The following is a 72,089-nucleotide window of genomic DNA, read 5'->3' as shown; positions in this document are numbered from 1 at the left end:
TGCCGGATAGAGTGAGGTGTCTTAATCCTCGACTTTCCATTGGGTCGCCTCCAAGCTTTCTTTAACTTGTTGTTCTGAACTGGTCCAATCTTTCCATAACAATTTGAGATAAAGACTCGAAGCGCATTTCCACTAAGATACTTTTTGGGACACACCGCCTTGCCTCTCTCCGAGTGGGCCTGGCCTCTGAACTTTGGAATCTACAGTGGTTCCTGTCTTCTTGCCTTGCATTTGTTCTTAAAAATATTGGTATCAAGTTGATTTCTTATCCCGCCTTTTCTTTCCCGTCCTAACGAATACTAGAGTGCCATCTAGGCTAAAGCATACACCTCTGTCTGTAAATAAGTGATGCCGTTGAACCTAGACTTGTCAAACTATTGTTAGGGGGATTGATATTTTCTGCATATAGTAATTGTGATTGAAATCGTTTGCCGTATTGAGTGCCAGAGTGTTTTCTATAGATGTGTTCTTATAAATAAATAACTATATATCTTTACACCGAAGCCTTGTTGCGTGTTTGCTTGCCTTACTGTGTAGATTGCCCTATTTTGTATACTCCACATACTGCCTAACTCTTCTTGAGGGAAGGCTGACTGCTCAGCCACAGCTACCAAGTGAATCTGTGTGGTACAGACTGCTACCAAGTGGGTTTACTGCCAAACACCTGTAGTCCTAAATCTTTTGCAGTGGTCCCAGAGGGAACTGCAAAGGTTTCTGCCTAACAAGGTATACTACTTTTTCTCACTTTCAGCAGATATTCTTTACTTACTGGTCTTCAACACATTCTAGCCATTGCCAAAACATGTTTCAGCATAATTATCAAAGGTCTTCACCAGGGATTAATGCATCACAAAACAAATTCCAATTTGCAAAGTGAACCCTTATGGTCCTTTAATTAGGTAACACGTCGTATGATGGATGGGATGCAGAATAACTCTTACACCAAATAAGAAGACCGACTCAGGAAGTTGGCAAAATGTCTCTCTCTCAACTGTTTTATTTTCAATTCTCTAAAACAGGGAGTTACAACGGACATCATCAGACGTTGCACAGCATGTCTTAACATATTTCATAAACAACAATTGTTTTATATAAAAAGATTTGTAATACATGACATCATACTATGTGACAAACTAGGGAAACCAACGGGGGATTGTAACTGGGGGGGTGGACTAAGGGGAACATCTAAATATATTTTCTATATAGGGACGGGTTGTGATTGGGTCTCTACAATCAGGTGGACAACTTATGCCCACCCCTAGAGCAAGTCATCTTCAGAAATTACTAGATACACCGCACACTATTGGCTATCAAACTATAAGGCCCTTCGTTATTTGGCCTTCTACAATTGGTTGGCATGCTTGTACCATTCTGGAACATTCAGCTCACCAGCAGCACGTAAGCTGGTACCCCAGGTGTCAGAGGGTGGACTTGACTTGGAACGTCTCCCCTCCCAATTAGCCCTACATCTCTCATCGCTCATGCCAAAGTATCACTGCTCCTGAGAATGTAAGGGTGTATGGGCACACTCTTGTCGCAGTTCTGGTCTGTACGCCCAAACTCCTATTTCCATCCTTCGCGCAAGTGACGGGAGACCGAATTTTCGGCCTGTTTAGCAGCATTTAATTGTCTTGAATTAATAAACCTGGCACTCATGGTGTTCTTTCCTGCACCTTAACAAGAGCCGATTCAGCTGTTCATGTTCACTGTTCTTGAAGGGTAGAAAAGAGGTTCTTGGCTGCTCTGTCCTTTGACACCAGGCCAAATAGCTATTTCAGGCCATTCTTCAATCTTCAGCTGTTTTCTTGCTGTGACACAGCCCTCCGATCCTTCTTCCTTCACAGCTCTGAGCTTACTAAATATGTAATGCTGATGTCCAGAATTCTATACAATGGCGACACTCCATGCAGTCTATTCACTATGTATAGCCAGCCTTTAAGATTACTTAGTCTACTTGCGTTGCTGCATCTGTACAGTTATAAAATGGCTTGCGTTTTCTGCAGTGCTCTTCACATGTGCAATCTTCTATCCGCAGATGAAAGTTCACTTGATTCTTTACTTTGCCATCAGATTATATAAGGTCTATGCATCTTCTTCTTCAACTATTCTTCACAGTGCGTCACTCCCATTTCTTGTGGCATCACCAACTTCTTTTCTCTCTTTTTCATATTCCTTAAGGAACCTCCTGCATGAGATTGTCATGTCTATGAGGGTACATCAGATAGGGTTATCTTAGTGGATACCTTGTCTCGAAGAGTCTTCTGGGGATAGTCACGGTTATCGGTGTCATGCTTTGCAAAACCTCTGGTTACCAGCAACAAGTAGCAGGGGGTGGGACTTCCTGCAGAAGCATTTGGCTGATCCTCTAGAAAAGTAACCCATAAAAACAAATTAAGCTTAGTCTCTCATTGATCAAACCATTCTGTTCACAAAGAGAAAAAGCAAACAATAGTACATTCTAAACATGTAACTGCATGCAAGAGCTGTCACCCATGAACCTATACATGTAAGTGTCCATTCTAGTGTCCATCATCAACACTGTGTGTATTTACTTAATATAACCTTTAAGAGTACTAAGTCTTGTTGCTCCATGCAAGTTTCACTGTCCCAGAGTCTTTCAAGAACGCTATGCTTTATATATATCTTATTAAGGGCAAGTGATTACCATTAAGGCTTCTTCAATTTAAATATTTCCAACTAGTACATCTTATCTTGATTCGATTCAAACACTTCACAATTGCTTCTGTGGGTTTAACACACAAACCAGAATCACTCTTGTCATTTTATCATCATTGACCACTCTTTCTATTAACAACCAAAGGCTTACCTCAACATTCCCCTCTGTTAGAATTGGTTTTATACAATTTCATTCATACATCTCCCACATTAGGTCCAAAATCATGAGACCTAATAAAGATAAAAGACATACTATGTCTATATTTCTCTATACTAATATCAGTATCAATTCACACATGTTTCTATTAATCTGGTAGCCATATTCATCCAACAAATGATAACCTCAGTCTTAATTTGTGCAAGTATATACGAATTTCATACCTAATGACTCTGGGCTCATTTCTCAATACACATTCCACCCCTTCATAATTAGATTGATTACAGGAAGATACCCAAATGGTTATAAAACAAGCAGACAAAGGATGTAACATAGTGGTAATGAACAGGGAAGAATAGATACCAATGGCCAATACACATCTAAACCCACCAGACTGCTATGAAACATGGTGTACCACTTTGATCAAAGGTATCACCAAAGAGGCTGGCAAACTTGTTGCAAAATGGATGAGGACAGGTGTACTTACAGACAAGGTTTGGGGATATCCAATAGTTAAGAACCCTAGACTTCCGACATTCTATTTTTTATCTTAAGTGCATAAGGAATTTGTGTCTATCCAGAGTGGGGACTAATAGTGAGCATGATAGGGAGGGTAACTGAGAATCTTTCAAGGTATATTGATGCCATCGTTGCTAAATAGGATCCAAAACTGCCTGCTTATTTATGGGACACCATGCATCTCTTACACATTTTTGAAAATGTTGAATAGGAGGAAAACTATTGTCTTGTAACATTAGATGTTAAGGCATTGTATACCTTGATAAAACCCCAATTAGCGCAGAGAACTATGGATTACACTATGCTAAGAGGTTGGCCTCATATCTCCTACATATCATGATGGTAAAAGAAATGGTGGGCTTTACACTCAGGAGCAATGTATTTCTGTTTAATGAGACAAACTAGACGGGTGGCAGTGGGGGCCAACTATGCTCTGACACTCGCCCATTTTTTTATGTTTTTTTTTTTAAATGAGTATTTATATTCAGACAATATGTACAGACCAAGAATTGAACTGTGGACCAAATTTATAGATGAGGTATTTCTAATTTGGCACTGTAAACCCTCGTGCCTGAATGACTTTGCAAACTTTCTTAATGTAAATTAGTTTGGTATCTAGTTTACCAGTAAGAGTCATTTGACTTGAATTGAGTTTTATACAGTACCTTGTATGTTAAAGGAAATAGAATCATGTCTAAAACTTACAGAAAACCAACTTAAGTAAATGTTGTACTGCTAGCCACTAGCTGCCATGAGTCTAGTGTCCTTCAAAATATCCCAATTGGAGAATATATTAGAGCCAGGAGAATGTGTAGGGAAACAGTTGAATTTGACAAATAATGTGTTTTACTTGATACTAGATTTAAGGAGAGGGGCTATACTGAGAGTAACAAACTATATAGGATAATGCACAAACATTAGAAAATCTAAACATTAGACCCTGACTTAGATAACTATATAAAGGATAGGCCAACTATAGTATATACTTGACCCCAACCTTAAAATAAATTCTGAGTCCCTTTTTCTTTCAACCATTGCAACAGACAAAAACATGGTTACAACACAATCTTGTTGGTCTCTTCACTGTAGTATGTGTAAGTATACACATTAGTGTAAACATATAGCAATTAATATTAATGAAGTTATGAATATCACCCAATTCATTAATTGTAGGACAACATATGTGGTTTATGTTATCGTTTGTGTGTGTGATTGAATATATATATGGAACACAATATGAGAACTACTCACAAGAATAAGGGAGCATGTCAATACCCTACATAAGATTTAAGGAAACCTTTAGCGGGACATTGGAAGTAATGTCACTAAATAGATGAAAATTCAGGTATCAGATTCATTGGACTTAAAACCCTACAAAGAGATCCTAGAGGTGTTGTCAGACAGAAAAAAACTTTGGAGGATGGAAGCTCTAATGATCACGAAATGGGAGTGTTCTTTTAAGATATGGCGTTGAGGGCTTGACATAAACACTGATAAAAGTTTTGGACTTTAAGACTTGAAAATGTGTATACATACAACAAAAATGGCTATGTACATCAGTTTAATAAGTATATATCTGGAGTAATATTACTTGTGAAATGTACTAAACCAAGGGTTGCAGTTTGAAAAATGTGAAATGTATTATATACATTATGTTGGGTTAATCACCCTTGAATTTAAGAAATGTATTAAGACCTAATGCAACATCCTGCTGTTTGACTATATGACATTAATTTACATTCTATTAGGTGTAAATTCTGGATTGTTTGTAAATAAAGGCAGAGGTGAGATCTAGTGTTCACCAACAAGACTGCTTTTTAATAGAGGTGTCTGCCTGAACTGGCAGCTCTTCTTGGATGATATAACAAAGCACATACTAAATTCATATTGTGTTACAGCGTAATGCTCAGTGGGTTATGTTTAACAAATTATTATTCAACAAGTTAAGAAAACGATGTAGGTGTTGGTAGTATAATAAAATGATGTCTGCTTTTGCTCGGTCTAGGATTTGATTGATGATTGAAATGATAGATGATTGAAAATTGCCTCTCAAAAAGAAAACATCAGGAACATTCAAACTTCCTCCCTTGAATCTGAAGCTTCAGTAACCCCGCTACCCCTGGGGTTCATTGGTAGTACCGATAATATCCCATGCTTTTCTTTTTGCCACTACTCTGAAGAGCAAGTTCGTAAAACCATTATACACTCAAAATGCACCTCTTGCCCCAGGGATGATTGTCCCACTGATATTTTCAAGGATTCTCTCAACCTCCTGGTGCCCTGGTTGACAAAACTCATCAACCTGTCATTTGAAAAGGGTGTTGTTCCGTCCTCCCTCAAGGTTGCTTGGGTTACACCCTTGCTCAAGAAGGCCAACTCAAATCCATTGGTTACTGATAACTACAGACCCATCACAAATGTGCTTTATCCTAAAAATTTCAATATCAAAAACACATTGAGGTACATAAGATCTTGGGCCTGCAACAGTCTGGCTACAGAGAACAGGATGGGACAGAAACTGCCATGCTTGACCTCAAATCTACCCTGTCTAGTTGGGCGGAAATAGGTCATGCAGCCTTGGTGATGCTTCTGGACCTCTCTGCGGCCTTTGACCTAGTAGACCATGCTCTACTAGTGACTAGGCTTGGGGAGGTTTCCCACTGTTCCACGTTACCATCCAGATGGATTTCCTCCTTCTTGGGAACCCGAACTGTCAAGGTATTCGCTGGTGATGATCACTCTACACCTGTCATCCAAATATGCGGTGTCCACCATGGTTCCTGCCTATATGTCTGGCCCCTGCTTGACCTGTTAGATGCCCTGGGTGTACGGTGTACGAACTAAGCCGATGACACTCAGGTTGCTCTTCAGCTCAGTGGTCGTTATCAGCAGGACCTATGTGCTTTAGTAACATCTACAATGCCATCCAACAAGATTAGATGGCAAGTAATTCACTAGCACTCAAATGTAAAAAAAACAGAACTTTTGATCGTTACTTCTAAAGCAGGATTGGGCAAGTTGGCGCCTGAGTATTCTAACTTTTGAATTGCGGGCAATTTTATTGCCATTTCTAAGAAGGTCAAGACCTTGGGGGTAGTTCTTGACATGGAACTATCTAGGAGGCCTCATGTTTCTTACATTCACTCTACATGTGGTACCATCACCAAACACATTAATTATATTAATCCTTTTATCACTGCTGAAAATGGTGCCTTGCTAATCACTGCTCTTGTCAACTCAAGGTTTGACTATTGTAATGGGCTGTTGGTTTCCACTATTGCCCTCAACATATGGGCCTTGCAAGTAACCCAGAATAATGTGGTCCGAGCAACTCTGGGTCTGTCTCGACATGAACACATTTTTGTATCCAGAAAAGCATTGCAATGGCTTCCTATTAAACAAAGGATTACTCACAAAATCCTGACCTTGGCTTTTAAATGCCACTCTCATTCATGCCCTGCCTAACTCTTAGATCGTATAAAGCCTAATCTCAATACTAGGAACCTTTGCTCCTCTATGGCGCCTACTTTTTTCCAGGCAAGATTCAAACTGGCCTGCTTTGGAGGGACCAGCTTTGATGTTCAGGCTCCTTTATTGTGGAATTTTCTTCCTGCCTCCATGCATTTAGCAGGCAATCTCATGTCTTTTAAGAAAGCTATTAAAACACATCTCTTCAACCTTAACCTGGACTTACTCTCCATCCATTGATGCCTGCCCCTTCATGAACCTCTGTTCTTTGCTTTTTTTTGGTGTTTGTCTTGTTATGTTTCTGTGCACTCCGAGGCCTACGGGCATGTGGCACTATACCAATATTAAAATAAATAAATAATGCCAAACGTGGTATTGGCAGTATTTGCATTATGATTACTGGCTGTTTACTTATGTTAATTATGGATGTCAGATGTTTTGCTGTGATGCTGTGTCAGCTATTTATAGGAAGTAGAACCATAATGGCACCCTCGCTCCACGTGGAACGCTGCTTTGCCAGAGCTGGAACAGTAATAGGGGCTATTGCAAGCCAGTATAGGTAAGTTATGAAAAATTAGGTTTCAGTTTGAGGTGTAACCTGAGCAGTGGGTTTCTCTTTGGTATAAGACATCTAGATACAAGCCAATCCTACGTTTCTCTGGACTGGGTGTCTTGAAGCAATAAATATAGCCTACTCAAAAGATTTAGAGATTTATGTATTCCTGTGTCATGGCACTTTAAGACAGGCCTTACTCTGATTACTTAATATTAGTTTTAGTTTACTGAATAATTGGAGGTAACCTAAAGGAAATGTGTATAGAAAATCAATTTTGAATGTGTGGAATTTGTATTGCGAAATGGGTGCAGAGCCATTAGGTAAGAAATGTGTCTACACTCACGCAAATTAAGACTGAGGTTATTATTTGTTTGATGAATATGGTTACCAGATTAATATAAACATGTGTGAATTGAGACTGATACCAGTCCATGCAAATTTAGACATGGTATTTATTTCTTATTTCTTTATTAGTTATCAAGAATTTGGACCTAATGTGGGAGATGTATGAATGAAAAGGTCTAAGACCATTCTAACAGAGGGGAACATTGAGGTAAGCCTTTGGTTGTTTATAGAAAGAGTTGTCAATGATCATGAAAGGGCAAGAGTGACAACCTTTTTTGTGTTTAACCCGCAGATGCAATTGTGAAGCGTTTGAATCAAGGTAAGATGTACTAGTTGGAAATATAGAATATTGAAGAAGACTTAACGGTAATAATTTGCCCTTAATAAGATATATCTAATGCATAGAATTCTTGACAAACACCAGGTCAGTGGAAGTATCACGGAGCAACAAGTCTTAGTACTCTGAAAGTTTATATTAAGTAAATACACAGAGTGTTGGTGGTGGACACTGGAATGGAAACTTACAGGTATAGGTTATTGGTGATATATGCGGTTCAATGCCCGTGTATTAAATTCTACTTAGGAAAAACCTCAAGAGAGGTACATGTTCGTATTAACGAACATCGCTCAAAAATTCGAACCCGCAACCTTAATGCCCCTATGGTACTTCATTTTGTGGAGACTGGTCATAATGTAGAAGACCTAAGGTGGTTCTGCGTTAAGAAAATTGCCACTAGCGTGCTTATTCAGACTAAGAATAAGTTGTCATACAAAGAACAACTGTGGATTTTTAACCTAAAAACATTATATAAAGGACTCAACACGCTGGAACCCTGGGAGTTCAATACATGTTGACCTAACATGCTGGAACCTTGGGAGGTCAATACATGTTGACTTCTTCCCCTTGCCTGTGGGATATAGTCTCTCCAATAGACAACACCTGTTTGTTTATACATCATGAGAGGAATGCATTATAATAAGAATTTGTTTAAATTTACAGAAAATCTGTTTGGTTATACCTCATGATTAAAATAATTTCTATTACATCCACTGGTTCAGTAATTATGCGTAAATCCTTTTTGTTTGCGCCCTGCCAATATATAGTATTTGCAGCGCAGTCCTTTAACATCTATAGTGCCCCCCCTTAAATGTTACAATCATTCAAAAAACTTTCCTGTATGCTTAATATTATATAGCAAACATGGCTTAGTACGTTGCCCTTTTAATATCTACAAGGTCCTCTCTTAACCTTCTCATGTACTACGTCCTGAGAACTAGCCCTAAGTTTCTATTGTAGCACAAGCGCAAGCTATACCATCTGTCACTTCCATACGGCCCCTTTACGTTTTGGCTGGCTTTGAATTACGTGACGGGCTTCCCCAGCGATCACATGACTGCTGGGGTAGCCTCCTCCACGTCACGCACTCAATATTTAAATGCACAATGGACTCCCATGCAACGCCTTGGAAAACCCTTGACGAGCCCCGGGCTCTGTGTTCTGCTGATGATTGCAGACAGAAAGACGGGCATGGCTAATCCAGTAAGTGCTTTCCTCTGCGTGACTAATACAGTGTTAGTTCATCGGGCCATTTTAGTCTTTTTGACAGTACTTGGTTTTCGCTGCAATGTTTGTACTTAGCATTTACGATTTGTTATTTTCGGCAGCATGGACGGCCACCTTCAGTAGGATGTAGATGTAAAACACACGCGTTAGTGTGCTAAAAATAGAAATAACGAGAGCTTTTCAGGTTTATGTCAGTTACCTCAGCGACACCCGTTTTTTGCCGTAACGTGCGTGTCTGCCCTAATGTAATGTATGGTCATCTATGCCAGTGAGAAAGGCAGTTTCCATTGTCAACGTGAATACATGCAAAAATAGTGCAATTGAGGTCTTGGACCATTTTAAACTTTAAGGGGTCGATTCCTGGAGCAAACATGCGCCGAAAATCCCAGCGCAAGCAGGCGCAAGGTAGCGCAAGCGCGAGAAATGCAGCGCACGCGCACGTGTGCGATTCAAGGAAGACGCTGCGCGTGTTTCCCGCTGTCCGTGCGCCCAATCCAGCCATGGCACACACAGGCATACACGGCGTGCGCTACGCGCACAGCAAAAGCGCACATAGCGCGGTGCACACAACCAAAGTGGGCGGAACAGTGGGCGTAACACGCAGAATGGGGAATAACGCGTGAAAAAGAAGGCGTAACTGGGGAAGTACTGCAGGGAACTACACGGAACGCCCACACGCACGCAAACAACCCGTATTCATGGATTCGAATACGGGAAACTCGCGCACGGCAAAAGACGCACACAGGCGTCAACGCGTCCGCCACATGAAGGCAGGCGGAAGCGTCCCCGCGCACAGTATAAAAGTGCGCGCAAACAACAAACACGTATATACAGATACGATGAATGCCCCATTTGTCGCAGCACTGATCGTGGGACACCCCAGGAGGAGGAGAATAGCCAGGGCACGCATTTTTGCACCACGGACAAGCCTTTTTGGAATGCCTGACGACCAGGTCTATGGCAGGTATAGGTTTCCAACCCACATCATCCTAGACCTGGTCAGGGAGTGGGAAGATGACCTTACATCCCCCACCCTTTGCTCCCAAGCATTGAGCCCCTTGGAGAAGCTGCTCAATGTCCTGCATTTTTTGGCCACTGGGTCATTTCAGCAGACTACTGCCATAGTGGGGGGGGTCTCACAGGCCACGCAGTCAAGCTGCCCACACCAGGTACTGGCAATCATGACAGCGCGCCCCTCAGTCCGCAGGCACATATACATGCCCAGAACACCCGCAGAAAGGCAGGCTGTTGTCCTGGATTTTTTCAGGGTGGCACACTTCCCCAAAGTGCTCGGTGCCATAGATTGCACCCATGTGGCCCTATGTCCACCTAGGGCCACTGAGCACATCTACCGAAACCGCAAGCACTGGCATTCCATCAATGTACAGGTGGTATGCGATGCAAAGGGAATCATCACCTCTGTCTATGCAAACTACCCTGGCTCCACCCATGACAGTTTCATATACAGAATGTCCGCCCTGAGCCGGGCCCTGGAAGCTGGGCAGCATGGCGGCACATGGCTCCTAGGTGAGTACAAATGCCCTTGCACATGCATGCATGTCACACACACACAGACAAATAAACAAACCCCAATAATCACAACCATTTACACCTCCCCAGGGGACAGTACCTACCCTCTGAGCAACCACATGATGACGCCAATCCGGAACCCACCACACCACCCCAGGTAAGATACAACGCCGCCCATATTGCAACCAGGGCCATAGTGGAGCGCACATTCAGAGTGCTCAAGTCACGTTTCTGCTCCCTTGACCGCTCTGGCGGGCAGCTACTCTATGCACCACCAGTAGTATGCAGGATCATTGTGGCAGCATGTGTCCTGCACAATGTTGCAACACGGCAGGGCGTCCAGGTGGACATGGTGGTGCCCCCACATCCCCAACCAGAGGCACAGACGCTGCCCATGGGAGGGGACAGGGCACGTGGCGAGGAAGCCCGGTCCCAGCTTGTGGCCACATTTTCACCTAAATTCCCACCCCTGCGGAGTGCACACAGGCCTGGCACATACCAGGTGACAATCGATGATGACAAAGAGACAGTCAACTGTCACAACCCTACCACCCTGAGATAGTTGCCATGGAAGTGCCACATTGTCTGCATCCCTAGCTACTTAAGCACAAGCTATCCTGTGTGACCAAAAGGCACACATATGACATGATACAAGTGGCTCGATGGACCTTGGTGTACCGGAGGGTATGTGCCACTGCCCCTGCAGGTGTCCCAGACAACCTTACAATCAATAGCCATCAGTCCACCAACACATCTGAGCTGCATTGTGTGCTTCAACACCAATATTCGTCCAAGCTCACCCTCAGTGCTGTGACTAAGCCTGCATGTGCAACTCGCCTGGTGCAAGCTTTGCTGTGTTGTGGCCCCCCTGTGCTGCTCACCTTACCTGGAGTTCCTTGGAACACGTCAGCAGTTCTAGGATGTAGGTCTGCAATCCCTGTGCCTCTGCTTGTGCACACATGTGCATGTGGGCACCAACAAACATGTCCAGAATGCCGTCGTCCAATGGGCCATGTCTGCTGGCAAAGGTGCTCTGGAGGCTCATCCCCCTGCAGAAAGGGCATGAAACACATGATTAATGCTTCAAAGTCATCTGTGTGGGTGTCTCTTCAGGCATCTCATTACTTGACCATGTCAGAGAGTCACATCATAAATCACACCATCAGTCTGTCTTTCACATCCAAAGTGTGGAACACTATCTACAGCATGAATTGCAACAAGCATGTGTACAGTAAAGATAAGAAACATACTACACAATGCATAGCAATTAATGTACACATTAATCATGAAACACCCCATCTAGCAAAAGCTGAACAGTGGACAATAACACCAAAATCATCCCCAACAGGGGTGTAAACACAAGTCACACAGCACCAGACATCCCACAGATATGACAGTCCAAAGCCCTTGTGTAAAAGGTTGTGACACCGAACCATCCTTGTGAGCCCATGGATAAGGGAGGCAGGAGTGGCATATGTGAGTCAAGGACCCCAAGCAGCAAACACATACACAAGACAAGCATGAAGAGCCCAGCTGGAACATACAGTGGATGCCTTCAAAAGCCACAAAACACCGCACCGTCAAATGAAAGCACACTAGACAAGCAATTTTAAACTATATTAACTAATTACACTAACTATGGAAAACCTACATTACCTAATTAAGCTAACTATCAAACAGAAACTTATCTAACTAAACTAAAAGAAAAATCAAAAATGGCCACATACGACCTGGGGGGGAGGGGAGGCACCCAGGAGGGGGGAGGTACAGGGTGCTGCTCAACATCCACATGCGATGATGCTGAGCCAAAAAAAAAACCTCCCTGGGCTCAACGCCTGCACAGCCCGACCTATGTGGGAGATAGATGGTTGTCTGAGTCTGGCTCATCCTGTAAAAATAGCCTGGCCACGCCTAGCCGCAGCTTGCCCCTCGTCGGCAGCAAGTCTGCCGGACGGGTGAGCCTGGTTCTGTGTGGCGATGTGACGTAGGTCTGCATGCAGAACCTCACGTGATACACGTGCTTCCTCTTGCAAGGTAGCACGTGTAACACGGAGTTCCTCCTGCAAGGCCTGGCTGGACAACCGCTGCACCTCCCGGCAAGCCTATTGCTCAGCCGAGATGGTACGCTCAAGCTGTGCAAACCTCTCCTCTGCCCGCTGCCTCTTGGGACATCATAAGGACACCCAGAGTGGATTTGAGGGAAGCATACTCCTCCCTCAGGGCATCCATGTGCGCCTCTGCATGAGCAGCAATTGCTTGACGCAGAGACGACATTTCAGCCTGGCGTGCCCTGTCTGAGGTCGCCATGCCCAGCCTGAGCGAGCGGGCCGTGGACCGTGCCGCCTGTTGCTGGAGAAGCACCTGCCTAGCAGGGGGGAGCACAGATCGGGCCACACGCTCCATGCACTCAGCGATGTTCTCCATTGCTGCCCCCTGCCGTTCTGAATTGGCAGTCATGTCTTGCTCCCACTCAGTATAGTGCGGTTGCGCGCGGCGACCGCGTTGCCGGGCTTGACCCCTGCGGGACCCAAGGACTGGGGGTCCTCGCTGTGTTGGCACCGCCCACGGCTGCATGACTACATGCCCCCGTCGACGTGATGTCCCAGGCACATCAGTGACTGGTGTGGAGGGTGACCCTGCGTCCCGATCCACCACGGGCAGAGGAACCAAGACTGTCTGATCCCTCAGTGCAGGTGTCGCAGACAGAGGAGTGTCCACATCAGAATCACTCACCTCTGACACATGGACTTGATGCTCATCCAACTCAACATGGACGTCAGAGTCGTCATCAAGGCTGGACTCATAGGCAGCCAGAGACAAGATGGACTGTAGCACTTGGGGGTTTTCGTGGCCTACCACCCCACAACCCCCACTAGTGCCGGGTTGATGTAGTGGTAACAACCCTGTGTCTGGCATGACAACACCATTCTCCGCCTCCATTGCGTCATCACCTGAAAAATAGAAAGAAAAAAGGTCACTACACATGTCAGAAGCACACAACACACACACACACCGACAGCAAACGCATCAGGCAGACATGTGACACACAAGATATAACCTGGCATGCATGCTGGGTCAACTTTGAATTGCTTCTGTGATCAGACCTGTTGAAAGGTGGCAGTTTCCATGGAAGTGGGTCTATGCAGTGCAGAAAATGTGTACGCCACTCACTACCTACATGTACAAGGACTCCATGGTGTGTGCCAGGAAATGTGAAGGCAGTGCAATGTCAAATTCAGACATCACGTGCATTGTGCATTCAATGTGTACCATATCTAGAAGCCAAGCACCCCTCCACCCCAGTACCAAAGCAGGGATGCCTAGCATGGTATCAAAAGGCTGACCATACACCTGTGTATTGACAGGCAGTGTTGACTGGCATCAACAGCTTAATGTGATTCAAGTGACAACACTGCAAATGATGCTGGGACAGTAAGCAGGACACATGATGAAAACTCTGGATTCCGCCCATGTGTGAAGAAGACACAACAACAGTTGGACAGAGCCATTGGCCATTGAACAGGCTGAGGCCTGTGAGCCACACAGATTGTCAGACCCTAAACATGTGTGCAACGCAGGACTGAGCCACAGTTGACATGGGAAGGCTGAGGAGATGGCAGGCAATGTATGTAACCAAGGACTTGTATTACAGTGATCATCCAGTCAAGGACACATAGGGGCATGCGTGCAATGCACATGGAGCATGAATGGGCACTCATGTCCCTGTGGGACATATGACCTATGCACAGTACAAGTGAGATACCCTGCATCAAGTAGTAAGGCTGTACCACACGGCATATGTCTGGCAGATTCTACGCTGGAAGTTAGCATCTACACAGGACGCATGAACAAGAAAGTACACATTGGCAAGATTGAAGAACACCAGTGCAAAGGTGGAACTGGGGTGCAGAATGGCGGAGGAGGGGCAAGGGAGCATGCCTACATGGAGTCCCCGCATGTAGGCAGAGGAGACATGCATGACGGAAGCATTGCATTACTTACACATCAGAACCATGTACACGTCACATGTAGTGGCAATCATGCACAACACATCCCACAAGTGAAACACACACGTCCTCAACAAACACGCATCAACACAAACTGGACTGGGCATCAAAGTCCAGCATCTCTCCCACTCCTTCGACCAATTCAGGTGGTATTAACTCTGCAACGAGTGCCTCATGCAGAGTGAGCTCTTCCTCTTCTCATGCAGGCCCATCGCCAGTCACAAGAGTCAAATTGTAATTAGAGGCACGCTTAGCCTTAGTGCTGCGTTTGATGTCATTCCAACGCTTTTTGCACTCTTGCGCCGTGCGCACCTCCTGGCCGAATGAACTGACATGTTCCGCAACATGCTTCCAGTGGGTGTCACGTTGGGCAGCCGTAGTCTGACTTTTGGCACCCACTAGCATGTCACGGCTGTGGCCCCGCACGTAGTCCACGAGGAAGTCCAGTTCCTGCTTGCAGAAAGGCTTCTTCCTCGACGTGCAGGAGGTCGTGGCTGTGTGTGGGGTCGCAGCCTGTGCTGCAGGTGCAACCTTCCTCCTCTTGGACTGTGGCGCAGACCCTGGCTGGCTAATGCCGCCCTGACCAGTATGGCCAGTGGGTTCGGTGGATTGAGCCAAGGGAGTGGCAGGTGGAGGGACGACCAAAGGCCTGACTTGTGTCAGTGGCAGCTGGGTGCCCACTAATGGACCTTGCGCAGCAACATCAGCTGTGGCAGGGTCATTGACCGCAACGGTCCTGGTTGGCAGACTCACAACCGGGGTGTTGTTGGATGCATCTGTCCCTGCACTTGCCAACACCCGGCTGTTCGGGGAAGCAGATGACATGACTGCCCCAGGGACACGTGTCTTGGTCTGAGCAGCCCGGCCTGCACCTATGGTTTCCCTCCTGGCCTGTTGGAGATCTACCAAGGGCTCCTCAAGTGCCAACGCAGCCTGCGCTGGCAGACCCTGAGCCTGGGTGGTGGTGTCCACAGCTGCACCTGCAGCTACCACTACCCTTGGGCCCCTGGCAGTCGATGGAACGGACTGAAGGGTCACACGGGTGCCAGTGCCATATGCAGAAGCTGCATCCCCCGGAACCACAGGGGGTGGTGGCATGACTGCACCGACACATGGCACAACATTGTGCTCAAGTGGCGCACCCCTGCCTCTTCCCCCTCTTTGGCCGCCCTGGACACCCTGGAGTCCCCCTACTCCCTGGTCACCACGGCCACGTCCCCGACCATGCCCGCCACAGGAGGACGCACAGCTGAGGCGCTCCTCACCTTTGGTGGCCTCGCAACCATGGCACAGATGTAGTAGTGCCGGCACAGATGGAGTGGTGCCAATGGGAGGTGTACACCACAATTGACCTGGGCAATTGGGGTGAAGGGGGTGAGAAGCAAGATGTTAACAGCCCCCCTGCACCTGCAAGGCTGTATGTGACCCCAGTGATGTAGTGACGGGTCACGCAACGCTCAGTCACCCCAAAACTGCAGTAAAACCGTGCACACAACTCTGCAGCCTACATGCTTAGATTCAACCTCCCGCAGTACGCGGTGGCACCCAGTCACACGAATAATGCATACTCGTGGGACACGCAGGCTACTATGACATCTAAAATGGGTGCGATACACAGGGGCACCCGCAGTGGGAAAAAGAGCATGTGCGACTCACCGTTTGACTAGCGCGATGCAGAAAAACACACCGTAGCCAATACCCCCGCCAAAAGAAGAGATACGTCCTTGATAGCTGTGAAGTTGTGATGGCGCGCGAAAGAACAGGAAGCAGCAACACACGTCGGTCTCCACGAAAGGCACGTACAGTGAACTGCTGTGCCCGCTCACCTTTAACCCGTGCTGAGGGAAACGCCCGCGCGCGTCACGTCACTTACGCGCATGGGCCCTTTCCTCGGATTACACGCAGACGTGCAGTTTTTCACGCATGCTGAAATGCCCATGCACGCCAGTGCGCGTCACGTCACAGGGGCGCTTGCGCTTGAGGGGCCTTCTGTCCAATGAAATTGCATATGCGTGCAGACGCGCTTACTCGCTAAGGGCCTTTCCTCGAATTACACGCTGACGTGCAGAATGTTCACTTGCCAAATCACTCCGTATCAAGCTGGCCACGCGTAAGCACACGGAATACCACGCTCCTGCCCAGAAGGCTGAATTACTGCCCCCCAGAGCCCCGAGCACGCTCCCACCTGCCATCTACTGCTGCCTGACTCCCTGCTGCCCACGTGCCCTGCCATTTGCTGCCTGCACATCAGCCAGGGGTGCTGTTGCTGTGACCACCCCTGCTGGAACCGAAGACTCCCGACTGGGATTCCATCGCTCCACAGCCCAGCCCCAGGACCCAGTTGCCCACCCACTCCTGCCTCTGGGGTTGTCATGTTGGGCACTGCAACATCTGGCACCACTGACAACCCCCGGCCAGAGAGGCAGAGGGGCACCAGATTCAGTGCCAGGGAAGTTGGTGTCCTGGTGGAGCAAGTCCTGGGGCAGTATGATGCCCTCTTCGGAAGTTCCCTCGCCGACAAGGAAGGACGGACTCGGATCTGGACTGACATCGTGACTGCCATCAACGCGGAGGGGGTGGCAGTCCGCGACTTACAACATGTCAAGAAGCGCAGGGAGGACTTCAGGTCCAGGACCCTGAACAAGGCCCGGCGCCTCTTGAAGGCAGCAGATGCTAAGGGGCGCCGGGGACACTTGTCGGAAGATCAGATGAGGGTCCTGGAATGCATATCCCCAGCGCTCCACGTCCAGGTCCTTGAGAGGCAAACCCTCTGGAGTCGAGCGGTAAGTGTACATGCATCCTGATTGTGAGCTGTGCATGTGGTGATGTTTCAGTAGTGTGCAGGTTGCACATCTGTTTGTATGGGGTCGAGTATGGGTGGGGGTGTACAGGGCTGTGAGGCTAACACATGCGAGGGCTGTAATGTGTGAGACATGGATGGTGCTTGTGTGTGTAGGCTTGCATGCCAAATGCAGTTGTGTGGGCACACATGTGTGGATGAATGTGTATGTAAGTAGACATGTTTGTGATGTCACGCATGTGTGTTGTTTTCAGCTGCATGTATCAGCACTGTGTACATGTGCATTTGTGTGTATTTGACAAGGGTGCAACAGTGATGCAACATGGATGCATGTGACAGCGGGATGTGGAAGCCTGATTGGCACATGTGACATGGATGCCCATCTGAACACTGCAACACTTGGCAGAGGTGTACACATGCATGCAAGTGTGGTGGTGTGTGTACATGTGTAGTGCACTTCCTGTGTTGCATGTGATGTCTGGCTCACCTTTGCCTGCTCATGCTGTTGTATGTGCATGGATGGTGCTGGCTGTTGTGATATGGCTGTGGAATAGCTCATGTGTGCGAGTTGAAATGACATGTGTGTTGGGGATTGGCATGTCTGAGGTTTGCCAATGCCACTCATGTACAACTGTCATGTGTGTATGTGTCCATTGTACAGTGCCCTGATGCCTGTGTTTTATTTCTCCCTGTCTGCAGCGTTAACTGATGAAGAGGGCGGAGAAGGTGCTGTGGAGCACAGCGGCGGGGATCCCACCGCCAGCCGGAGACGCAAGGCCCGGCTCCCCTCCCAGGTTGTGATCTCGTCGGGGAGTGAGGAGTCCGGTGCCGCGTCCCATGCCGCAGCTGCCGGGGGGAGGTCCAAGAGGCGGAGGTTGGAGTTGGACTCCTCGGCAGCAGAAGGGGCAGCTGGGACCCCACAGGGCCCAACGGGGGAAGATGGCACAGAGTCATCCAGGTTGGTGGGGGGTTTGGTGGAGGAGGAGGCCGTGCAAGCAACAGAGATGGGGTCTGGAGGTGGGGATTCCACTGGTGCTAGTGGTGCAGTGCAGGACCAGGGACAGGAGGCAGCACAGGCCGCCGCAGAGGTGCCTGTGTGCAATCCTGTCCCTGATCCTGTCCCTGCATCATCTTGCACCAGCAGGGATGCCTACGTCCAGACCCGTTTTCAGGCAGGGGATGAGCTGACGACAACTGGCCTTCCTCTGCCTGCGGACGTGGCTATCCGGGTCCGGGTTGAGCCTGTCCTGACTGGTGTGGCGTTGCGTCAACGGGCCATGCGAGGTGTCCTGCAGTCTTTTCATGAGGAGACTGCACGTCATCTCGAATGGCTCGTTGACCGCGTCGGCCTACTGGGACAGGTCACCCAGGCCGGATTCCTCCGTTTGATGGGGCTTGCTGCGACCCCATCCTCAACTGAATCCCCTATGCGCCAGTCATCCTCCGTGCCATCTTCCCACCCATCAGTCAGATGGGTGCCCTGTGGAGTTGCCTCTGACGGTGCGGCCAGGCTGGTGGAGGAGGCATCCCTGCCACAGTCGGGAGTCGGACGTCCAGCAGGGGTGGCCACATCAACGACTGCACCCCAGCCAGCGGAGGATGTGCAGGCAGCAGGAGGCAGTGCACGGGCAGAGGCACAGCAGCAGCAGCAACGTGGTGGGAGGCCTTTGACATCGGAGGGGCAGGCATCGGCCGGAGGGCAGGAGGACCCAGGACACAAAGTGTCTTCCGTGTGGCATCGGTTGGGCCACGCCATAGATGCGGAGCGGCAGCGGGCGGAAGAGGCACGGCTCACGATGGTCAGGGCGGAGAACTCCATGCGGAGGGCCCTGAGGCAGGCCAAGTGCCTCGAGGCAATCCGCAGGGGGTTGGAGGTGGTCACGTCGACGGCCCTGCGGACCCTTGGGGCCATTGAGGAGGACCGCCTCTGGGACATTGAGCAGGAGTTCGATGATGCCCTGGCCCGGGACATCCAAAAGTGAGCCGTCGGACTAGCCCGCTGCCCTTGTACATAGTTCTGTAGTTAGTGTTAGGTTTCCTTTGTTTTTGCATTTTTTTTGGACCTTTTGGACAATGGGCCACATTTTTGTATATAGTTTTTTTTATTAGTTAGTGTTGTTAGATAGGTTTAATTTCTTTTGTTGGGATAATGGACACTGGCTTGTTCATCTGTACATAGTTCACTGTTGGATTTTCTTTTTATTTTACAATTTACCCATGGAGCAATGGCTTTCAATTAAAATTTTCCATTGGATTTTCTTTTGTGGACTGTGACTTTGGACACCATTCCTTTGGATTATGATTTTTGGTTTTGCATTTTTTCACGCACATGCTTCTTTTAATTTTTTTTACATTCCCATTTCTGTTTGTTTATTTTTGATTCAATTTATGTTTCCTTTAATACATATTTTTTTTATCAGACTTCAATGTGTAGTATCATCTCATTGGTTTCATGCATATCATGATATGGGTTTTGAGATTCACTGACACCCATTGGGTGTATGTGAGGGACATGTGTTTGTTTCCAAACTTGCAATTGGTGTTCTATCATGTTATTGCCATTTCTAAGTGGGTGGATGCAATAGTCGGGTGGGTCTTTTGCATTTGGAGGCTGACCATAGGGACCAGGGATCTAGATTGTGATGACATGTTGGCTGGGGAACATGAGTTGGGGCCTGGTGGAGGGTGCACCACAGTGCTGGGGGGTGGGAGTGCAGGGGAACATGAGTTGGACATGAGTGGGGGCCTGCTGGCAGGTGCCCCACAGTGCTGGGGGCTGGGGGTGCAGGGGAACATGAGTTGGACATGAGTGGGGGCCTGCTGGCAGGTGCCCCACAGTGCTGGGTGGTGGGGGTGGTGGTAGACATGGGTGGGGGCCTGGTGGAGGCTGCCCCTGCACTGCTGGGGGTGGGGGGTGAAGGGGACATGAGTGGGGGCCTGGTGGAGGCTGCCCCTGCACTGCTGGGGGGTGGGGGTGGTGGTAGACATGGGTGGGGGCCTGGTGGAGGCTGCCCCTGCACTGCTGGGGTGTGGGTGTGATGGGAGACATGAGTGGGGGCCTGGTGGAGGCTGCCCCTGGTGGCTGGGGGGTGGGGGTGATGGGAGACATGGGTGGGGGCCTGGTGGAGGGTGCACCACAGTGCTGGGGGGTGGGGGTGCAGGGGAACATGAGTTGGACATGAGTGGGGGCCTGGTGGAGGCTGCCCCTGCAATGCTGGGGGGTGGGGGTGGTGGTGGACATGGGTGGGGGCCTGGTGGAGGCTGCCCCTGCACTGCTGTGGGGTGGGGGTGATAGGGGACATGAGTGGGGGCCTGGTGGAGGCTGCCCCTGGTGGCTGGGGGGTGGGGTGATGGGAGACATGGGTGGGGGCCTGGTGGAGGCTGCCACTGGTGGCTGGGGGTGCAGGGGGACATGTGTTGGTGGGCAGTAGTGCAAGGTGACATGTGGGTTGGCTGGGGGGCATGGCCATGGTGGATGGGGTGCCTGCAGGACATGTGCAGGGTAGGCCCCTGTGGTGTGGGCCACCTGCAGGGGCCGTGAAGGGTGTAGAGGGAAGACCTGGGAGGACCCACACGTGCAATTCACGTGTGGTGCTCCCCGCGCACCCCTGTAATACACGTACCCTGATGGAATCGCGTGTGATACTTCCCTCGCACCCCTGAAATACACCTACCCTGCTGATTTTGCGTGTGATACTTCCCGTGCACCCCTGGAATACACGTACCCTGCTGTTTTTGCGTGTGATACTTCCCGCGCACCCCTGGAATACACGTACCCTGCTGATGTCGCGTGTGAAACTTCCCGCGCACCCCGGAATACACGTAGCCAGGACATTCGCGTGTGGAACTTCCTGCGCACCCCTGATATATACGTACCCTGCTGATATCGCGTGTGAAACTTCCCGTGCACCCCAAGATACACGTAGCCAGGACATTCGCGTGTGGAACTTCCAGCGTACCCCTGGAATACACGTACCCTGCTGATATCGCATGTGAAACTTCCCGCGCACCCCGAAATACACGTAGCCAGGACATTCGCGTGTGGAACTTCCCGCGCACCCCTGATATGCACGTACCCTGCTGATATCGCGTGTGAAACTTCCCGCGCACCCCAAGATACACGTAGCCAGGACATTCGCGTGTGGAACTTCCAGCGCACCCCTGGAATACACGTACCCTGCTGATATCACATGTGAAACTTCCCGCGCACCCCGAAATACACATAGCCAGGACATTCGCGTTTGGAACTTCCCGCGCTCCCCTGATATACAAGTACCCTGCTGATATCGCGTGTGAAACTTCCCGCACACCCCAAGATACACGTAGCCAGGACATTCGCACGTGGAACTTCCAGCGCACCCCTGGAATACACGTACCCTGCTGATATTGCATGTGAAACTTCCCGCACACCCCTGATGTACACGTACCCTGATGGAATCGCGTGTGGAACTTCCAGCGCACCCCTGAAATACACGTACCCAGCTGAAATGACGTGAGGTACTTCCTGCGCACCCCAGTGATACACGTAGCCCGCTTGCCATGCTGGTACAGGGTTAGCGCAGCCCTTTGCGCTGGATTGGGGATTTTGATGGCTTTTCCCTGTGCGAGAGGCGTTCTTGGGGGCGTAACTGGCGCTGCTGCAGGGTCGCTGCGCCACTGTGCGCCACAGCTGGTTTTGGTAGCTGGAATCCATGAATACGCTGTGCGCGGAAATGGTTTTAGCGCACGCGGCTGGCGCAGGGATCCGCACGCGCACTCTGTGCGCCAGCTGCGTGCGCCACTTGTGCGCTAAATTCTATGAATTACCCCCTTAAACGGATAAAAGGACAATTTAATTTTAAATTGCGGAAAAACTCTTTTCAGCACAAGGGACACAATCATCTTTATTGTCTCCCACCTGTATGTGAGCATTAGTGGCTATAAATATAACTTAATATCTACTAATTTACATAGGGTCTAATAACAACATGACTCCAGGACGTTTAACTCACTCATCCTTGACCTCCCCTCTCTCTTTCTTTCTTGTCTTATACATTTTCTCTTGGTTAGATTTAAATGCATTCAAACGCACGTGTACTGAGGCAACACCAATGCCAGTAACAGTAGCGATAATACTGGAATAAATCCAGCCTTGTTTCTTGAGGTGAGTGGCGAGGCACTTGCACCTTGATGCTCTCAGGTAGCATAGAATTTATGACTTGTTCAATGACTGCCGTTTTATATGTCATTTCAGATTTTCTTGAAACTTTGTGAAATTTCCTTGAGTCAGTTTGGCCCCACGATTTCTGTGCTGGGCCCCTGGTGGTTCTGGTTTCTCACATGGTGGTGGTACAAACCCTCCTCTTTAGACACTCTGCAACAACAGGGACACCTTGGGATTTGTCACAACACTGTGTCCCTAATAGTTTTTTTACTTATGGTATAAATAATTGCATGATGGTAGTTCAAGACAGCAAGTACAGCAAGTACAGATAGTAGATTCTTGTATATATAAAATGTTGTATTTTTGTGTTTTTTTAGTGGTAATACTGTACCAAGTGGTCTTACTGATGAGATATCATTTTTTCAAACGTCGAAACCGGTAGAGAAGAAGATCCGGGGATGGGATGTATCATTTTTTGTTGAATAAACCCACTCCGTGGAATAGAGCACATTTCTGGTCAATGGTTGTGCTGAAACACATTTGATGTGGATAAGATGAAATATTCAAGATCATTTGGGGCTAATGTATGTGCCACCACATATGGATTGTACTAAAACGTTTTAGTCAAACAAAAGTTTTTACTGTGAGTGAATGAGGTTGATTGATTTGAGTTGTAAATGATGGATTGACTGTTGGCGAATGATGATTCTGTTAGGTTTTTATCACCTGGTGTCTTGTGCTCCTTTGCAATGTTGATGTAATTTAATGTGTGTGCATTAAATAATGATCAATTCATTCTTGAAAATAATGTATCTTAATAAATACATTTTTGATACCTTTAAAAATAAAAAAACAACCTCTGGACACATTTTTCAGTTGATTTTGTTACACTAATACCCTAGTCCAGTATGTGGGGTTTCCCTGTGCCTTTCAGTGTGCTTATAGGTTATTGGGTGACAGCACTCACATGCAGTTACATGCTTGGAATGTACAATTGTTTACATTTTCTCTCTGTGAACAGAATGGTTTGATCAATGACAGACTAATATTAGCCATTTGTTTTCCTTTTTTTATTTTTTGTCAATTTTTACTATGCCCCCCGTTGTGACACATTGCTAGGCTGCTGTTTGGTCAGTATATCCTTGATTTGTTTGTATCGTTTACTTTATAAATTGGAATTTGTCTTATGATTCCTTAAGCCGCGATGAAGACAAGTGATAATTAGGTTGAAACATGTGTTGGCGATGGCCAGAATTTAATGAAGAACAGTTATTAAAGAATATCTACTGAAACTTATAAGAATTATTGTACCTCACTTATTGTTTTAATTCTGCTACAATTGGTTATAATTTATAATTGAATAGGTGCATGGTGCATAGGGTACATACCTTATGCCTTTTAATCTGCATTATTGTGAGTTTTAAAATAGAATTTTCCCGCTTTAAGTTTGTACATTTTTTTTTAGAGGCTGTGATTTTGAAAAGAGAGATGTGACCCAAAACCTGTACGGTAAAAATAGTACCAAAGACCAAACAACCACTGCACTGCTTTCCAAGGGAAAACAAGGTTTATTACATGCAGAAATGTCTCAGATGGTCCCATAGAACCGAACTGACTCAAAGCTCCTCACGCAACAAGAAGTTACAGGTTATTCAGTGGAAAATCCCATATTAGCATACCAAGGCTACAATGTCATCCCACCACCCTCATTAACTACCACCTATAGAACATGCTAATGCCCCCCTATATTCTGTGGACACATTTTCCACACCTTATCTAAACACATTTCCCTAACCACATGGCCCCCTACATCTTCACTATTAAATAGGGGTACATGATTGGCCTACCTGATTGGCCCACTGGTACACATATACATTAATATATCATCACACGATGTGCTCTTCTCCCCAACCCAGAAACGTTTGAAGTAAACAGGGAAGCCCACTCTGCTTTGACAAGTCAGTGGGCCTTCTAATTTTACCAGATACTGATGTGCACATTAGCTGCACCCGGCCTTGCACAAAATGATTTGTCATCACCTCTGCTCTTCCAGATGCTGCAGACACAGGACCCCACACCTCTTCTCTGCTTCATGACCAGTTCCCTGCTCTTGAGTCTGAATTTCAGGGATTTATTTGCTTTGGTTATGCATCTGTGTGCAGTTCAAATAGAGTGACCGCATCCTTGTGTGAGGGCAGTAGTGCTCTAAATCTCATGCCACAGACAAAGTTCAGGCATAGAACAGGGATGAGCAGGGATGAGCAGGCATATAAATATTCACTGCATCTAGCATGGACAAGCAAACTTTGGCAGAGTGATGACAGGTACAGGAGCTATGAGTACTTTGCCTGGTGGGATATGAGATAGGTCACAGGAAGAAGTGAGAGCTAGCACAGGGGTTATCATCCTGTAGCTTTTGGAAAACTTTCACATTATTTTAGCAATGCTCAACAGCCCCTTAAGACTCTCTTTGGCTCACAATGGTTTATGGGGGTATGTCTTTGAATAGAGCACATTGAAAAGCTAAAAACACATCAAGAACATTAATTTGAAAATATAAATGTGAAGCTGTGAAACACCTTGTGACAGCTATTTTTGGAGAAAAGACTGCAGCATAAGGGCTGGGGAAATGCAAGTATTACACAGCCTTCACAAATCATCTAGGATACCACAGATTTGCTTAACAGAAGGAACTACTTTATCTTCCATGGAAGTGAAGTCCCTTTACACCAACATGCCCATTATAACGGACTGGCCTCCTATCTGACATTCCTGGAAAAACACAATTGCTCCCACATACACAACAACCAAATATGTGCAAAATATTTTGACACACACTTACTTGCCATTTTGGCAACAATATCAACCATATGAACGCTGGAATGGCCTTTGAAGCTAAAACTGAACCAGAGCATTATATGTTTAATCTGGAATGAAACTATCTCACCATCTGCCCAATAAAGCCCCAAATCTACTAATCTTTCATGTTGCCGACATCTTTCCAATGCAGACTGTAACTGAAGAAGACTTTTATAGTTTTACAGAAATCTTAATGAAAGCCATAAAACAATGAACTTAACATTCACAAATTCGTCAGCACCTTTAAGGCACCACAATCAGCACATGGGACACAAATATAGACATCTGTAAACTACAAAACTGCAGAGCACTCCAGCTGCCTTGAAAGTGAAGTCTGTGCCCGTAACCACACCAAAATTTCTTGCATCTTTGGTAAAATATCCCTTAACAACATGAAATGTTCAGATAAGCATGCAAAGACAACAAACTGAATTTCGTCTGGTCAGTCAAACAAGTGTGGCCTTAAATACTGGATTGCTGATGACCAGATTCTTGGCAAACATAAATGCATTAAATCTATCTACTGGAATACAAACATAAATCAAGAAATGTCCCATCCTAACCCAGTGGAAACCTACCATCGCAATTGGGGGTCTGTTGAAAAAGTGCTATGAATCATCAACACATTCTCTGTAAGACAAAATGCTGACAGGGCATTAAATACCTCTGGGTTTGCCTTCGTAAATCCTAACAGTGTGTATTTGTATCCGTGTTTTTATTGTACTTTATATAGCACCTTTGTCCAAAGCACTTTACAAAAGAAGGAACAACAGTACAGAGAAATGGTCGGTAGTGGATGTCAGCATTCAGACACTTCTGTTAACAGGCAATCAAGGACAAGGAAGCAGCTGAGTTTTCATTGAACAACGGAACAGAGGGTAAGTAGTAATGGAGCGGAGAGACAGAGGGAGCAAGTTCCAACGAAGAGGAGCAAGGAGCTGAAAAGAACGAAAGCATGGGGGTAGGGGACATTCTGCCTGAAAAGACAGGAAAAGTGAAGAGAACGAGATGGAGTGTAGAAGGAAAGAAGACAAGCAAGATAGTCAGGGGCGAGCCCATAGAGAGATTTAAAAACTCAACAAAGAAAGTGTAATTTAAGTAGGGAATGGAAGGGTAACCAACCAAGAGGAATAAGAGATGGATAGACAGAGTCCCAATAAGAGAGAATACAAAGTAAGCCAATAGAAGAATGATAGATTGATTTGAGAGGAGCAAGACGTCAACAAGGAAGACCTAAAAACTAAAAGCGTGACAGAACAATAGAATAAGCGAGAAAAGATTAGTGAAGAGATGAGAAGTTTTGTAGCATGAAAGGAGAGAAAGGGAAAAACTCTATGAATATTACAGAGATGAAAGCGACAAGATTGAGATCTGAGAGAGATATGATAGGCAAAGGAAAGGTTAAAATCAAAATAAAGACCAAGGTTGCGCGCAATGGGAGAGATAGATAGAATAGAGGGTGGAAAAGAAATAGACAGAGGATGGAATGCGGGGGAATAGTGTTAGCAGGAAAGAATAAGACCTCAGTCTTTCCTGCATTTAAAGTGAGGAAGTGGGAGGCCATCCAAGATTTGATGGCAGAAAGACAAGTTGAAACATTGAGATGAATATCAGGAGTGAAGGACGAAAAAGAAAGAAAGAGCTGAGGATCATCAGCTTTAAAGTGATGTGATAATCCAAAGGAAGAGATTATAGGAGCAAGTAATGAGGTATATAAGGAAAATAGAAAAGGACCCAGGACAAATCCTTGGGGACACCGTGATCAAGTGGAGAAGGTCCAGAAGTGTTACAACCCCAAGAGACAGAGGACGTTTGATAAGATAAGTAAGAAGAAAACCACAATAAAACAGAACCCTGAAGACCAACAGAAGAAAGCAAGTCCAGAAGCATCAGTGATCCACAGTGTCAAAAGCTGTAGATAAATCAAGAAGAATAAGTGCAGAAGAATGTCCAGAATAGCCAGCTGTGAGGAGAGAGTTAAGAACAGAAATTAAGGCAGTCTCAGTGGAGTGACAGGGGTGAAAGCCAGACTGAGTGGGCAAAAGGAGAGATAGTCCAGAAACAAACATAGAAATTTGTGAATAAAAAAAGGCACTTCAGAAGCTTGGATAAAAAAGGTAAAGGAGATATGAGACTAAAGTTTGAGACAAGAAGAGGATTAGCCATAGGTTTTGTTAAAATAGGAATCATAACTGCATGTTTGAAAGCAGAAGGAAAAGTGGAGGTAGAACGACAGATATTGAAAAAAGAAACAAGAAATGATACAATGAGGGGGTAGATTTTAGGAATAAGCAAAGAAGGAATAGAATCAGCAGAGGCGGCAGTAGGGTGAGCTTTGGCCAACACAAGTCCCACATCAGAGTCAGAAACAGGAACAAAATTAGAGATGAAGTTAGAGGGAGTAGGAAAAGTAGAGGAGAAGAGTTATAAGAGGGTGAGGACAGAATATCCTGGCATAGGAAATGAACTTTAGAAGAGAAAAGGTGTGCAAAATCAGATGCTGACAGAGATGATTTAATGCAAGGATCAGACATAGGGGGGAGAGAAGCCGAGTTAAAGTTTGAAAAAGCCACCGGGGATGTGCAGATTGACTATGTAGAAGATCACAGAAATAAGTGTGTTTGACACAGTTGATACAGTCATCGTTAAGGGCATGATAGGAGAAATAAGTAGAGTGATTAGCAGGAGACTGGAATTTGCGCCAGTGCCATTCTAAACAACCAAGAAGACAGCGCATAGAGCAAAGATGATAAGAAAGCCAAAGTTGGGCAGGTTTGTGGGTAGGCTGAATAGAAGAAAGTGGATAGAGTTGTTCAAGACTTGAAGCAAGAGATGAAGAAAAGGTGGACGTAGCTTTGTCTGCTGTAAGAGTAGAAACATTTGTAAGAGACGGAAGAGAATTCATGCAGATGGTTGTCAAAAGCAGCCTCACGCACTAAACACTGAACATAGAACCATCCATTGCATAAACAAGTAACATACAACTTGTTAACATATTAATGCCACAGACAGATTCAATATACCACAAAACAGCCAAGTCTTGAAATGATTCTGTTAGATACACTCCCTCCATGTTTACAAAATGGGGCAGACAGTGAGACAAATAATGAGCATGCAGTATTACAGTAATAAAGACTTTTCCATTAGGAAAAATGTTTTATAGACAAGGAGTTGGTATTAAATAAATAAAGGTAGTAATCCTACGTAAGAACTTCAAAACCTTGAGAGATGTGTTTATGTATGTATATTCAGAAAACAAAACTTTGTTAAAGGGAGGTTATGGAAAAGTTGCACTAATATAAACCTATAAAATTCACCGAAAAAAAGTTGTTAAATGGACTTTCTGGTTAAGTTGCACTAATAAAAACCTATAAAAATTCACTAAATAAACTTTGTTAAAGGGATGTTATGGTTAAGTTGCACTAGTAAAAACCTAGGAAATTCAATGAAAAAACATTGTTAAAGGGACATTATGGTTACAAGTAAAACTGAAAAACCTCAGAAATTCACCAGTCATGGTAAGCTAAGCAACCATAACTCACGCCACCACCATACACTGTTAAGACTAACACCCACAACATCAAAGGTGACATCACAAATGTCATTGATGACATCACTGATGTCATCAGATATCTGGGCCACTTGTTTTTGTTCACTGACATATCTAGGCCAGGTGGTTTTGTTCACTGACAGACTATTAAAATTCAAAAGGTGCTATATATCTAGCGGTTACCCTTGTCATATTTTCTTAAAGTACTTTCCTTAGGGTTTGGTCTCAGCTCATGGTGCATATACATGGGGCAATAAGTAGGCCTCAAACACACAATTTATTTGTATACATGAAGATAAACTTTAATGTTATTAACCTTTTCTGATGATGGTCTTGCTTTCTTCTTTACTTTAGTTTCCCTGTATGTTCCGGTGATGTGTATGCATTGTGGATCTTCATATGCATTGTTTGCACTAGCACAAGTGTGTAGTAAGTCTTGAATTGTTAGCTAGTTATTAGATGTTTACCATTACTCAAAACTCTGATAAGACAGCATTCATTATTTTACTATCCAAAATTACAAGATGATAAATATTGTACTTCTATGGTGCATGCTGCAGCCATTGCCTATGTTTATGTATGATTAGGTTCATGTATTAACAACAACCCTCCAATACAATGCTGTTTAGATGAGTACATTCTTTAATAGATGAAGAAGTTCATGATAGGTATCTCTCTCACCCCTGAAATCTTGTTACCAACATTATAAACACAACCCTTTGTAGGTACTTTTCATCAAAATGTATTTCACATGTGATGTCATCAGTGAGGTCATCACTGACATTTGTGATATCATCTTTGATGTTCTGGGTGTTAAACTTAGCAGTGATGGTGGTGGCATGAGTTATGGTTGCTTAGCTTACCATAACTGGCTAATTTCTGAGATTTTTTGGTTTTACTTGTAACCAAGTCCCTTTAACAATGTTTTTTTTTTAATTTCATAGGCTTTTGTTAGTGCAGCTTAACCATAACATCCCTTTAACAAACTTTTTTCAGTGAATCTCATAGGTTTTTATTAGTGCCACTTAACCATAACGTCTCCTTAACAAAGTATTTTCAATGAATTTCATGTTTTTTTTTTTTACCAGGGCATGCTATTTTCCTACAACTTACTAATATCATACTTGTCCAATTGTCCAATTTACAATGTTTCACTTTAAAACTCTGTCATTTCCCACCTTCTAACATCATTTTTAACGCTTCTATACACTTGTTGCAACTTTGTCTTACTGTTTTTGCGACCGCTGATGTCCGTGAGCGTCTGACGTCATTTCAGACCTTCCAGACAGTGTCATGTGGCCATGCGCTCACGCGCGGCATGATGACATGTCTGCGAACGTGTCCGCACTTCGCAATAAGGTCCATGCTTCGAGGACAGTTCGGAACTACTTTCAAGCTCAAAATTTACCTAAATTACTCATTATCCATTAACAATCTAGTACAAAGCACATACCTCGAAGAATTTTCGCAAAACTGCTATTTATCTTAAAAATGACATCAGCTATTGCATTCCTCCTCCCCAAGACCCCCCCCCACCACCAGCTGGAGGATCTACACAACAAAAAAAGCACAGTACTGCCAAAGACAATTAAGAGAACCAAGAACATGAGGTAGAGGAAGTGCCGACCTCTAGCACCCAGAGAGAATCATGTGTCTGGCAGTTTTTTACCACTGTTGGGAATGTACCAAAGGCTAAAGCTACCAAATTGAACTTTGTACTCAGTTGCAGACTGCCTGGAAAGTACTCCTACGAGACCACCTCCATGCACTACCACACACAATCCAACCACTGCAATGCTCTCAGAAAGGTTGTTTCTTTCTTAGCAATTAGTAGGCTGTCTTCCTTTTCCTCATCTTTATAAACCAATACTATAACCACACAGCCAACTTCTGTGGAACACAAAATCCCACCAGCTACCTTGCAAGCAATACAAGAGGATGTTGATCCATATCTTTCAAAGACAACAGTCCTCTATATATACTGCAACCCACCACTCTGCATGGGAAAGCAATTTCAAAGTGCTTATGAAGCTGTAATCAAGGAGCATGAGAAACACTGCCCCCTACCATAGAAGTAACGCACGGGCAACATCTTCCCCTGTCCACCTGCCTCTCCATATTAGTGCTTGGTGCCTCTTCCCTCATTTCCCTCCCCACCTTATGTTCTAACTTCTCCTGCAAAAAATAAATACATCAAACAACAACAAAAAGAAGGTTCCTTTAGGAACCACCTTTCACAGTTAAAAAAAGAACTATAAATCTTATAGACTTCCTCTACTTTACATTTCTCAGTAAAGTACATAGACTCAATAAGATTTTCCTAACATTTCCATTAGCATTTTCTGTTATGCTAATGTGGCGTTCATCACTCGTTCCAGCGACTGGAACCGGGGATAACGGCCTCACAGCCAAGTTATCGGCCCAAGCAAAGCGAGGGTGGATAATGAGGGCTCCGGATTGTTATTCCCCGTTACAGCCCCTGAAATGGGGGATGGAGGCCATTACCAACCCGGGTTCCCAAACCGGTAACCCAGGGTACTAAGGATTTAGGAAGGAAAATCCTTTTCCAAGATGGCCACCATGGAAAGGGAAGGCAGGGCTCCGTACAGAGCCTTTCTTCCCTTTCCATGGCAGCCTGCAGAAGGCGAAGAGAGAACCCCATGACCATATTACCAAAAGCAAATTTTTTTCACTTTCAAACCTATCCCGCTTTCGAATAACTTTACCACATAGACAGTTCCAGGTGGAAATGGCCACTTTAACCCCATTTGTTGTCTCTCGTGGTCATGGCCAGTAGCCAGATTGTCAGGGTCATGAAATTATTGCATGACCTGGACAATACCTTAGTCACCAAAAATATTTCACTATTTTTTGTACCTACATTATGACACGTGTCAAAAAATAAAACATGGGCACATTTGCAAAACCATGCTTTAAGGTCCTTGCCAATGCTCCTTACACAAATTTACTGGAAATCCCCCATGTTTTATTTTTTCAAAAGTGTCAAAATGTATGTACATAAAATAGTTATATAACTTAGCCCCCACTTGACAAAATCCTTTCAGACTTTTCACAAACATTCAAGGTTGGGTCTATATCTTTCTGGAAACTTTTGGCCACATTCGTCAAATGACAGCAAAGTTATAAGCCATCTAAAATTGTTGAGATCCCCCTTTATTTTAGCCCCCTCTTGGCCAAATCCCACCAAACTTTACAAACACATTTATATCTAGATCTAAAATCGTTTTGCAAACCTTTGTGTAGATTCGTCAAATGGCACCACAAGTATAAGCCTCTACAATATTTTGGGACCCCCACTAATGTTGCCGCCTCTTGACAGAATTCCACCAATATGATATGTATTTACTGCGATGTTAGCGGACACCGGCTGAAGTCCATATATCCAACATGGCAGGCGTTTCCAAAAATCTGACACACTTCACGCTTTTCACCATCCAATCAGTGAGCGCCTCCCATGCCTGTGGTCATCACATCACCCCCTAGGCCAATCGGATGCCCTTCCGTGGACCAAACAAGAAAGTGAGCCAGCGGACTGAACCTAGATATCACAAATGTTTTTGTACCAACTTTGAGCTGTTTAAAAAAAAAAACTACTGGACGGATTGACACCAAATTTACAAAAGCACGCTTTTGGGAACAATCCACCGCTCCACCGCTCCTGCCACACATTTGGTGAAAATCCATCCAGCGGTTTGGGCTGTAGACGTGAGCAAAATTATGTTTCCTTTGGGTCTATAAAAAAAAAAAAACATGACATTTTGGGACTAAAACCCCTAAAACGTGGTCCCCCCTTGACGAAACATCAAACCAGAAACATTCTGACTGGACCATATACTTTTTTTAGTAAATTTTGGCAAGGATTCGTCCGGGGGGGGGCAAAGTTATATTCCGCCTAAAAAGTGCTCTTCCTATGGGTTGAGCAACTTAACCATAACTACAGGGCTGCTACTGCAAGCCCTGTAATATGTATGTATGTATGTATGTATGTATGTATTTATGTATGTATGTATGGACATATGTATGCATTTGTATATGCATGTAACTAGCAGATACTGACCTAGGGAGCAAAGATGTTCTGCACACAAAAGGAGGCGAAACAGTCAGGAGGACATCAAGGGAGGGGAGGAAGATGGTGGAATGAGAAGTGCTATCACAGAAAAAACGGGCAAATAGATGTCTCTTGAAGAACAGGGTCATCGTTTCCTCCTTGTATTATCGGGGACCATAGCAGACAAGACATGATTCTGGTCAAGTATTTCTTGCATTTCTTTGATTGTATCATAGCAAATCATTAGCTTCTAATGCTGCTGAAGCTTCCAGAGATGGCACTATATATAGCCCCTCCTATAAAGAAGAGCTACGGCTGTATTTCCTTAAATGTCATCCCCCCATGAGCAGATCGGCAAATCATGCTGGAGCAGAAGAGAGTTTGTGTTGTGCAAAGCACAGGGAGAGAGTGGAGGCATATTTTAAAAGAGGCCAGTGAGGAAAATGAATGGTGCCCTCCGAAGAGAACATTATTCAGCACTGTACAGCATGTTGTTTCACACAGATTCCCCATACACCAACAGGGAGATGCAACCAACGAGAGAGACAAGAGTGGGCAATGGAGTTTGTGCATGAGAAGGAGATGTAGCGGGGGCGTTGGCAGTATTCAAGGGGAGTGACCATATAAGAGGCACAAAGTGGTCAACAATGAGAGGGATGAAGAAGGAAGAGCAAGAAGAAAGAAAAAGCCAGCTGTGGGATGATATTAAGTCTCACAACCACTGAATTAATCCAAAGTGCATAAAACCAGGCCACATAGCCAAACCTGATCAGTGTGTGCAACATGAAGAAACAACACTGCATTCTGGAACAAGGGCCAAGGTTCCCAAGACGACAACAACAACCAAAACACCTGCTAAAAGCGAAACGGCACTGTCACATGCAACAGGTAGTGAAGATCTATAGACCATTCATCAAAACCCTTTGAACATGCAGAGGAGGGAAGGTTTTTAAGGTTCTATGCATCATGCATCGCACCATTTATTACATAGGTACCACTTTCCTTCACTCAAAACCTAAGGCGTATGTTCCATTACGCAGGTTACGCTTAGCTTTTTAAAGTCTCCTAGTAGTCCAACGCTTCTGCAAAACAAGGTCTAGGCTTCGTTCTTTCTCTGTACTGGCACCCTTGCTGTGGAATTCTCTACCACTGTCCTTGCAAGAGATCCCCGATCACCTCTGGAAAGCACTGAATACTCATCTGTTTATGGCTTAATCTCTGCTGTCTTCCCTGTCCTCTGCTAATTGCAAGATGCCTCCGGGCCTTAGTTTTGTTGTGCTTTATACATTTAATTACCTACATACATACAAATGGAAGCATGCTGCATCCTAGAACATAAAGTGAAGATTAACAAGCACAGACCAGAAACTATTTTGCATTCTGAGAAGATATGCTGCTGAACCCCAAACCTGAAGTGATGGTTCCAAAACACATTCAACAATTGTGGGGAACTGTGCAGCATCTCAAACCTGGAATCAAGGTCCCCAAGTACATGGCAACATCAATTGAACATTGTGAGATGGAATAGTCACTGCACTGCAACCCGTACACGAAATGAGCTCAACATAGTGCCAATTGAACAATGTGAGATTGTGAAACTTTTTTGTATTCCTTTATTTGATTTAGTTGAAAATAAACTTTACAAACTCAGTACTGATAAAAACGAATTACAGTCATAAAATTACAAGAATTTATACATTACATTACCATATCAATAAATATTTGTAAAATCTACATATCTATTATTACATAATAAAACACATGTATGTCTGTTTGAAAGTAGTATAATGTGTGGGGGGGGTAAGGCATTCCCTTGTTCTTTCGCCCATGGCTTCTTTAGCTGTTGGATCATCTCAGAAGTTTGGCTAGTTTATCTACATGATTTACTTCGTCATTCTTTTGTTGATACTCTTCAAGATCGAGTTTGTCTAAATATCTTATAACTGCCAGGTTCAGGGAAATGCTTTGCACACTCTGCATTTTTGTCCACATAATCTCTTTATTCAAATCTCTATATTCTTTAAAATGAAAATGACTCTGAAAGTATTCCATTCTCATATGACCCAATGTTTCGCAATCAATTATTATGCCTTGAAGCATCTCTAGACTTTTTTCACAATATCTACAATTCCTGTCCAATGTTTTACTCTTATACCATGCCGCAATCCTCATTTTAGTGAGCCATAAATCAAATCTAAGGGGCCGATTCATGGAACAAACATGCGCCGAAAATCTTCGCGCAAGCAGGCGCAAGCAGGCGCAAGCGGAAAAAAACAGTGCGATTCATGGAAGTCCCTGCGCGTGTACACCCCGGGATGTGCGCCAAACCCGTGCATGGCGCACAAGTCACTGCAACATCCCGAAAGGCGTGCGCGACGCGCACAGTGAAAGTGCACAACCTCGGCGCATACACCAGAAAGTGGGCGGGACACGGGGCGTAATGCGCGGAATGGGGAACAACGCGCGAAAATAAGGGCGTAACTGGGGATGTACTGCAGGGAAGCAGACGGAACGCCCACACGCACTCGAACCACACGTATTCATGGAATCGAATAGGGCAAAGCCACGCACAGCCAAAGACACGCACAAGCCGAAACACATCCCCCACACGAATGCAGGCGGTAGCGTCCCTGCGCATTACAAAACTGCAACATACAGCAATTGGGCCTGTGCGAGCGGCTACGTGTATTTCAGGGGTTCGTGTGAACTTTTTCACGCGATCGGGCCTGGGGGAGCGGGCTACGTGTATTTCAGGGGTTCGCGTGAACTTTTTCACGCGATCGGGCCTGGGGGAGAGGGCTACGTGTATTTCAGGGGTTCGCGTGAACATTCTCATGCGATGGGGCCTGGGGGAGCGGGCTACGTGTATTTCAGGGGTTCGCGTGAAGTTTTTCACGCGATCGGGCCTGGGGGAGCGGGCTACGTGTATTTCAGGGGTTCGCGTGAAGTTTTTCACGCGATCGGGCCTGGGGGAGCGGGCAACGTGTATTTCTGGGGTTCGCTTCATGCGATCGGGCCTGGGGGTGAGCGGGGTAACACTCACCGTCTGCCTTGCGTGTAGAAGAACGCGTAGCCAACACCCGCTGTGAAGTAATAGCGTGTGAACCCCAACGGATGGAAAACACACGCACCGCACGAAAAGCACGTACAGAGCAGTTCAAAGGCACGCGGGATCTCCAAGCCCTGCCAGGGCAACGCCCATGCGCGAAACGTCACAGACGCGCTTACGCTGTAAGGGCCTTTGGTCCAAAGAAATCGCGTACGCGTGCTGACGCGCTTACGCGCTAAGGGCCTTTCCTCGAATATCACGGTAACGTGCAGGATTTTCACGTGCCAAATCACTCCATATCAAGCTGGCCACGCGAAAACACACGGAAGACCACGCTCCTGCCCAGAAGGCCGAATTACTGCCCCCCAGTGCCCCGAGCAGCCTCCCACGTGCCATCTGCTGCTGCCTGCCTGCCTGCCTGCCTGCTGCCACCGTGCCCTGCCATTTGGTACCTGCACATCAGTCCAGTTGCTGTGTCCACCCCTGCTGGAACAGAAGACTCCCGACTCGGATAACATCGCTCCACAGCCCAGCCCCTGGACCCAGTTGCCCACCCACTCCTGCCCCTGGGGTTGCCATGTCGGGCACATCAACATCTGGCACCAGTGGCAACCCCCGGCCAGAGGGGCACCAATTTCACTGTCACCGAAGTTGGTGTCCTGGTGGAGCAAGTCCTGGGGCAGTATGATGCCCTCTTCGGATCGTCCCGCGCCAACAAGGAAGGACGGGAGAGGATCTGGGCCGACTGTGTGGTTGCCATCAACGCGGAGGGGGTGGCAACCCGCACCATCCAGAAGGTCAAGAAGCGCTGGGAGGACTTGAGGTCCAGGACCCTCATAAAGGCCCGGCGCCTCGTGGAGGGGGGCCGGGGCCGCATGAGTTCCATCCAGGTGAGGGTCCTGGAACGCGTACACCCAGCGCTCCACGCCCAGGTCCTTGAGAGGGAGACCCGTCTGGAGTTGAACGGTAAGTGGCCAAGCATTGCTGTGTGAGACAGGGCATGTTGCAGTGTGCTGGTTGTCTGATACTTGCCTGTATGTGTGACATAGGCCATGTACGCATGTATGTGTGCAGGGATATCATGGTAATACATGTGCGACCAGTAATGTGTGAACCGCACGGTTGTTGCATGTGTTTAAATGCGACATTGGGGAGCCCTATGCAGATTGTACACATGAGAGCATGGCAGTCTCTGTTCCTGGACATGGGTGGGGGTGAGGGATGGGTGCTGATGCCAGGTACATATATGGTATGCATGTCTGTGTGCCTGACCTGCGTGCCTGTGACTTGTGAATGCCATGGATGCATGACACATGTCTGTGACAATGTACAGATTCACTGATGCAGCCTAGTCATCCTTGTATCCACTGTGATTGGGGTGTACGGGGCCAGATGGATGTGACTGAGGTGAAGTGTGTGCATGTGATAGGCATGACCCATGATGCATGTGAGTTCCATTACATTGTATGTTTCGAGAGTCCATTGGACATGTATGGAAATGTCCATGGCATGCACCATGACTGTCACTGTGTGTGTTTTGCCTGGACTGACACATGTGTTGTGGAGGGACATGATGGAAGTGTACTTTGACAGTGGCACTCATCTGCTATTGCTTCCTGTCTAGGGGACCATTGTACAGTACCCTGATGCTTGTGTTCTATGTCTCCCTCTACGCAGCGGCTAGTGGAGAAGAGGGCGGAGACCGCGCTGTGGAGCAAGGCGGCGGGGATGCCCCCACGGCTGCAGCGGAAGGGGTGGGTGAGCCCCCACAGGGGCCTGCTACGGCGGAAGATGGTGAGGAGCCATCCAGGTTGGTGGTTTCCACAGAGGAGGAGGAGGCCGCCACTGAGGCGCACATGGGGCCTGGTGGGGGCATCCCTGCTGGTGCAAGTGGTGCAGTCCAGGGGCAGGGGCAGGAGGCTGCACAGGTCACCGTGGAGGGGCCTGTGCATGTTGCTGTCCCTGACCCTGTGGGTGCACCACCATGCACCAGCAGGGATGCCCCGTCCCAGGCCCATCCGCAGGTAGAGGGGATGTCCATGTCATCTGACTCCCCTCCACCTGCGGACGAGGGGACCCCTGGCCGTATGGAGAAGGTCCTAATTGGGGTCGCGATGCGCACGGCTGTGATTCATGATGCCGTGCGTGCTTCCCAGGAGGAGCACGCACGTCATCACGAAGAGCACCGTGCCGATGTGGCCCAATTGGGATCGTCCATGTTCGGGGGTTTCCTGCATGTGTCGGCCAATCTGGCGGCCCTCTCCTCTGTGGAGACTATACGCCAGTCGTTCTCCTTACCGTCTTCCGGCCCAGATGCCACCAGGGCCCCCTGTGGACCTGCCCTAACCAATGCAGCCAGCTCGGTGGGGATCCCATCCCTGCCACAGTCGGGAGTCGGAGGTCCAGCAGGGGTGGACACCACAGCAACTGTACCCCAGCAGATGGAGGATGTGCCGGCATCATCAGGCAGGGCACGTGCACGACGGCGTCGGTGGATTCCATCAGCCTGGATGCCGTCGTGCTGGCAGAGGCAGTTGCGTCGGAGGCAGCAGCAGAGTCAACGTGGGAAGCATCATGGCTCGGGGCCATCAACATCGGAGGGGCAGGCATCGGCCGGAGGGGCAGGCATCGGCCGGAGGGCAGGAGGACCCAGGACAGGAACTGCCCCAGGACTTGCTCCACCAGGACACCAACTTCGGTGGCACTGAAGCTGGTGCCCCTCTGCCTCTCTGGCTGGGGGTTGTCAGTGGTCCCAGATGGTGTTTGCCCCGACATGACAACCCCAGAGGCAGGAGTGGGTGGGCGACTGGGTCCTGGGGCTGGGCTGTGGAGCGATGGAATCCCAGTCGGGAGTCTTCGGTTCCAGCAGGGGTGGTCACAGCAACAGCACCCCTGGCTGATGTGCAGGCAACAAATGGCAGGGCACGTGGGCAGCAGGCAGTCAGGCAGCAGCAGATGGCAGGTGGGAGCGTGCTCGGGGCTCTGGGGGGCAGTAGTTCGGCCTTCTGGGCAGGAGCGTGGTCTTCCGTGTGCTTACGCGTGGCCAGCTTGATACGGAGTGATTTGGCACATGAAAAATCTGCACGTCAGCGTGTAATTCGAGGAAAGGCACTTAGCGCGTAAGCGCATCTGCACGCATATGCATTTTCATTGGACAGAAGGCCCCTCAAGCGCAAGCGCCCCTGTGACGTGACGCGTACAGACGTGCATGGGCATTTCAGCGCGCGTGAAAAACTGCATGTCCGCGTGTAATACTGGAAAGGGCCCATGCGCGTAAGCGCGCGTGGAAAACTGCACGTCCGCGTGTAATATGAGGAAAGGCCCTTAGCGCGTATGCACGGCAGCACGCATATGCGATTTCATGTTTCGCGCGCCATCACAACTTCACAGCTATCAAGGACGTATCTCTTCTTTTGGCGGGGGTATTGGCTACGCGTGTTTTTCTGCATCGCGCTAGTCAGACGGTGAGTCGCACACGCTCTTTTTCCCACTGCGGGTGCCCCTGTGTATCGCACCCATTTTCGATGTCATAGTAGCCTGCGTGTCCCACACGTACGCGTTATTCGTGTTACTGGGTGCCACCGCATACTGCGGGAGGTTGAATCCACGCACGTAGGCTGCAGGGTTGCGTGCACGGTTTTACTGCAGTTTTGGGGTGCCTGAGCATTGCGTGACCCGTCACCACATCACCGGGGTCACATACAGCCTTGCAGGTGCAGGGGGGCTGTTAACATCTTGCTTCCCACCCCCTTCACCCCAATTGCCCAGGTCAATTGTGGTGTACACCTCCCATTGGCACCACTCCATCTGTGCCAGCACTACTACATCTGTGCCATGGTTGGGAGGCCACCAAAGGTGAGGGGCGCCTCAGCTGGGCGTACTCCTCGTGGCGGGCATGGTCGGGGACGTGGCCGTGGTGACCAGGGAGTAGGGGGACTCCAGGGTGTCCAGGGCAGCCACAGAGGGGGAAGAGGCAAGTGTGCGCCACTTGAGCACAATGTTGTGCCATGTGTCGGTGCAGTCATGCCACCACCCCCTGTGGTTCCGGGGGATGCAGCTCCTGCATCTGGCACTGGCACCCATATGACCCGGCAGTCCGTTCCATCGACTGCCACAGGCCCAAGGGTAGTGGTAGCTGCAGGTGCAGCTGTGGACACCACCACCCAGGCTCAGGGACTGCCAGCGCAGGCTGCGTTGGCACTTGAAGAGCCCTTGGTAGATCTCCAACAGGCCAGGGGGGAAACCATAGGGGCAGGCCGGGCTGCTCAGACCAAGATACGTGTCCCTGGGGCAGTCATGTCATCTGCTGCCCCGAACAGCCGGGTGTTGGCAAGTGCAGGGGCAGATGCACCCAACAGCACCCCGGTTGTGAGTCTGCCAACCAGGACCGTTGCGGTCAATGACCCTGCCACAGCTGATGTTGCTGCTCAGGGTCCATTAGTGGGCACCCAGCTGCCACTGACACAAGTCAGGCCTTTGGTCATCCCTCCACCTGCCACTCCCTTGGCTCAATCCACCGAACCCACTGGCCATACTGGTCAGGGCGGCATTAGCCAGCCAGGGTCTGCGCCACAGTCCAAGAGGAGGAAGGTTGCACCTGCAGCACAGGCTGGGACCCCACACACAGCCACGACCTCCTGCACGTCGAGGAAGAAGCCTTTCTGTAAGCAGGAACTGGACTTCCTCGTGGACTACGTGCGGGGCCACAGCCGTGACATGCTAGTGGGTGCCAATAGTCAGACTACGGCTGCCCAACGTGACACCCACTCGAAGCATGTTGCGGAACATGTCAGTTCATTCGGCCATGAGGTGCGCACGGCGCAGGAGTGCAAAAAGCGTTGGAATGACATCAAGCGCAGCACTAAGGCCAAGCGTGCCTCAAATTACAACTTGACTCTGGTGACTGGCGGTGGGCCTGCACCAGAGGAGGAAGAACTCACTCCGCATGAGGCTCTCGTTGCGGAGTTCATACCACCTGAATTGGTCGAAGGAGTGGGAGAGAAGCTGGACTTTGATACCCAGTCCAGTGAGTGTTGATGCGTGTTTGTTGAGGACGTGTGTGTTTCACTTGTGGGATGTGTTGTGCATGATTGCTGCTACATTTGACGTGTACATGGTTCTGATGTGTAAGTAATGCAATGCTACCGTCATGCATGTCTCCTCTGCCTGCATGCGGGACTCCATGTAGGCATGCTCCCTTGCCCCTCCTCCGCCACTCTGCACCCCAGTTCCACCTTTGCACTGGTCTGCTTCAATCTTGCCAATGTGTATTTTCTTGTTCATGTGTCCTGTGTAGATGCTAACTTCCAGCGTAGAATCTGCCAGACATATGCCGTGTGGTACAGCCTTAGTACTCGATGCAGGGTATCTCACTTGTACTGTGCATGGGTCAGATGTCCCGCAGGGACATGAGTGCCCATTCATGCTCCATGTGCATTGCACGCATGCCCCTATGTGTCCTTGACTGGATGATCACTGTAATATAAGTCCTTGGTTACATACATTGCCTGCCATCTCATCAGCCTTCCCATGTCAACTGTGGCTCAGTCCTGCATTGCACACAAGTTTAGGCTCTGACAATCTGTGTGGCTCACAGGCCTCAGCCTGTTCAATGGCCAATAACTCTGTCCAACTCTTGTTGTGTCTTCTTCACACGTGTGCGGCCTCCGGAGTTTCCATCATGTGTCCTGCCCACTGTCCCAGCATCATTTGCAGTGTTGTAATTTGAATCACATTAAGCTGTTGATGCCAGTCAACACTGCCTGTCAATACACAGGTGTATGGTCAGCCTTTTGATACCATGCTAGGCATCCCTGCTTTGGTACTGGGGTGGAGGGGTGCTTGGCTTCTAGACATGGTACACATTGAATGCACAATGCACGTGATGTCTGAATTTGACAGTGCATTGCCTTCACATTTCCTGGCACACACCATGTAGTGCTTGTACATGTAGGTAGTGAGTGGCGTACACATTTTCTGCACTGCATAGACCCACTTCCATGGAAACTGCCACCTTTCAACAGGTCTGATCACAGAAGCTATTCAAAGTAGACCCAGCATGCATGCCAGGTCATATGTTGTGTGTCACATGTCTGCCGGATGCCTTTGCTGTCGGTGTGTGTGTGTGTCGTGTGCTTCTGACATGTGTATTGACCTTTTTCTCTTTATTTTTCAGGTGATGACGCAATGGAGGCGGAGGATGGTGTTGTCATGCCAGACACAGGGTTGGTAACACCACATCAACCCAGCACCATTGGGGGTCGTGGGGGGGTAGGCCACGAAAACCCCCAAGTGCTGCAGTCCATCTTGTCTCTGGCTGCCTATGAGTCCAGCCTTGATGACGACTCTGACGTCCATGTTGAGTTGGATGAGCATCAAGTCCATGTGTCAGGGGTGAGTGATTCTGATGTGGACACTCCTCTGTCTGCGACACCTGCACTGAGGGATCAGACAGTCTTGGTTCCTCCGCCCGTGGTGGATCGGGACGCAGGGTCACCCTCCACACCAGTCACTGATGTGCCTGGGACATCACGTCGACGGGGGCATGTAGTCGTGCAGCCGCAGGCGGTGCCAACACAGCGAGGACCCCCGGTCCTTGGGTCCCGCAGGGGTCAAGCCCGGCAACGCGGTCACCGCGCGCAACCGCTGTATACTGAGTGGGAGCAAGACATGACTGCCAATTCCGAACGGCAGGGGGCAGCAATGGAGAACATCGCTGAGAGCATGGAGTGTGTGGCCCGATCTGTGCTCCCCACTGCTAGGCAGGTGCTTCTCCAGCAGCAGGTGGCACGGTCCACGGCCCGCTCGCTCAGGCTGGGCATGGCGGCCTCAGACAGGGCACGCCAGGCTGAAATGTCGTCTCTGCGTCAAGCAATTGCTGCTCACGCAGAGGCGCACATGGATGCCCTGAGGGAGGAGTATGCTTCCCTCAGATCCACTCTGGGTGTCCTTATGATGTCCCAGAGGCAGCAGGCAGAGGAGAGGTTTGCACAGCTTGAGCGTACCATCTCGGCTGAGCTACAGGCTTGCCGGGAGGTGCAGCGGTTGTCCAGCCAGGCCTTGCAGGAGGAACTCCGTGTTACACGTGCTACCTTGCAAGAGGAAGCACGTGTATCACGTGAGGTTCTGCATGCAGACCTACGTCACATCGCCACACAGAACCAGGCTCATCCGTCCGGCAGACTTGCTGCTGACGAGGGGCAAGCTGCGGCTAGGCGTGGCCAGGCTACTGTGCCACGTCCTCCTTTCCAGGATGAGCCAGACTCGTACGACCATCTATCTCCCACATAGGTCGTGCTGTGCAGGCGTTGAGCCCATGGAGGATTTTATTTTGGCTCAGCATCATCGCATGTGGATGTTGAGCAGCACCCTGTACCTCCCCCCTCCTGGGTGACTCCCCTCCCCCCTGGGTCGTATGTGGCCATTTTTGATTTTTCTTTTAGTTTAGTTAGTTAAGTTTCTGTTTGATAGTTAGTTTAAATAGGTAATGTAGGTTTTCCATAGTTAGTGTAATTAGTTAATAGTTGATTTAGTTTAAAATTGCTAGTCTATTGTGCTTTCATGTGACGGTGCGGTGCTTTGTGGCTTTTGAAGGCATCCACTGTCTGTTCCAGCTGGGCCCTTCATGGTTGTCTTGTGTATGTGTTTGCTGCTTGGGGTCCTTGACTCACATATGCCACTCCTGCCTCCCTTATCCATGGGCTCGCAAGGATGGTTCAGTGTTACAGCATTTTACACAAGGGCATTGGACTGTCATATCTGTGGCATGTCTGGTGCTGTGTGACTTGTGTTGACACCCCTAGTGGGGATGATTTAGGTGTCATTGTCCACTGTTCAGCTTTTGTTAGATGGGGTGTGTCATGATTAATGTGGACATTGATTGCTATGCATTGTGTAGTATGTTTCATATCTTTCCTGTACATGTGCTTGTTGCAATTCATGCTGTAGATAGTGTTTCACACTTTGGAGGTGAAAGACGGACTGATGGTGTGATTTGTGATGTGACTCTCTGACATGGTCAAGTAATGAGATGCCTGAAGAGACACCCACACAGATGACTTTGAAGCATTAATCATGTGTTTCATGCCCTTTCTGCAGGGGGATGAGCCTCCAGAGCACCTTTGCCAGCAGACATGGCCCATTGGACGAAGGAATTCTGGACCCGTTTGTTGGTGCCCACATGCACATGTGTGCACAAGCAGAGGCACAGTGATTGCAGACCCACATCCTAGAACTGCTGACATGTTCCAAGGAACTCCAGGCAAGGTGAGCATCACAGGGGGGCCACGACACAGCAAAGCTTGCACCAGGCGAGTTGCACATGCAGGCTTAGTCACAGCACTGAGGGTGAGCTTAGACGAATATTGGTGTTGAAGCACACAATGCAGCTCAGATGTGTTTGTGGACTGATGGCTGTTGATAGTAGGGTTGCCTGGGACACATGCAGGGGCAGTGGCACATACCCTCCGGTACACCAAGGTCCATTGAGGCACTTGTATGAACCATGTAGCCTTCAGAGACATGGAAAGGGGCAGCTCACAGGGACATACAGCAAGGGACATACTTGGGTGCAGTGCATGTCTTTTCCACGTACTTCATGATAAATGCACTGCCAACTTTGTTTCGGTCATGGTGGTACGCAACTTGCTCTGTAGTCATGGCTTGCTATATGGGTCTGTCTGCTTACCCAGGGAACATTGCATGTTGTGTGAATTGTGGCACATTGGTGTTCCATTTGCCACGCACCCACCAGCGGCTGCCTTAGTGCATTGACTGTGTATGACCCGTCACAGGGGTGATGTTATATATGGGTACGAAGCATCAACCACAGATTGTCTGTTTGTAGAGTAGTTTGTTGCTATGGGGCATGTTTGGTGTTGTGTTTTTGTGTAATTGGCACGTACAGGTTGTTGACTGTGGCTCTCTTTGCAGCATTGCAGTGCTCCTGTAACCGGACCTGAGAGTGCGCAGGCAGGAGGCCAGCACTCAAAACCAGAGCTAAGTGTCTTGTTGTTTTTCTTACGAACTGCTCTGCATAGGCTTGCTGGGGAGTGTACTGATGCATGGATGTCTGTGTGGTTCAATTTGGTATGTTTTTTTCTCCCTAATCACCCGTGATCCTATGCAATTTTGAAACCTGTAGCCTCTACCCGGTGTTCCTTCTTCCCGTGCCTATCCAAGCAACGTTCCCTGATCCTCTTTCCCCACTGGGTTTGCAGATGCCTGTGTAAGCCCCGAACTTGCAGGCGCAAAACCCTAGAGGGGGTGGTTGCTTCGTACCACTCCTGAGCCTGGACTACAGAAGGCCATGACAATGACGTCCAAGTTTGTTTGGATTGTGTATGTGTACATGCAGGTTGTACATTTTCGTGCATTCCCTAGTTTCATGTGTCATTCCTCCTCCCCTCTCCTGCCACTCATTCCAGTCATCCAGTGTGTCAACACCTGTCCCGACTGCATATCCCTGAACCTCATTCCCCACCAGGGTCTCAGGGGCCTGTGTGAGTTTGACCTTGCAGGCACCCGGGACATGGTGGGGGTGGTTGTTTCGTGACACTCCCGCGCCTGTACAGGGGACCTGTGACAGTACACTTCCATTCATGGTGCATCATCCTATGTCATGTACCACACATGTCTCACATCCTGTCGTGACATTGTTTTGCTGTGCTACCTTGGTTGTTGCATCATTGTGGTAGTACTTGCCCTTTGTGAGGTACTGCTACGTCAAGTCATCTACCGGAGGGTGTTCGGGTTCGTTTTTATGCCTTGGATTTTGTGATTTTGGAAAAGAGTGTGGATTCTGAGGGTTCAGGCATCTTTTTACACACAAGGTGGGAGATGGTGACGAAGGGTAAAGGTGATCCTGTGGCCAGGTGGAATTGAGGTTTGGAGGCTCCATGACCCAGGTGCAGTTGTTCAGTGGGTCATGGTAATTTGTGAGGGAGGGGGGGGTTGTTGTTGATAGTTGCCTTGCCCTGCAGTGTGATGGGAACTCTGACATAGTAATGGTGGTATCCTATGTACATGTTGTGTTCTGCTGATCAATGCCTGTTCATGTGTTGTGTTTTCCTTTCAGGTGCGAAGGGATAGTTGTGGTTTGACATGCTGGGGTGTACACATGGTGGATGTTCACATGTGATGTGTAGGGAACACTGATGGTCACTTGAGTGCACATGCATATGTGGAGTGCATGTCCTTGCAGAACCACACACTTGCACTCTGATGCACTACATGTATTCCCACCCTTGCATATCCACATGTACACTGTTTGCCTTCTGGTGCCCACTGTGTCCCGGCAGCACATGTTCTGTGACCGATCATGGATCCAGTACATGCCTAATTTGATGTTTGACGTGGTCTGTCACTTAGATGTGATGCTCAGGGTGTGCATCACACACAATGGCTGTTCACTGTGCTGTGCGCTGAGCAGTGTGATGCAGGAGTAGGACACTGCACACATGAGCTGCAGTGTTGATTTTGCAATGCATTATGTGCATGTAGACAGGCATTCATTGTGATGTTACGTCTACGACTGTTGTAATGCATTTGGAAATGACTTATTTTGGGTGGGAGATTTTGTAGATCTGTCATTTCATCTGATTCCGGGTCAGGCAGCAGTGTCCGATGCCACTGTACATTTAGGACATGGCAATGTGTACCTTATCGTTACTGCATTGGTGTATGGGTATTGCTTGCCATGTCATGTTGATGTTTGGGAGGGTTTGAGTGACATGACAGTGATGGCCATGGCCTGTTTTTTTTTTTTATTTTTTTATTTTTATTGGTTTATTACAAACCTTTAAAATGTTTACAAACAAACAAACAACACTGGACTTCATCAAGAGAGAAATGTCCGTTAAAAATCCCTTAACAATCCCTTCGCAATCGCTTAGCAATACCCCTCCCAAGCTCGCAGACAACTATACAAGCCATTGTCATCCTTGAACGTCAACCGACAGTGAGTTCAGTCGATTTTCAATTAACATCAGAAATCGGGTTAATGGTAATATCAGCTTCCTGTCACATCCTTGAAACATAGAGGCCCACCAATCATCCGCACAACGGGAGGGGTAATTTGCTCCCCAAGGCCCCAGATGAATTGTCCTTTCAGAGCGAAGTTTAGTGCAAAATAGCACCAAGTGCTTTAGGGTTTCCTTGTCTTTAGTGCATATTCTACACTTCAAGGATGCAACTTTATTTGCTCGCCAAGACACCAGCCGTTCACTAGTTTTAAATGCATTCAGCCGCATCAGCATGAACGCTCTTCGTGCCTGTGGGCCTGGAAATAATTCAATGTAACGTTGTAAGATGTTAAAAGGCCTTGTCTCGAGCGGGGCGTCCTTCATCATGGAAGCTGTAGTGCGTTGAGTACAAGTTTGTTCCCAGTCCGCACGCCAGATTTTTAATTTAGCAGCGTTCGGGTCGTTATGCAGCTGATCCATGCTGATTCCGTGAATACTTAAGATATCTTCGCATCTTTTCGACCATAATGATAACATGCTGTTATTTGCCGATGATGGGTCGTGAAAGATGTCAAATTGTGGAATGTGCTCACGCTGGCGTGATTTTCGAAATAAGCTTATTAGGGCCCAGCAAACCCTTGCGTGTAACGAGATAAGCGAAAGTTCATACCTCACACAAGCTGTTGCAATACCCCTAGGCAACGCCAGTACCTTCGACCAAAAGCAATGCTCCAGCGAAGACCATGGCCCTCATTACGACCCTTGCGGAAATCGAAAAGCGATGGCGGAAATGCAATACCGCCATCGAATAGCGCTCGGTGCGACTATGACCCGTCACCGCAAAGTACGAAGCCATTAGCGACACCGTAGTGAACGCCAACGCTAACTGCACCAAGCACGCGCGCGCGCGCCATGCCAAACCGCAAACACCACCATGGCGCAAGGGTACGCCAATTCCGACCCTAGCGGACATGTACCTAACGCCATCAGGCATGGCGTAATGTACCATTCCGCCATGGCGAGAAGTACGGCATCGCGAATCAACCGTAAACGGCCCCACTGAGTGCCTGTACACCGCTCCCTGCCCACAAAGTACAACTCCCCGTAGGTGCAATGAAGCCACATTGCAACCATTGAAATGCACAAGTCACCCATGCATGGCAACGAACAAAAGAAACACAAGAGGGGCCAATGGGAGCTGCAGGGCACAGATGGCACGAATACAGAAGCCATCCCAATGGACATGACCACAGTCCCCCACCAAGAAACGCACGCAAACACAGGCACCTGTGACCAGCAATATTCCGAAAATCACATCATTCCACCAGTCCACCTGGCTGACCGGCATCTGTTACACAAAACCCAATCCCCCGCCCCTGAGCATGACAACATTCAAACAGTCATATTGGCAGCCCCCATCCCTGACCTCACTGGGCTTCGTAGGCAAACGCGCCCAGCACAGTACCACGCAACTAAACCCCGAAGCTGGAACCCAATGCAGATCTCCTCACAATACATCGCCCCCCAAATAGGCATATGCCACAGCACTTGCAAAGAAAAACGTTACACGGGCCAAATCTGAATAGAAATTTAATGCACATCAAAGTCACCAAGCCCATACAGCCATCAGGCCATGAACTCCAAAACACTAATCACCATTGTGGGCTGCTTCCGCAAGAAATGACCAGCCACTACCTGTGTGTCGCCCTGTTCCCCCATGGTACACAGAGCCACATTCACGTACGAAAAGGCAACATGGAAGCGCACAGAACCGCAGGGGCGTCCCAATGGGGAGGCACTAGTCCAGCTGAAAGGCCGAAATGTTGCTCCGAGCCACCAGTACTGCGTAAGGGCATGTGGGCCATTGGCGATCGTCCCATAAGATCGTAATGCTGCTCCACTGATTAACACGAAGCAGCAGGTGTCGGGAGTAAAATCCATCTGCAGGAGTGGCATACAGATGGCAGTGGCAAAAGGGGAGGAGATACCTGTCAACCAAAAGAAAAGAAAAAGAACAGAATGGCCATCAGAACTACATTCCAACAACTCACTTCAATGATCACACGAAATCCACAGCCATATGCATGCTAGCCCACTCAAAAGGATCATCACCACCCCAAAACCACTTGCGACTCATAACCATCTATATCGAGGTGCAAACACCATCACAAACGAGTGTACCTGTGCATGCGTCTGTCAAAACAGAATCCATCAGATGGGAATGTTAACGTGCATGGACACAAGTGTCTGAGGGCGCCTCGAGACAGGGAGGGCTCAACAAGGCCAGATAGACGATGGTCCCACTATGGCAGCCCTGCATCACATAGCGTAGGAGAGGCGGATAGCTCCCAAGAAGCCCTGTACACGGCAAACTCTGTATCAAATCACCTGCCCATGCATCCATCCATCATTCCCTCATCCCGGGATCAAAACGCCTGAATAATTACTCACATAACATTAGAAACATCCATTGAGTCTGTGCGTAATGCAGCCTGCTAAATCCACAGTGCCCCAGCCCGTAAATCCAGTGTTGTGAAGTAACATGTATTTGGGAACGGACGGCCTCATCGCCCACGTAGCTATTGCGCATCCCAAACTATTCATATCAATCATTGCTCCCTCGCCATGGGCCCTGTCTCAAGGACATAGAACAAGAGAACGTTATATTTGCAGTCAGACCTGTGGGCATCTCCTCGCCGCTAGCTGGAAACCGAAAGTGCCGCCCTTCGAATTCCTCATTTGCAACATCACGTCGAAAAGGCATCTGTGGCCGTTTGAAATCACTAATTATTCCATCGAGTGCGGCAGTGTGTGAAAATGGCAACTGCCTTCACCCACGAATGGGATGCCCCGCCCGTCGTTGCAACTCGGTACAGTGATGCATGAGGGCCCACCGTTACTCGAGTACTACGTTCCACTGACCCTTCACAAGTCTGTTCGCGACTGCACAGATAGTATGGGAAACAATGGGACCACAGCAGAATGAACATATCAACCAATCTTACACGGCCATCGGGTACAAATACATGATTGCAATAGCAAGATACAATTCCACGAATTGCAGCGTTGTGCGCGGGACGTGCTCGGCCAAAGGGGAGAGCAGTTTGCACAGGTGGAATCAATCACCACAGGTGGAGGCCATACAGCCTGAAAACACATAAATTGCACAGCCAGTCTCCTCCCACAACCACACCGAAATGCTACCGGCAGGACTCGCGATGTTGGCCCTGGGGGACCTGATAGCACTGCAAGTGCTCCGACTCCAAGAAGAAGACGAACACCAACTACAACCAGCCGCACGGAGGAGACGCAGGAGGAGGAGGAGGCCAAGGCAGGGCCAGCAAGGCCCACCAGCACAGCCACTACCACCACGCAGGCAGCCCGCAATCCCACGCCTCCGAGCACATCCGTTCAACCTCACAGATGAGCAGATCCACACCCTCTACCGTCTGGACCGGGACACCATAGCCGCCATTGTGGACATGACACAGGCTGACCTTGTCAGCATGATAGATAGCCCAACCGCCATCCCACCCCTATTGAAGGTGGTGTCTGTACTACACTTCCTGGCCACAGGCACCTACCAGCACACAGTCGGACAGTTGCATGGCATTTCTCAGCCACTGTTCTCACGGACACTATTGCAAGTGCTCGATGCCCTCCTGCAGCACGCAGACGACTACATCTCTCTACCACGCTCGGAGCAGGAAATAACCAACACAAAAGTGGGATTCCATGCACTTGCCGGCATACCGGGTTGCATTGGTGCCATCGACTGCACCCATGTTGAATTGGTCGTCCCACATGCCATGGAGGCCCAGTACCGCAACCGAAAACAATTTCATTCCCTGAATGTACAAATGGTGTGTGACTCCAACAGGATCATTACACATTGTTGTGCCCGATTCCCTGGATCAACCCATGATTCTATGGTCTTGAGGAACTCTACAATACCACGCTACATGGAGCGACACGCAGGGAACAGATCCTGGCTACTCGGTGAGTCTCATTACATGCATGATGATGTGGGGTATGTGAATTGGCAATGACCTGCCAGGAAGGGGGGGGGGTGTGCGTACGTATCAATGGCATTCCACATCATACGTTTCTCGTCCACATACAGGTGATGCTGGATATCCACTGAAGAGATGGCTCCTCACACCAGTCCGGAACCCACGGGACCAGCATGAGGAGGACTACAACCATGCCCACTCACGTACCCGTGTAGTCATTGAACAGGCATTCGGCCTACTGAAGGGCCGTTTCCGCTGCCTCAGCAGGTCTGGCGGGGCACTCCTGTACCGCCATGAGAAGGTTGCGAAGATGGTCATGGCATGTGTCATGCTCCACAACATGTGCGTACGTAGAAATGTGCCCATGCCCCCTGACGCAGAACTGCAAGCACCTGATGATGGTCATGATGAGGGTGGGGATGTGGCAGCACCTCATGGAGTCTGCGAGGCACCGGAGGCCCGTGACATTCGTCAGCATCTCATTGATGTATGCTTCTAGCACTCACGCCTGGTGGCTGATACATGGACACGGGACTCGTGGCACTGCGTGTGTCTGGGACATGCACAATATGGACTGTACGCCTATGATGGCCTAGTACACAAATATCAATGTCCACACTTCTCATTGGTTGATCGTGCACTTTTTATGGCATATGTGATATCATGTTGAACACCCTATCGACCCGCCACCCAAGTGAGCCCAACACACCCCCTCCACCCTCCTACCTCCCCCCCGAACACCAGTGTCCAAAGATGCTCTTTGTCAGTGGGCTGTCGCTATTGCATGCCCCCTCTGCGGGTATCAGGGGCACCCCTGCCTGTGGAGCGCAGGTTCCTTCCAGATCTACGTTGGGGGCTGCCCTGGACGGAACTTGCAACGGATGATGTGTCTGCCTGCTCACGTCCATGCATGTCCCTAAGGGTTTGCGAGAGCTCAGTGAGCACACGGCGCACTGCGGCAAGTTCGGCACATACGTCTTTGGACGTCGCATGCAGTTCCCCCCTCAGGCTCTCGGTGCTTCTCTCAATTTGTGCCCTTAGCGTCTCTGTACCTCTCTCCATTTCTGCCCTAAGTGTCTCAGTTGATGTTTCTATGTCTGCCTTAGTGCCCCCACATTCATCGGCATGGTCCTTGAGGAGTGTGGCCAGTTGCTGCTGTTGTTCGATCAACTGGTCGAGGGACTGTTGCCTCTGCTGGGCCATGGCCATTTGCGGGGGTGTCACAGAGGGGCTGTTGTCCTCATGTTGCCTTGCCACAGGGCTTGTGGGGGATGGCCAGTCGTCGTCTTGTGGGTGCCCCTGCGTGGTATCCTCATGTTGTACGGGATGGGACAGACAGGGGGATTGGGACAGGTCATGGATGGATCTGACTTCGGCATCCCCGTTTTCTGTGTCCGAGCATGCTGCCATCAATGGGGTGTCACCTATGGTGCTGCTGCCACCAGAGGCAGTGCCTTCTGTGGCATCCATTGGGGGGACCTGTGGTGGTGGTGTTGTGGGCATGCTGGCTGCTGGGGTGCCTGTTGATGTTCCCTCCTCTGTGCTGCCACCTGATTTGTGCTGCTGCCGTGTCTTGATGCGTGCAGCTGAGGTGGAGGGTCTCTGGCCGTTGGTCTTGGCCCTCTTTGCAGGTGTGCTGGTAGGGGTGTCCTGTAGCTCGTCGTTTGGATCGGACCCTGTGGTGGAGTAAAGGAGGGCGAGGGTTATTGATGGGTCTGTGGGAATTGGAATGGCATTGTATCACATGCTTTGGGGTGGTACCTGAGGGTGATTTGGGTCGGGGCCTTGGCGGTGCTTTGATTTGTGTGTGGAGTGAGGGTGCAGTTGTTTGGCAGCCTGCAGTTAGGGTGTGCCTGCTGCACGTGTAGTGCGTGTATTAGGGGTTTTTAATTATTTATGTATTTATTGTGGGTTTTAACGTGCGCTATCAGGCCGATGTGTGTGGACGTTCTCCTGGACATGTGTTTCTGTTGCACTATGTGGACGCATGGTACTTCACATGGATGGACTGTGTGGATTTGGCATTGTTTTATCTGGCCCACCTACCTGAATCTTCGGATGTCTGCACTCCTTTCTCCATCCCTCCGACTCCCTCTATGCTCTCCATTCCGATGGTGGAGGCACAGATTTCTTCCCAGGGGGTCAACTTGATGGGTGATTCAGGACCTCCCCCGGTGGCTGTGGCAATGTTGCGGTTGGCAGAGAGTATGCTGCGGACGCGTATCCGCAGGTCGTCCCATCGCTTGCGGCATTGCTGTGGGGTGCGGGGTGCGGTCCCCACCGCACTTACCCGCTGTGCCACCAGAGCCCATATGGCCTTCTTGTTTGCAAGTGCCGTCCTGGTCATTTGCGTGCAGAAGACGACGGCAGCATTCTCCTGGAGGGTCTCTGTTAGCACGGTGAGTTCCTCACGGGAGAAGTGGACCTGCCGCTTGCAGTCGCACGCTTTCTTCGCTACTTTTCCCATTTTTCTTGGTTTCGCTAGGGTGGTTGACGGGTTGGGGTGTGTTTCAGGGTAGTGATTTTAGTGGTTGTGTGGTTTTAGTGGTTTTATAGGTGTACGCCGGGATGTTTCCCGTTCTGGGCCCATGTTTTAACTTCCGTTTCCGTATATTTCCGGTCACCGTACTTTCCGGTAGGCGCACACTGCGGTGACCGCTAAGAGGGGTGGCGGTATTGCACCTAGGGCGCCGTACGGCGGCGGTGTGGGCCGTTTTGGGGTCATTTCCGCCATCGCGGACTTTGCACTTCCGCCGTGGCGTGGTGCTCGTGCCCGATGGGTCGGAATGGGCCGCACTTTGCTCCTTCGTGCAATGGCGGAAACGCTATTTACGCTGTGGCGCTCCGGTCAGTCGCTTTCCGCCAGGGTCGTAATGAGGGCCCATGTGTCATAACTGCAACCCAAGGCGTTTTCCGCGCCATATAGTAACACTGGGATAACCTTCTGATGGTAAAAGGCAAGGACCGGTTTTAGTGAAAATTTCCCATATTTGTTCTGTATGATGACTGCTTGACTGGCCAATTGTTTGCATTTCCTTTTATTTTCAGTCATCCATGGGCCATCGTTGACTGATGAATTTAGTAACATTCCAAGATGTTTTACATTCAGAGATGTCTGAATGGTGTCACTACCCAAATACCATCTTGGTTGACTTTTCTTGTTTTGTCTTCCGCTGTTAAGATTTTTTAACACCATAATTTCACACTTTTTTGTGTTTATTACCAAGTGGTTTAATGCAACATATTGGGCAACTGCGTTCAGTTTCCTCTGCAAGCCTACGGGAGTTAGATCCATAAGAACAAGATCGTCAGCATATAACAGCCAACTTAAGCAGGTCTTTCCAATCTTCGGCGGAAAAGATCTTACGGCGTTGATTGCCAATCCAATATCGGAGATAAATAGACTGAATATTGCAGCTGCTAAGGGACAACCTTGCTTTACCCCTTTATAGGTTTTAATTGGGGTTGTTACGTTTCCAGATAGATCCAACCGGATTTTTATGGAGGTTTCAGAGTGCAATTCGCGGATTGCTGCCATTACGTCGACTGGGCATCCCCAACTTTGCAGTTTTGACCACAAGCGGGACCTGTCAATGGTGTCGAAGGCACAAGAGAAGTCGATAAAGACCAGGTAGACCTTAGATTTAGATTTTAATGCTTCCATTTTCATCAAATTTAGGACTAACAAATTTAGAGAGCAGCCCACTTGCTTTACGAAACCTGATTGTCTTTTATCTACGTGATTAGACTCATTTGCCCATTTCACCAGTTTGTGTTGTAACATTGTGGCATAGATTTTCCCCAAACTGTCAAGTAAAGCCACAGGACGATAATTCTTTGGGCAAGATCTGTCTCCTTTCTTAAATATTGGGACAATAACCGCAGATTTCCAGGATTTCTGAGTTTTTTGGGATTTACAAATCCTATCAAATAGGGATACGCATATGGACGCCCATAGCTCAGGCTGTTGTTTGATCGTGAAATTGGAGAGCCCATCCGGTCCAGGAGCTCTTGATTTTTTTGCTTTGTTAATAATAGACACTATCTCTTCTCTTGGAAACGTCAAATTCCATGGATTCACGGTTAATCCCAAGGTGGTAATCTCAGGGATTTTATCTTTATATAAGGTTTCAAAATGATTAATCCAGGTTTCTTCTGAAACCATGCTGGACTGTAGTGCCAATTGAGGAGCCTGAAAGTTGTTAATGAGTCTCCAAAAATCACTCGTGTTTTTGTTTTTTAGAGTATTTAACATCTGTTCTGCGTCGTTTTGCACTTGTGTGTATTTGTGCATTTTCAACCAATTTTTGTATTTTTGCTTTGCCGCCTTTATTTTTAGTTTACGAGAGACCCTGTCGAGAGCCTTAGCTCTCCTTATGGCTGTGCGCATCATTCGTTTATGCGTCAATATCTCAATATCAAAGTGGTGGGCACGGACCATGTTGGGGTTTTTGGAACCCACTTTTACCGTTTTGAATTGTGTCAAAAGATGTTCATATTCAAGGTCAGCACTCAGATGACAATACTGGAGCATCACCCCCTTAACTTCGCTCTCCTCTAGTCTTAAGCGAACCCTGTTAGATTCAACCTCGAGCTTATGAGTCCATTTTGTTCTTTGAATGGTGCTGATTGATACAAATTCCATGAGCAACATGTTGTGGTCGCTATGATCTTTTTCACAAATCCTCAACGATTGAATCCTCGGATGTAAAGCTTCGGATGCGAACATATAGTCGATTGTTGAGGATGAGTCCATACGGTACCATGTTTGCCTAGATGGTAAGTCACCGCGAGTGTTGCCATTCAGCATCTGAAAGTTACGTAGCTTCATTTCAGTTATCCAAGCCTGTGCCAGTGAGTTTTGGGCTAACTGTGGATCCTTACATAGATCGATGTTTAAGTCGCCGCACAGAAGAATCTTTGGAGAGTCTGAATGTTCCATCAGATGATCAATAACGCCGGTTATTTGGTCAATGAACTCCATTTTACCGGCACGTAGGTGGTTCCAATATACGTTCAATATTATAATCATGTCCTTCTGCGAGTCCCGTCTCCCTAAATTTTCAATGGTGGTTTCCTGAATATATGGAGAGTGATTAACGGAATTTGTGACGCGCCAGCCAGAATTCCTTCTGACCATCGTCAAAAGCCCTGACATAGGGCGACCCAACTTAGCTTTTATGGCCGGATTTATTACAGACTCGAAGTCCGCTATGAGTGGTAATTCACTTAGCCATGTTTCCTGTAGACACACAATTTGAAGATTTTCTAACCAAGGTTTGTTAAACAGGTGAAAAAACCCTCGAGTGTTCCAGGAGGCAACAGAGCAAACCGTAGGTGCTTTAGAGTCCTGGCGTTATTGGCTCTTTTTGACATTTAACGCCCCAGCAAGCCAATTCCATTCTTGATTTTCAGCTGCAGGTGTTATGAAATGCTCATTGAGAGTTCCGTTGAAAGAATCCTTTCTTTTAATTGTAATTCTTATTTGAGCATTGGAGCCATCGCATTTAGCAGTAACCTCGCTAGATGGCAATTGAGGAGTCCTTGGCCGGCGCGGTGATTGGTTGAAGCTTTGAATACGGGTGTTTGTCAAGTGAAATGACCCTTCCAGAGTCCTTATTGGCACATCTTTCGACAGCGTTGGTACTGCAACAGCAATCGAAGGTGCATCCTTTCCATTATTAAGCACTCCGCTGGAGTATTGTGGTGGTACATTAGAGTCGTTCAGATTGTAGACATCGAAGCCTAGTGAAAACAATGCTATGTTTTCTTCTAATATTGAGTTAATCAGAAGGTTCGATGTAAAGTGAAGCAACACCTTGTCATTCGTGCCTTCAGCTGGAAACTCCACGACTTTTATGTCGTTCGAGGAAATTGCACGTAGGCTTGGTACGAGATGAAGTAACTGAAGAACCGTTCTTCGATTCAAGATCAGATTCTCGATTGGTTCCAGGCTCTCGATTGCCAGCTTGTATATGCGGATTTTATTCAGCGCTGATTTTAGAACCTTATCGTGTGAAGTTTGAGGACGTCTATCAACCACCAATTCTTTTAATCTTCTTCGATTGGTTCCAAGGTGATCGTCATCAACACATTCCAGCAGAGTCCTTACGGGCTCCTTATTTTTATCTGTTTTGATCGAAGGGCATGACAATGCCAAGGGTCCCCCTGGTCTGCTGATTTGAGCCTGAGCTATGCAAAAATTCCGCTTATCGGCCATGGTCATAAACACAGGACTGACTGTTGGCAGACGCATAGAGTTCGAATTATCACAAGCTTCAATCAGTTCACAGTGTCTTTCGTAGGACTTGTGTTTGAATGTAGAATTGTTACCAGTAACCTCCTTAGTACAAGGCTGATTTGTTATTACAGTATTAGAAGCAACTTTGTCCAATGATGGTACAGGTTTCTCCAAACATTGAATCGGATCAACTTTAGGTAATGGCACAGTGATTAGGGGCACATCAAAGCTTGTGGGTGAGACAGGTTCTAACTCTACAAATTCTGGGTCATCGTAAGTTGAGAAGTCCAGGATTTCAGTTATGTCGTCCTCAGACGGCTTAGTATTCTTTAATTGAGATTGTTTGGCCGAAATCGAATGAGCACTTTCTTTGTGATATTATGGCGTTACTCGTACCTGGAGCTTGAGCCGTTAAAGTTTTGACCGAGTCAATAGAAACGGCCTGTACCATTTTTATGTTGCGTAAGAATTTATGAGATCCATTTGAGACATTTTTCTTTGTCTTTTGGTTCTTCGGTTTCTTACTGGTTACAGCGAGTTTTGAGTTTAAAGACGAAGTCGCCAGATTCCCTGTACCATTAGAGGATCCTGTAAAAACGGAAAAGACCTTGGGTAAACCTACATTTGCGGGGATAATCGCAACTTCTGCAGTAGCTTCAGTTGCAGGACCAATGCCCGAAGGAGAAGCCGTTTGGGGGTCAACGGAAGCCTTATTGTCAGCGCATCTGGCTTGCTCAAATGCTGTGTTAAATGACAAATTGACACTGTTTGGTACAAACGGAATAACCGATGAGCAAGGCCCAGTGATTGAAGTAGGTGAAACAATCATGAACCCTGTGTCGTGAGGGGCTCCAAGGGCCTTTACAGGTGCCAGAACAAGATCCACTTCCACTAAGGAGTTATGCGTCGATTGTGACGACTGAGAGCGAAGAGGATCTTGGTTTGAAGCAGCATCAATTGATGAATGGTGTTGTTTTGATGCCCCAGTAAGGTCTTGATCAACCTGAGGTTTATCTTTCATGCTAGTGAACTTGCCACATGGGCACTCTTCAGACAACCGCCTACCTACATTTTTGATGTCATGTTTAAATAGGGCAAGGGTCTCTCGCGCCACTTCGGCGAACAGTCTTTTTTCAGAGGAGTCGGTTTTCTTGCACTCGTTTAACAAGACAAACGCTCCTTCGAGTCTTTTAAGGCACTCATGTTGCTCGACATACAAGCGGTCGCAAGTTTTTTCTATCTGAGTTAATTTGGAACTCATCATTGCGACCACAGTTGTTAAGTCCTCAGTGGCTTCATGTATATTTTCGTACAGTTTCATAAACGGGGCCAATGAAATCGACAAAGAGGCCATGAAAAGGGCTTGTATTTCCGTTGAAGAAGACATCGTCGGCAGAGTTGTACAAGATGAATTGGGTTGAGACTCAGCAGGTCTAGTCACATGTGGCTCCTTGTCACGACGGATTTTCGGAAATGGGCGTTCCATTAATGAAGAATCCATAGAATCGTTATGTGAAGAATATTCGTTGCCATCAGATTCATCGATGGCTCCATAGGACTTCCCTTTAGAGGTGGCAAGTCTTTTTTGGGAAGTCAAATGTAATTCAGATGTCTCGTGCCTCGAGTCGGCCTTTAAGGATTGATCGGTTGATTTTAACCGTTTGTAACACGAGTCAGGCCATATGTCAGAGGTTGCCCCCAACAGCTGGCTGTTATTGCGTTTCACTGCAGATTTTGCTTTCGTTTCGGCTGAAAGGTTCGGCTCTTTAGATGCCTTACTGGCGCACATTTTGTTCAAGAGCGATAAGTTCTGAAGAACGTTGTTCACTACCCCAAGGGAGTCTCTTCTTGCGAGCATTGAATTGCGTGCCTCTGGCTCGCCCCTTGTACCGTGCTCCAAGTTAAGAACGCAGTTGCGATCACAGTCGTGCAAACTTGAGTTAAAAATGCTATGTTGATTGCTAAAGTCATTCGCATTCATATATACGATTTCTTCATGCGATCCCACTGTGGTCAGTCTCGTGGTTACACTCACTGGAGAACTCGCAGTGATCATTGTACTAGAGTCATTTATAATGAGCCCCACATCGTCGCAGGGTAAGATAGGAAGAGAATAAGTGGCCGGCCGTGGCCCAGCGGTCTGATTTTCGGCAGGATTCGGTTCCTTCACGTGATCATTATCCTGCTCTGCAGCGAGCTCACTGCTAGAGGGAGCTGCTCCATCTTCTCCGAGGCCTCGAGCCGTGACGAAGTCTAGGCTGCCTCGGCCGCGCAAGTTCAAGGACTCACGCGCTCCGAGTCTCGCCCCCACAGCGTTATCGCTCCCGGGAGCGGCGGCCAAGCAAACACACCCCGCGTCAGGTGCCGGGATGAGAGAACCGCCACAGCAGTGTCCAGACGGTTCGCCACTGGCGCTAACGCCGCCTCGAGTCGGCGGGGCTCCAAGAACCCCGCAACCTCCAGACCCCGCGATCACATGCAGGGGCTCGCCGACATCCAGCGCGCGGCATTCATTTGCTGCCCCGCGCCACCCGTGAGTAATGTCGCGACCTGTAATAACATCATGCGTGAAACATGCAGTGTCGAACACATTGTCACAGAGAGGGGGTAGATTAGATATGTTGATTGCTGCGTTTTCGGGGGCCTGTGCCTCATGTGCTTGAATAAGACCTTCGTTGTGCTCAACAGTTTCAGAGGTGCAGGAGTGATAGCAACTTACTTTCTGTGGGCGTGAAGGTCGTCGAGTAGCCATTATCTCATCAGAAGCTACCGCACCATCACGCCGCCTCTGTGCCCGGGTCCTTAGCACAGGGGACTGGGTAGACGCCATTATTCGCCGCTCACCAAACAGCAAACAGCTTTGCTTCCGCACCCCTTTCCACCTCAGGGCTTCACGCCGCAAGGGTCACGGAGGCGACCTCAAGTAGTCAGCTGGGAGGTCAGCTGACAACCCAACTGTTAAAGGCACACGCACCTCTCCCCTCTTCCACGGGCTTCTCTGGTTTTCTCAGGTTATTAAGAGGAGGATAGATAGAATGTCTCTCTTCCACTCGCCACAGCAAACAGCTTTGCTTCTGCAGCCCTTTCCACCTCAGGGATTCATGGCCTGTTTTGCAGGTGTGTGTGATGCACACCTTGCATGTCCGGGTCATCCGCTTCTCAGATGAACTAGCTGGGGGTAGATTTCTCTCCGCAGCAGAGCCCTTCCCCTGGAACAGACTTCCGGCCTGACTTGAACTTGAGGGGAACCATCTCCAGTTCTGGAAGCACCTCAAGACCTTCCTCTTTGCTTCTGCTTACTGTCTGCCTCTCCCTTGCAGAATTCTCCACTGGAACTGCACAGGAGCTGCAACTGGGCCACTCTCACCGACCTCGGTCCCTGGCCCAGCCACTCTCCACTTGCACTGCCTCCCTGGCAACCCCTGCACTGCAGTACTGTCTCTCCATCCCTACAGCCCTCCCTTCCCAGCACTTGTCTGCACTTACCTTTGTAGTTGCCACCAGGCGACCTATGTATTATTTTTTTGGGCTACTTTCCCTGTACTGGACTCCCCCCCACTCTTCCCCTTGCACTTTTCCCATCCCCCCTACCCCTGCACTTGCACGATCTCAATGACACCTGGCCTAGTAGTACCGTTCTCTGTGTTCCCTTGTTCCCCCCTCCCTGCCTCATTGCGCCTTGGAATACTTGTGTATGGCCCATATCATGTTATATGTCATATGTGTGCCTTTTGGTCACACAGGATAGCTTGTGTTTAAGTAGCTAGGGATGCAGACGATGTGGCACTTCCATGGCAACTATCTCAGGGTGGTAGGATTGTGACAGTTGACTGTCTCTTTGTCATCATCGATTGTCACCTGGTATGTGCCAGGCCTGTGTGCACTCCGCAGGGGTGGGAGTTTAGGTGAAAAATGTGGCCACAAGCTGGGTCCGGGCTTCCTCGCCACGTGCCCTGTCCCCTCCCATGGGCAGCGCCTGTGCCTGTGGTTGGGGATGTGGGGGCACCACCATGTCCACCGGGACGCCCTGCCGTGTTGCAACATTGTGCAGGACACATGCTGCCACAATGATCCTGCACACTACTGGTGGTGCATAGAGTAGTTGCCCACCAGAGCGGTCAAGGGAGCGGAAACGTGACTTGAGCACTCCGAATGTGCGCTCCACTATGCCCCTGGTTGCAATATGGGCGGCGTGGTATATTACCTGGGGTGGTGTGGTGGGGTTCCGGATTGGCGTCATCATGTGGTTGCTCAGAGGGTAGGCACTGTCCCCTGGGGAGGTGATAATAGTTGAGATTATTAGGGTTTGGATATTTGTCTGTGTGTGACTTGCATGCATGTGCAAGGGCATTTGTACTGACCTAGGAGCCATGTGTCGCCATGCTGCCCAGCTTCCAGGGCCCAGCTCAGGGCGGACATTCTGTATATGAAACTGTCATGGGTGGAGCCAGGGTAGTTTGCATAGACAGAGGTGATGATTCCCTTTGCATCACATACCACCTGTACATTGATGGAATGCCAGTGCTTGCGGTTTCGGTAGATGTGCTCAATGGCCCTAGGTGGACGTAGGGCCACATGGGTGCAATCTATGGCACTGAGCACTTTGGGGAAGTGTGCCACCCTGAAAAAATCCAGGACAACGGCCTGCCTTTCTGCGGGTGTTCTGGGCATGTATATGTGCCTGCGGACTGAGGGGCGCGCTGTCATGATTGCCAGTACCTGATGTAGGCAGCGTGACTGCGTGGCCTGTGAGACCCCCCCCACTATTGCAGTGGTCCGCTGAAATGACCCAGTGGCCAAAAAATGCAGGACATTGAGCAGCTTCTCCAAGGGGCTCAATGCTTGGGAGCAAAGGGTGGGGGATGTGAGGTCATCTTCCCACTCCCTGACCAGGTCTAGGATGATATGGGGTGGAAACCTATACCTGCCATAGACCTGGTCGTCAGGCATCCCAAAAAGGCTTGTCCGTGGTGCGAAAATGCGTGCCCTGGCTATTCTCCTCCTCCTGTGGTGTCCCACGATCAGTGCAGCGACAAATGGGGCATTCATCATAGCTGTATATACGCGTTTGTTTTTTGCGCGCACTTTTATGCTGTGCGCGGGGACGGCTCCGCCTGCCTTCGTGTGGGCGGACGCGTTGACGCCTGTGCACGTCTTTTGCCGTGCGCGGGTTTCCCGTATTCGGATACGGTCCGAGTGTCATCGCGTGTGATCGGAGGGGAGTGAGCGTACACGCAACTGGCCTGGGTACGTGTGTTTCGGGGTGCGCGGGAAGTTCCACACGCGATTAGCCTGGGTACGTGTGTTCCGGGGTGGCGGGAACTTTCACACGCGATTGGTGGAAATCCACGTGTGTTCTGTCATCACGTGCAATGAGGGAAACACCTGTGCGCGTCACGTCACAGACGCGCTCACGCGGTAAGGGCCTTTGGTCCAATGAAATCGCATATGCGTGCTGCCGTGCATACGCGCTAAGGGCCTTTCCTCGTATTACACGCGGACGTGCAGTTTTTCACGCGCGCTGAAATGCCCATGCACGTCTGTACGCGTCACGTCACAGGGGTGCTTGCGCTTGAGGGGCCTTCTGTCCAATGAAAATGCGTATGCATGCAGACGCGCTTACGCGCTAAGGGCCTTTCCTCGAATTACACGCTGACGTGCAGATTTTTCACGTGCCAAATCACTCCGTATCAAGCTGGCCACGCGTAAGCACACGGAAGACCACGCTCCTGCCCAGAAGGCCGAACTACTGCCCCCCAGAGCCCCGAGCATGCTCGCACCTGCCATCTGCTGCTGCCTGACTGCCTGCTGCCCACGTGCCCTGCCATTTGCTGCCTGCACATCAGCCAGGGGTGCTGTTGCTGTGACCACCCCTGCTGGAACCGAAGACTCCCGACTGGGATTCCATCGCTCCACAGCCCAGCCCCAGGACCCAGTTGCCCACCCACTCCTGCCTCTGGGGTTGTCATGTCGGGGCAAACACCATCTGGGACCACTGACAACCCCCGGCCAGAGAGGCAGAGGGGCACCAGCTTCAGTGCCACCGAAGTTGGTGTCCTGGTGGAGCAAGTCCTGGGGCAGTATGATGCCCTCTTCGGAAGTTCCCGCGCCGACAAGGAAGGACGGACTCGGATCTGGACTGACATCGTGACTGCCATCAACGCGGAGGGGGTGGCAGTCAGCGACTTACAACATGTCAAGAAGCGCTGGGAGGACTTCAGGTCCAGGACCCTGAACAAGGCCCGGCGCCTCTTGAAGGCAGCGGATGCCAAGGGGCGCAGGGGCCACTTGTGGGAAGAACAGATGAGGGTCCTGGAACGCATATCCCCAGCGCTCCACGTCCAGGTCCTTGAGAAGCAGACCCGTCTGGAGTCGAGCGGTGATTGTACATGCATCCTGATTGTGAGCAGTACGTGTGGTGATTATTCAGTAGTGTGCAGGTTGCACATCTGTTTGTATGGGGTCGAGTATGGGTGGGGGTGTACAGGGCCGTGGGGCTGACACATGCGAGGGCTGTAATGTGTGAGACATGGATGGTGCTTGTGTGTGTAGGCTTGCATGCCAAATGCAGTTGTGTGGGCACACATGTTTGGATGAATGTGTATGTAAGTAGACATGTCCGTGATGTCACGCATGTATGTTGTTTTTGGCTGCATGTATCAGCACTGTGTACATGTGCATGTGTGTGTATTTGACAAGGGTGCAACAGTGATGCAACATGGATGCATGTGACAGCGGTATGTGGAAGCCTGATTGGCAGATGTGACATGGATGCCCGTCTGAACACTGCGACACTTGGCAGAGGTGTACACATGCATGCAAGTGTGGTGGTGTGTGTACATGTGTGGTGCACTTCCTGTGTTGCATGTGATGTCTGGCTCACCTTTGGCTGCTCATGCTGTTGTATGTGTATGGATGGTGGTGGCAGTTGCGATATGGCTGTGGTATGGCTCATGTGTGCGAGTTGTAATGACATGTGTGTTGGGGATTGTGATGACATGTCTGAGGTTTGCCAATGCCACTCATGTACAACTGTCATGTGTGTATGTGTCCATTGTACAGTGCCCTGATGCCTGTGTTTTGTTTCTCCCTGTCTGCAGCGTCAACTGATGAAGAGGGCGGAGAAGGTGCTGTGGAGCACAGCGGCGGGGATCCCACCGCCAGCCGGAGACTCAAGGCCCGGCTCCCCTCCCATGTTGTCATCTCGTCGGGGAGTGAGGAGTCCGGTGCCGCGTCCCAAGCCGCAGCTGCCGGGGGGAGGTCCAAGAGGCAGAGGTTGGAGTTGGACTCCTCGGCAGCAGAAGGGGCAGCTGGGACCCCACAGGGCCCAACAGGGGAAGATGGCACGGAGTCATCCAGGTTGGTGGGGGGTTTGGTGGAGGAGGAGGCCGTGCAAGCACCAGAGACGGGGTCTGGAGGTGGGGATCCCACTGGTGCTAATGGTGCAGTGCAGGACCAGGGACAGGAGGCAGCACAGGCCGCCGCGTAGATGCCTGTGTGCAATCCTGTCCCTGATCCTGTCACTGCATCATCTTGCACCAGCAGGGATGCCTACGTCCAGACCCGTTTTCAGGCAGGGGATGAGCTCACGTCAACTGGCCTTCCTCTGCCTGCGGACGTGGCTATCCAGGTCCGGGTTGAGCCTGTCCTGGCTGGTGTGGCGTTGCGTCAACGGGCCATGCGAGGTGACCTGCAGTCTTTTCATGAAGAGACTGCAAGTCATCTCGAATGGCTCGTTGACCACGTCAGCCTGCTGGGACAGGTCACCCAGGCCGGATTCCTCCGTCTGATGGGGCTTGCTCCGACCCCCTCCTCAACTGGACCCCCTACGCCCCAGTCATCCTCTGTGCCATCTTCCCACCCATCAGTCACCTGGGTGCCCTGTGGAGCTGCCTCTGACGGTGCGGCCAGGCTGGTGGAGGAGGCATCCCTGCCACAGTCGGGAGTTGGACGTCCAGCAGGGGTGGCCACAACAACGACTGCACCCCAGCCGGCGGAGGATGTGCAGGCAGCAGGAGGCAGTGCACGGGCAGAGGCACAGCAGCAGCAGCAACGTGGTGGGAGCCATGAAGGCTCGAGGCCTTCAACATCGGAGGGGCAGGCATCGGCTGGAGGGCAGGAGGACCCAGGACAGAGAGTGTCTTCCGTGTGGCAGCGGTTGGGCCACGCCATAGATGCGGAGCGGCAGCGGGCGGAAGAGGCACGGCTCACAATGTTCAGGGTGGGGAACTCCATGCGGAGGGCCCTGTTGCGGGCCGAGTGCCTCGAGGCAATCCGCAGGGGTTTGGAGGTGGAGACGTCGACGGCCCTGCGGACCCTCAGGGCCATGGAGGAGGACCGCCTCCGGGACATTGAGGAGGAGTTCGATGATGCCCTGGCCCAGGACATCCACAAGTGAGCCGTGAAACTAGCCTGCTGCCCTTGTACATAGTTATGTAGGTAGTGTTAGGTTTCATTTTTGTTTTTATTTTATTTGGACCTTTCGGACATTGGCCACATTTTTGTATATAGTTTATTTTATTAGTTAGTGTAGTTAGATAGGTTTCCTTTATTTTGTTGGGATAATGGACCCTCGCTTGTTCCCATGTACATAGTTCACAGTTGGATTGTATTTTTTTTTGACTTTTTAACCATGGAGCAATGGCTTTCTTTTTTATTTCCCATTGGATTTTGTTTTGTGGACATTGACTTTGGACAACATTACTTTGGAATTTTATTTTTGATTTTGCTTTTTTTAACGGACATGCTTCTTTTCATTTTTGTACATTCACGTTTCTGTTTCTTCATTTTTTATTCTATTTATGTTTCCTTTAATACATATTTTTTTTTGGTGAACTTCAATGTGTGGTATCTCATTGGTTTCATGCATTTCATGATATGTGTTTTGAGATTCACTGACACCCATTGGGTGTATGTGAGGGAAATGTGTTTGTTTCGGAACTTGCAATTGGTGTTCTGTGATGTAATTGCAAATTATGAGTGGGTGGATGCAATACTCGGGTGGGTGTTTTGCATTTGGAGACTGACCATAGGGACCAGGGATCTAGATTGTGATGACATGCTGGCTGGGGAACATGAGTTGGACATGGGTGGGGGCCTGCTGGCAGGTGCCCCACAGTGCTGGGGGGTGGGGGTGGTGGGAGACATGGGTGGGGGCCTGGTGGAGGCTGCCCCTGGTGACTGGGGGGGGTGGGGGTGGTGGGAGACATGGGTGGGGGCCTGGTGGAGGCTGCCCTTGGTGGCTGGGGGGTGGGGGTGCTGGGAGACATGGGTGGGGGCCTAGTGGCAGGTGCCCCACAGTGCTGGGGGGTGGGGGTGGTGGGGAACATGAGTTGGACATGGGTGGGGGCCTGCTGGCAGGTGCCCCACAGTGCTGGGGGGTGGGGGGGGTGGGGAACATGCGTTGGACATTGGTGGGGCCTGCTGGCAGGTGCCCCTGCACTGCTGGGGGGTGGGGGTGGTGGGAGACATGGGTGGGGGCCTGGTGGAGGCTGCCCCTGGTGACTGTGGGGGTGGGGGTGCTGGGAGACATAGGTGGGGGCCTGGTGGAGGCTGCCCCTGGTGACTGGGGGGGTGGGGGTGCTGGGAGACATGGGTGGGGGCCTGGTGGAGGCTGCCCCTGGTGGCTGGGGGTTGGGGGTGCTGGGAGACATGGGTGAGGGCCTGGTGGAGGCTGCCCCTGGTGACTGGGGGGTGGGGGTGCTGGGAGACATGGGTGGGGGCCTGGTGGCAGGTGCCCCACAGTGCTGGGGGGTGGGGTGGTGGGGAACATGAGTTGCACATGGGTGGGGGCCTGCTGGCAGGTGCCCCACAGTGGTGGGGGGTGGGGGTGGTGGGGAACATGAGTTGGACATGGGTGGGGGCCTGGTGGCAGGTGCCCCACAGTGCTGGGGGGTGGGGGTGGTGGGGAACATGAGTTGGACATGGGTGGGGGCCTGCTGGCAGGTGCCCCACAGTGCTGGGGGATGGGGGTGGTGGGGAACATGCGTTGGACATGGGTGGGGCCTGCTGGCAGGTGCAGCACAGTGCTGGGGGTTGGGGGTGGTGGGGAACATGAGTTGCACATGGGTGGGGGCCTGCTGGCAGGTGCCCCACAGTGGTGGGGGGTGGGGGTGGTGGGGAACATGAGTTGGACATGGGTGGGGGCCTGGTGGCAGGTGCCCCACAGTGCTGGGGGGTGGGGGTGGTGGGGAACATGAGTTGGACATGGGTGGGGGCCTGCTGGCAGGTGCCCCACAGTGCTGGGGGATGGGGGTGGTGGGGAACATGCGTTGGACATGGGTGGGGCCTGCTGGCAGGTGCAGCACAGTGCTGGGGGTTGGGGGTGGTGGGGAACATGAGTTGGACATGGGTGGGGGCCTGCTGGCAGGTGCCCCACAGTGCTGGGGGGTAGGGGTGGTGGGGAACATGCGTTGGACATGGGTGGGGCCTGCTGGCAGGTGCCCCACAGTGCTGGGGGGTGGGGGTGGTGGGAGACATGGTTGGGGGCCTGGTGGAGGCTGCCCCTGGTGACTGGGGGGGTGGGGGTGGTGGGAGACATGGGTGGGAGCCTGGTGGAGGCTGCCCCTGGTGGCTGGGGGGTGGGGGTGCTGGGAGACATGGGTGGGGGCCTGGTGGCAGGTGCCCCACAGTGCTGGGGGGTGGGGGTGGTGGGAGACATGGGTGGGGGCCTGGTGGAGGCTGCCCCTGGTGGCTGGGGGGTGGGGGTGGTGGGAGACATGGGTGGGGGCCTGCTGGCAGGTGCCCCACAGTGCTGGGGGGTGGGGGTGGTGGGAGACATGGGTGGGGGCCTGGTGGAGGCTGCTCCTGGTGGCTGGGGGGTGGGGGTGGTGGGAGACATGGGTGTGGGCCTGGTGGTGGGTGCCCCTGCACTGCTGGGGGTGGGGGTGGTGGGAGACATGGGTGGGGGCCTGGTGGAGGCTGCCCCTGGTGACTGGGGGGTGGGGGTGGTGGGAGACATGGGTGGGGGCCTGCTGGCAGGTGCCCCACAGTGCTGGGGGGTGGGGGGGTGGGGAACATGAGTTGGACATGGGTGGGGCCTGGTGGAGGGTGCCCCTGTACTGCTGGGGGTGGGGGTGGTGGGAGACATGGGTGGGGGCCTGGTGAAGGGTGCCCCTGGTGGCTGGGGGTGCAGGGGGACATGCGTTGGTGGGCAGTAGTGCAAGTTGACATGTGGGTTGGCTGGGGGGCATGGCCATGGCGGATGGGGTGCCTGCAGGACATGTGCAGGGTAGGCCCCTGTGGTGTGAGCCACCTGCAGGGGCCGTGGAGGGTGTAGAGGGAACACCTGGGAGGACCCACACGTGCAATTCACGTGTGGTGCTCCCCGCACACCCCTGAAATACACGTACCCAGCGGAAATCGCGTGTGTAACTTCCCCTGCACCCTGAAATACATGTACCCTGCTGAAATCGCGTGTGGAACTTCACGCGCACCCCTGAAATACACGTACCCTGCGGAAATTGCGTGTGTAACTTCCCCTGCACCCTGAAATACACATACCCTGCTGATATCGCGTGTGGAACTTCACGCGCACCCCGAAATACACGTACCCTGATGGAATCGTGTGTGGAACTTCACACGCACCCCTGGAATACACGTACCCTGCTGATTTCGCGTGTGAGACTTCCCCCGCACCCCGAAATACACGTACCCTGATGGAATCGCGTGTGGAACTTCCCGCGCACCCCTGAGATACGCGTACCCTGCACGCATGGGCCCAATCGCGTGTGGAAATTCCCGCGCACCCCTGAAATACACGTACCCTGATGGAATTGCGTGTGGAACTTCCCGCGCACCCCTGGAATACACGTACCCTGCTGATTTCGCGTGTGAAACTTCCCCCGCACCCCGAAATACACGTACCCTGATGGAATCGCGTGTGGAACTTCCCGCGCACCCCTGAGATACGCGTACCCTGCTCGCACGGGCCCAAACGTGTGTGGAAATTCCTGTCCACCCCTGGAATACACGTACTCTGATGGAATCGCGTGTGGAACTTCCCGCGCACCCCTGGAATACACGTACCCTGCTGATTTCGCGTGTGAAACTCCCCCCGCACCCCGAAATACACGTACCCTGATGGAATCGCGTGTGGAACTTCCCGCGCACCCCTGGAATACATGTACCCTGCGGAAATCGCGTGTGTAACCTCCCACGCGCCCCCGAAATACACGTACCCCGCTCAATCGTGTGTGTGACTTCCCGCGCACCCCTGTTATACACGTACCCCGCTCAATCGCGTGTGTAACTTCCCGCGCGCCCCCGAAATACACGTACCCCGCTCAATCGCATGTGTGACTTCCCGCGCACCCCTGTTATACACGTTCCCCGCTCAATCGCGTGTGTGACTTCCCGCGCACCCCCGAAATACACGTACCCCGCTCAATCGCGTGTGTAACTTCCCGCGCGCCCCCGAAATACACGTACCCCGCTAATTTGCGTGTGTAACTTCCCGCGCGCCCCAGAAATACACGTACCCCGCTCAATTGCGTGTGTAACTTCCCGCGCGCCCCCGAAATACACGTACCCCGCTCAATCGCGTGTGTGACTTCCCGCGCGCCCCCGAAATACACGTACCCCGCTCAATCGCGTGTGTAACTTCCCGCGCGCCCCCGAAATACACATACCCCGCTCACACAGGCCCAATTGCTGTATGTTGCCACTTTTGTGATGCGCTGGGACTCTACCGCCTGCCTTCGTGTGGCGGACGTGTTTCAGCTTGTGCGTTTCTTTGGCTGTGCGTGGCTTTGCCCTATTCGATTCCATGAATACGTGTGGTTCGAGTGCGTGTGGGCGTTCCGTCTGCTTCCCTGCAGTACATCCCCAGTTACGCCCTTTTTTTCGCGCGTTGTTCCCCATTCCGCGCGTTACGCCCCTTGTCCCGCCCACTTTCTGGTGTATGCGCCGAGGTTGTGCGCTTTCACTGTGCGCGTCGCGCACACCTTTCGGGATGTTGCAGTGACTTGTGCGCCATGCACGGGTTTGGCACACATCCCGAGGTGTACACGCGCAGGGACTTCCATGAATCGCACGCGTGCGCGTGCGCCTGTTTTTTTCCGCTTACGCCTGCTTGCGCCTGTTTGCGCCTGCTTGCGCGAAGATTTTCGGCGCACGTTTGTTCCATGAATCGGCCCCTCAATGTCTGGGTGTTTCCCACAATAGCTAAATATTTCATTTCTTTTTTTCAATCCAAAATAATCCATTGTATATACCTGGTAGCCTTCACATTAATCTAGTGTGTTTATCCAATCATAATCCCACATCTTTCATTTAGCCATATTCAGATTACATTCTAGGATATCGATGCTGATATCCACGTTAATCATTTTCTCTTTGCAATTTCTTTCCCACTCGCTTATCATGTCCTTTCACTCACCGTTGAATGTTTGTGCTATAATATTTATGACTGTATTTTTGTATTTCTCTTTTTTCTTTCATTTGCCATATAACATTATTTAGTTCCATTCAACCACAGCCGCTAAGGATTTAAAACCTAAATCTCACCCAATGATAGCCATGGGGAAGCTTTTAGAGAGCTGTGATAATTTTCTCCAGAATGTACCCTCTATTGCAGGCCACTTGGGTTGATCTTGAGAGGTCTTGCTTGCTTTTTCCATAAGTTATCGTAGGGATAATCTTCTGGTTATAATATGTGAGGATTGGCACATCTGAAAATGTTCCATATTTTTAGTGAATCATTTTAGCTTGGGCTATCATCATGTTCATTTTGTAACTTATTTCTTCTGTATAAAGTGCTTATGTTCACATATATGCCCAAGTATATAAGCTTATCTGCCACCTGAATTTGTATCCCCTCTATTTTCCATTGACCGTTTAACTTTTTCTCTGCTATTCTAGAAGCTCCCATTATTATTACATTTGATTTCTTGGGGTTTATCTTTAAGTTGTTATTCTTAGCATTCTCATCCAAAGCCCTCAACAATCTACATAGACCTATCAATGTCTGGTCAATTATTATTAGATCATCTGCATATAGCAAATGTCTAATTTCATTTTGATTTATTTTCGGTGGGAAAGCTCTTACTTGATTCAGACTTTCTTGGACATCACTATGTAAATAATTAATCAAGGTTGATGGAAACAAGCAGCCTTGCTTCAAACCATGATTTCTTCTTATGGATCTCGTGAGTTGACCTTCTATGTTTAACTTCACTCTTATTGAAGTGTCTGTGTAGAATTGTTTTATTAATTCCACTACGTATTCAGGACATCCTGCTGTTTGCAGCTTGTCCCACACCTTTTTTTGGGAGACAGTATTGAAAGCCAGTTTGTAGTCAATGAAAGCAGCGTATATAGGTCTCTTTGCTTTCATCGCTTGTTTTTTCAAGGCATTCATGATCAATATGTTTGGAGTAGACCCTACTCCCGCTATAAACCCAGCTTGTTTATGGTCTCTTAAATTATTTTCTTCTAGCCATTTATTGAGTGCTACTAATACGAAGATGGCATAGAGTTTGCCTGCCGAATCTAGAAGGGCTAAAGATCTGTAGTTCACTGGATTCAACCTATCGCCTTTTTTAAAAACAGGAAATATTATAGATAGCTTCCATGATTCTGGA

The sequence above is a fragment of the Ambystoma mexicanum genome, chromosome 7q (genome assembly GCF_040938575.1).
Source record: "Ambystoma mexicanum isolate Mex_15411 chromosome 7q, UKY_AmexF1_1, whole genome shotgun sequence".
Taxonomy (NCBI): domain Eukaryota; kingdom Metazoa; phylum Chordata; class Amphibia; order Caudata; family Ambystomatidae; genus Ambystoma; species Ambystoma mexicanum.
This window is presented reverse-complemented; position numbering follows the sequence as displayed.